Here is a 72,089-nt window from a genome sequence, read left to right as displayed (position 1 = left end):
GTAAATTAATGAGAACAACCAATATCCAGTTAACCGGTAAAACTCGCTTCATAGCAGAAGGCAAAGAGTTTGCCCAACTTCTCATATTCAGTGGTCAGCTGCTATGATGGTAGAGGCTTCTTCCTCTTCTCAGAATCCTCTCTCTGGGGCTACTTCCATATACTGTATAATGCTCCTCCTAAAGTCCAGAAAAAAAACCCCTGCTTTATGGCAGAGATATCAACATATAGACTGAGCTTTGCTGGCCATAGTACACGAACTCATCTCACAAAATTCATCTCATGAAGACTGACAACTTTCAAAACACACAGAAAATACCTCCTGACCATTTTTCAGTTATTGCCTCTTTGACAAAGTCTCATGGTTACTCAGTGACAACCCAGTGCATAATTCTGATCTTACTATTTTTTCTGTCTTACAGATGGGTTTTGACAGCAATTTTTTTTTCGTGTTTTAGGAGAGCTGTTCTCTATTATTTTTTTCCATATATGAAAAGGGAGAAATATTCCCTTTGCCTTCCAGCTGAACTTATTGCCCTCCTTATTGCTTTTTCTAAAATGTGTTGACATTTATGCTCATACTTACTGTACATTTGCTATGGTTCATGGATAAAGAAAACTGGAAGCAATGAATTTCTTATCTAAAGAGGTGTATGCTCTCAAATGGCCCTTATGTTCAAGTTCTTTAGGATGTCTTGTAACTACTTTCTACTACAAAAGATGCTATGGTGTTGCTACACATAGAAATGATCTGGTTGATCTAAGCAGAGGTTATATTTCATTCACAGCAACATTGATGGACTTTATTGGTACCATTTTTCCCTTGAAGAAGTTTTTATTCTTTTAACATTTATTTTGCTTTATAAACTCAAATTTAGCAAACTTTTGCTTTATGCTTAGCAAGACAACAAACTCCTCCAACTGCAGTTTGGACTGCCTAAGATTTGTTTATTTTGTGTGTGTGTTTGTTTTTCAGTAATTTTATGAATTACTTTTCATTTTAGATCCATCTGGATTTAATTTTCATATAAGATGTGAGATTGAAATTAGCTTCTATTTTTCCAGATTGCTAAAGACAATTTATCGAATAATTTGTATTGAATAACTGAATTTCCTCCTTTTCTTCAATGTTTAAAATACCTAATTTATCATGTTTTAAATTCACATAGATATTTGGGTCTACTTCTGCACTCTTTGTTCTGTTTATTATATCTTTTCTTCATTTTATTAATCAATACCAAATGTTTTAATTAATGGATTTTCCTAACCATATTCATATGTGGAAGGCTAGAATTTTAAATTCCTTTATGGTAAACCAGTTTTTCCTTCTATTTTCCCATGCCTAATTCTCCAGAAACTTTACAATCACACTGTTAAGTGAAAAAACTAAAGCTCTGGACATTTGGGGGAGATAAATTCCATTCTGTTTATGCATCAATTTAGAAATTATTGATATTTTAAAATATATTCTCCTCACCCAGAACAGGCTCTACACTAAAGACATCTTCTTTATATGCCTAAGAAAAATTGTACCACCTTCTTCCTAAATTTCCAACCCATTTCATATAAAGTTTACATTTAGGTATATTTATCATATTTATTTGTATTTTAAATGCAATTTATTTCTCTAATGTATTTTCTAACTTGAAACTATTTCTACATAGAGCAGCTCTTGATTAAATAGATTATTTTTTTGAAAAAGCATATTTTTTTTCCAATCATTATTCAGCTGATTTTGATGGCTTCTTAACTGTAAAAATCGTACTATATGGAGATAATGAAGATTTAGATTCTTTCTAATTTTTAAATTGAATACTTTTTCCTATTCTAATTGTATTGCCAATAGTTTCATATCAATAATAAGTAATACAATATTTTTCACTCATCTCTTGTTTCTAACCTTAAGGAAAAGTTATGTAGTATATATCACCGTTTGCAACATGAAAGCTTGTAGTTAAGCATTTACATTTATTTTGGAATTTTTTTGTCTTTCCAAGAGAGTTTCACATTATTCACATTTAAAAACTTTTTTCTTCCTTTTAAGAAAATGTTAAACTTTTTGAAAACTAACTTTGCAGCTTAAGTTGCATATTTTTTTCTTCTATATTTTATTAATGTGGCCAATATTCTATTTTTGCTCTTTTTTTGCTAATTTTTAAGTGTGGGTATCACTAGTTGAAATAAATTTTAAGCTTTTTCTTTTCTATGATCTGGAATGGTTTAAATAATATCTAATTTATTTCATCCTTGAAGTAAAGTATTATAAAGTATTCATGGCTGAAGCCTCTGAGCCTGGTGTTTTGTGTGTGGGTATAGGGCAGGGGACAGATTATAGAAGCACTTTAATAATTTCACAAATTTTCCATGAATATATGTTTATTTTAATTTTTGCCTATATGATAACCCTATTAAAATTTACACCTAGAAAATAATAAATTATTGATCAATTTTCAAATATATTTTCATAAAGTTTGGAAAGTAACAATTCTATGGACTTCCTCAGTGTTCATGTTAACATTTTATTTAACAGAGAATTTACCATATTTTCATTCTCACTGTGATTTGTGTTTATTTTTCCTTTTTCTCTTGTCTTCATTACCTTGACTCTGAATTTATCCTATATTGTGTACTAGAGTCCTATTGTGGCCTAACAAATTGCCACAAACTCAGTGACCTTGAACAACAAAAGTGTATTATCTTCAAATTTTGTAGGTCAAAATTCTGACAGAAGTCTACTGGGCTAAAAAAAACTGTACTCCTTTGAGGAGCCCCAAGAGGAGAGTCTATTTGCTGCTTTTCCAATTTCTAGAGACTTTACACATTCATTTCATTGCTCCATCCTCAAAGCCACAAACTCTCTGATGCTTCATTCATTGGCACATCTCTTTCTGACCTCAGTTAGGAAAGGTTTTCAATTTTAAGAAATCATGTAATGATGTTTGAGAAGTCTCTTTAGCCATATAATGTAATATTTTCAGATTTCAGGGATTAGGAGAGATATCTTTGGGGGCCATTATTCTGCCTACCACAATTATCTTAGAGCTTTCCTTCTCCTCTTTTAATTTATAAAATTTACTTTTTTATTTCTATGCTCTTTTAGTATCAATAAGATTCCATTTCTTTATGAATTAATCTTAGTCTAATTTATTGAATTTAAGATATGAAAGATAAAAATATCATTTATTTAGTAATTCTACCAACATTTTTTGAGCACCTATCTGTACTGTATTCTAGATATTAGAATTATACTGTTGAACAAAATGGGAAGAAAATTCTGCTATCTTGAAGCTTACTTTTCAGTGTGTGTTTAGAAAATAAGCAAGAAATGCATAGTATGTCAGATGATAAATGCTATCAGTAACAATAAAAAGGGGAGGGAATACAGGGTAAAGGGTAAAGTCTGCTATTTTATGGAGACGTTCTAATTAGGTGACATTTGGTCAAAATGTAAAGAATTGAAGCAGTGAGACAAGAAGATATTGAGAAGAGTATGCCAAGCAGTGGAAACTTCAAATGCCAAGACCCAACAGCTGAAACATGCTTGACGAGTTAAAAATATATAAAGAAGACAATTGTACTGGGAAAGGTGGACCAAGAGACAAAGGAGTGGGAGCTAGCTGCAGAGATATAGCTGGGAGCTAGATCACAGGCCACTGTTGGATTACTCTAGGTTTTTGTAAGGAGTTTGCTTTTACTGAGTAAAATTTTAATCCATAGGAGGGTTTTGAACAGAACGATACCATGACTTATTCTATGTTTTAAAAGAATTTCTGCTGACTGCTGTATTGAGAATAGTCTTTAGGTGAGCACTGAGGGGAAGCAAAGTTACGAGTAAGGAGGCTACTACAATAAACCACAGGATAGATATTAGTAATGTTGATGACAATGTTAGCTACAGAAGTGGGATAAAGTAGTCGGATTCAGAATATATTTTGAATTCAAGCCTATAGGATTCGGTAATGGAACCAATGTAAGGTATGAGAGAAAGAGAATTCAGTGAGAGCTTTAAGAAGACTGTGGCAAGATCAGCTTTCAGAGATGAAATGGGAGGGAGAGACATGAGTTGCGTTTTCAAAATATGAGACACCTATTAAATATCAAAGAAGATTATAAGAAAGGCAGCTGAATAGATGAGTCTGGAAATAAAAAATATTAAGTGCTGTAGATATTATGAAAACTAGAAGGATGCATAATATAGATATAAAAGAGGCTTAAGGAGTAAATTCTTGTAACTCCCATATTTAGAAGTTACACATTTGAGAAAGAATCACCTAAAAAGAAAAAAGAATAGGTCAGATTAGAGGACAATCAAGAAAATGAAGTGATAAATTGCACACCAAGAGAAAAATTTCACATAAACACACACACACAAGCACACACACAAAGAATGGCTCTTGGGAAAAGATCTTTGAAAAAAGCTGTTTTTGGTAAAATAGTAATAGCAAAGGCCAGACGGAAATGCATTCAAGAAATAAAAGAATGGGAGGAATTGAAAACTTGAATATTGAATATGGAACTTAAATGAATTTCTGACAAACCAAACATGGTGTGTGGGAGAAAGAAGATTCAAAGATGACTGCAAGAATTTTCTTCTTTACAGTTGGAAGGATGAGAATGGTATTTAATAAGATAGGAGGGTCCCATTAGTGGACTATTTTGAAGAGTTTCATTTTTTTCTATAAAGAGAAGCAGAAAAAAAAGGGAAAGTTCCATTCTTCAGGATTTGACACATTTAATTACTGTTCGAAGTCTTGTTGTGAGACCAATAGGATGCTCTTCAACCCAGTGTATGGCCTCTATATTCCTCTTATTGAAAATTGGAACTGTATTTGACTATCAGAAAAACTTCTAATAGTTCCCCTTTTTTGTGTGTGTTTTTATTCAAGGACTACTGGCATTGATGAAAGTAACACATTTTCTTCTTTTTTAGATATGGTTAAAGGTGTTTGATTTATATTTCTGAGAATACAGTAGACATACCATGAAATCATCTCCTACTTCTAAATTTTTAGAAGTTCTGGAGAAAATAAATTATTTTTTAAAATGCATTGCTCAAATTTCAAAATTAAGAGAAATTCCCTGAGGCTACTAATATATACAGAAGTAAAATATATGAGAGCCATGGCCAAAGGTCAAGAGGGAAAAATGGAACTATGCTATTGTAAGATTATTATGTAATGCATTAAGTATTATCAAGTTGAAGGTGGAACGTGACCTAATTGTCACTTGTACAATACTCCATCTAACAACAACTGTAGAATACACATCTCTTTCAAGCGTACATGGAATATTCTTCCAGATAGACCATATTTTGGAGGGCCATATAAAAAGTCTTAATAATTTTAATTTCTGTCACCAAAACAAGGAGGAGAGGGGGAGATAATATTGCCTTAGTTCCTCTCAGTATGGAAGTGATAATTACAGAAATGCAGATTCAGTTATTTGAATCCTAGTTTCTCCTCTTAGCACATGTACGCCATCAAGAAAAATTTTTAATATACACAACCATGGCTTCTGGATCTATACAGCAGTAGTACTAATGTGATAATACTTGTCTTTCATCAGGTTGAAAGAAAAGGTAAATGAACTTGTTTTATTGAAGTTCCTATTAGGTAAATATTATTTACCTAATTTACCTCCTACCAAAACACAGCTATTTCAGGACACCAAAAATCTAAATCTTTCCCAGTGAGTCCATTTTCATTAACTTTCTACCACTGCTATTTCCAATCATGCACTATTAACTATAATTTTCACAAGAGTGCTAAACTCTCTTTCATGGGAAAAATTAAGAGCATAAGATGCTTTGGTTTCAAAATTGAAACCTCTCAACCAATATCCTTTTAATATAAAGTTATTTATTCAAGTTTTGCTATTAAAAGATTCCTACTAAAATCAATAGAGTTCAATGTCATCATCTATTCCTTTCTTCCTTTAGACAACACACTGAACTTTTACTGTTGGAAGAATTATACATATCACACACTTTAAAAAATGTAGATAGTTTTTATCTCAAAAGAAATTACTTACATATATACATAGAGGTGGGAGATTAAATCATTTTTTCATTCATAAATGACATAAAGACATCTTTCATAAAGACACCAAATTTGTTTTTAGAAAATTATTGACAGAAAGATAATTTAGATTACAGTAAAATTTTTAGATTATTTAAACAGTATGTAGAGTAACTCATGTATGTGTGAGAAGAAAGCTTGGAAGCATATAATTTAAAATGTTAACAGTGAGTATAAAATCACAGATGATTTTTATTTTCATGATTTTTTTGCATATTTTGAAATAAATGTACATTACTTTTGAAATAAGAAAAATGCAACAAAAATGTATTTTAAATTGTTGATTGAATAATGGAATGGTTGCATTTACAACTATCAAGTTAGACAAAACATGCGATTAGTTCAGTCAGATGCCTTATTTTCCCCAGAATTGACTAATGTTTGGTTCACCTAAATTGATCAGCAATTTGTTCTGGTACATGTAGGCACTCTCTAAGAAGTACTTTGGAAGAAACTCTGTGTCTTGAATATAGTTTGCTTTATTTTTAACAGTAATTTTTCAGAATTCATGTATTGCTACAGGTGCTGCCTTATGAATATATAATTTGTCCATTGGGCATTCAAGTGGTTAATAGACTAAACCTCTCTAATTATAGAGGAAACCAAGATATGTTGACAGATCTGCTATTTTGGGGGAGTGACAACCCTGGATGCCTGCCACATTCTGACACTCAAGCTACACTTGTTAGTATCAAAAAATTCTCTGTAAAAATAATTATTCTGGAAGCGGCTCACCGAAGAAAAAAATTGCATATATTTTATTATATTTGTCTAGTCAGCTGTGACATCAGTCTCCCCACATCCTTACAGATTTAAAATCCCAAGAGTAAGCAACAGAATATAGTGCATTAATTACCTCTAGGATCCTCTCCACTCAAGGTTGGTGTGGAGCTGCAGAAAGGGCATAAAGCTGAGAAATAAGAGACTGGGTTCCGGCCTTGGTGCTGATTTGTGACCCTATCGATGAAACTTGAATGTAATTCACTTTTTAGTTAGAGAACTAGACTAAATTTTCTTCAAGTTCCATTTTGGATTTAAATTTCTGTGACTTTATTTTTAATTTATTTCTGGATTTAGAAGGGAATTAGTTTGGTAAGCCTTTAGGACATTTCCATTTCTCTTAAACAGTAACTTTGATCCTTTTGCAAGGCTAGTTTTCATGGCACATTTTCTCTCTTAATTCCCAAGTTTCATTTTAGCCATCATCAGAAGAAATAGTTTCTCACACAAAAGAGTTTGGACACTTTTATAAATATTTGTTTATAAACAATTTCCCATCATTTAATAGTTGTGGCTACATTATTATATATTTATAATATCTACCTATCAACACACATATATATTTGTGAAAAAGCTGCATGAACTTTAATTTATGAAGCTTTCTTGACTCCTATATTTCACAACCCCTATCTGATGAATTAAAAACTGCATTTTCTTAATAGTGATTAATTTTCTTGCTTCATTAATCAAACAGGAAAATTTAGGAAATATATTCTTTTATACTTCTCAGATTCCTAATTTGTTTAATGGAGTTTTGAATAATTAAGAACAGTGCAGCTAATTTAGCTAAAATAAAGTGAGCTGAAAGATTTATGTGGAGCTTTTTCTTATGGCATACACATGGTCCACTTATTAGGGATAAAAATTTTTGGAAATTTGTGAAAATTTTGGAATACAATTTGTATTTAAAGTTACATTTCAGGATTTTTTAAAAAGATCAACAATGTTTGTTTAAGCCTAAAATAAGTGTATTGGTTTATTTCCATAAAAATTTCAAAATTGGTGAAAAGAATATTTACTCTGTTATTTTCTAGGAGATCTTGAATGATTGACAACATATTTTAACTCAAATCAATAATCAAAAAAATATTAGAGGGCTTCCCTGGTGGCGCAGTGGTTGAGAGTCCGCCTGCCGATGCAGGGGACGCGGGTTCGTGCCCCGGTCCGGGAGGATCCCGCATGCCACGGAGCGGCTGGGTCCGTGAGCCGTGGCCGCTGAGCCTGCGCGTCCGGAGCCTGTGCTCCGCAACGGGAGAGGCCATAGCAGTGAGAGGCCCGCGTACCGCAAAAAAAAAAAAAAAAGAAAAAATATTAGAAACTATTCAGTACATTTAAAAGCATCCAAGTAGAACTCACTTAATGACTTCAATTAAATGGTGACTAAAGTTATTTCTTAAAAGTCTTTTCCTGGTAATCACTGTTTATCATGTCTAAAATATGAAAATTTGGGAAGTATGTTTCAGTCAGATGTTTTCGTATAAAGCTAACCAATTCAGGTCACTTTTATCTCAACTATAATTGATTTGCATTGTCCTGAATAGATATTATAGCTTGCAATTCATGTATTTTTCAAATAAGAAAATAATCTCACTTATTTCCCTCTATAGCATAAATATATTTTTACTAATCAGTTTTTTTTTTCTTTTCTTGTCATACTTCAGCTTCTGTTACTTGAGCTATTTTACTCATTTCTTTTATTTCTACCTTTTGTGCATCACCATACTTCCTTTACTCACCATAAGAAAGAGGCACTTCCATTACTAATTGTCAGAATTATGGCCATCATGACAGTAAATACCACCAGCTATCATAACTTTAGAGAATTTTGTACTTTTTCATGAACACAATACGTTTGTGTTTATGAATCTCTTTGTCACACGTTGATATTTTTTTTCAAGATGGAAACCTCCCCTTAGATATGTGGTAGATTTCAGCATTGGACTCAAATCTCCTCTAACTTCTCTATCCTTGACCTTTGCCTTTTAAATTTGTCTTGCTCTTCTTTTGTGGGTGTACATAATTCCCTGTCCCTCGGCTCATTATGTTTGGCCAATGGGATGTTAGCAGATCTGGTGCAAGGAGTGTTGAAAAGTGTTTGTGTGATTGGATTTTGTCTCATGCTCTTGTACCATCACAGTGAGAAGAACATGCTAAACTTGCCTGCTGGTCACACAAGAAGGATGAGAGACACATAGAGACGTCCTAGACTAGAGTGAATCAGCTGACCCACTGACACAAGACCAAGCCTGGCAGAGATCAGCCAAAACTGCCAGCTGATACCCAGACTGGTGAGAAATAAACACATATTGTAGGGCTTCCCTGGTGGCGCAGTGGTTGAGAGTCCACCTGCCAATGCAGGGGACACGGGTTCGTGCCCCGGCCTGGGAGGATCCCACATGCCGCGGAGTGGCTGGGCCTGTGAGCCATGGCCTCTGAGCCTGCACGTCCGGAGCCTGTGCTCCGCAACGGGAGAGGCCACAACAGTGAGAGGCCCGTGTACCACAAAAAAAAAAAACAAAAAAAACACATATTGTAGTATGCCACTGAAGTATCACGGTTGTTTGTTATGCATTAGTTTTGTGGTGATAGCAAACTGATAGATCTTTCCAAAATCATCAGCCATATAAGTATAGAAAGACCAGCTATCTCAAAGATAGCTTTCACAATTGATATTGATTTATCTGATGAAAAATAAGTGCCTGGAGTGGCGATGGAGAAAAGAGAAGGATGAGACTGCTTTACATACAGACTGAATTGTTTCTTTTCTTTAGCCACACTTCTGACACTTACCTTTTTTGGGGGTTCTTGCCCTCTCCAGGGTTCAGCAGGTCAGAATTATTTCCTAATTGTTGATTTCATTTTATTACTTTTTTTCCCCTCTGGTTCATTAGGCACTACTCCCCTACCTGATTTATATCATCTAGAAAATTTCCTATTTATTGCAGCCAGTTGGGTTTTTTTGTTTGTTGGTTTTGTTTTGTTTTGCTTCTATAATTGTATTATGACATCATAGGAGAGATAAATAAATGTGTTCAGCCTACAACCCTGAAGCACATTATCATTAGGTACCTACTATATTGTCATCACTTAAAAAATTGATTTTCTCTTAGTGTGCTTTAGTGAAGAAGAATAAACCAGGTATAAAATTCAGTTGTTTTAGTCCTTATGGCCAGGAAAATAATGTTGAAATTTAATAATTCATTCCCTATTACATTTGAGTTATTGTCCCCTTGTTCATGGTACATTTTTTCCAAAGTAATACTGCTTTTTAATCATATACTTAAAATAATAGCTAAGGTTACCAACTTGAAGACATCTTCCAATAAAGAATATGCTTTCCATTCTATCAAGAAATAGTGTAGGGGCTTCCCTGGTGGCGCAGTGGTTGAGAGTCCGCCTGCCGATGCAGGGGACATGGGTTCGTGCCCCGGTCTGGGAAGATCCCACATGCCGCGGAGCGGCTGGGCCTATGAGCCATGGCCGCTGAGCCTGCGCGTCCGGAGCCTGTGCTCTGCAAAGGAAGAGGCCACAACAGTGAGAGGCCGGCGTACCACAAAAAAAAAAAAAAAAAAAAAAAATAGTGTAATACAACACCATGCATGGCACAATACTGTAAAACACTTCAATATATTCCTTTTGAGTATAATAATTATTCTTTTATTTGTTAAGTTAGTATTTTATAAAATTATTTATTAACTGTGTCTCTGAAAAATTAGATTCAAATTAAAGGACTTTAATAATCAAAGGATTAGTTACAAGGAATAACAAAATTCCCATCCTTTGCAACTTAGTGGATCAATTTAATGAAATCTGAAATCTGTTCAAATTTAACTCTTCTAAAATATCAAACAGTTTGTGCACAGAAAATTCAATCATATTATATAGAGAATTTGGGATTATGAAAAGTAAAGAATTCATTATTTATGGAGTATAGCAGTAGTTATAAAAGTTGGCTTTTCTATCATATTAAAATTCCACCAAAGGAAATAAAAACTAATAAACTTCCAAAGAGTGAAAATTTTTTTCTGTTAGATATACAGCAAAGTTAAATTAAATTTAAATGCATGTTATCATTGTTTGCTAAAACAATAAATTTACCTGATCATGCAGTTATTAGCAGCTTTGAGTAGTTTGCTCTGAATTAATTCCACTCTGTTAGGAGATAATTACAAAACTTTCTAATTTCTAAGTTATGCTGAGACAGGAAATTATGTTTTGTAAGGCATACTACTCTAAACTGGATTATGGTCAGCATAAACTAATGGAACACAGAAGCTATACTTTCTTTCAAGTATCAGGCCACTATTGTCTTGAGTTATAAACAGTTAGTTTAAACTTGTATACCAAATACCTGTCCCATACATTGGGAATCAGTTTTGTTTCGCTTCCAAAATTCATGCTGGTATTACTAGTGAGTCTATTAATGAAATGATTTGAGGCTAAAGACACTGTGGTTCCAACTTCAGGTCCTTTGGTTCTTTCAATAACAGTAATTTTTGTAATTGTCTTCTATTAAAATATTGTTCTTAGCTATTTGTTTACATTGTCAAATATGTAGACATTTTCACTGTCATGAAAAATGAAGAAGTTTTTATAAATTTTATACATTTTTATTTATGACATGGGTTATCTTTCTTATAGATACTTATGATATTTTTTTTGATGAATAGGTATATAATTTTATATTTCTTCTTTTATTACTTCATTTGTTGCTTTATATTTTAAGTATAACTTCAGAATAGTAGAGTGATAGACCTCATAGAACATCACTACAGGAGTAACAAAGACTGCTATCTGATAACCTATCACCTTAACAGACCTAAATTTTGTTGAAGGTGTCATTGTACCTGCTGAAATAATGTATTCTATAGCACCACCTAAAGGAATAGTGGCCAATAATACATAAATGAAAGTTGATATCTGACTCTTCCAGAAAGTTTCAGAAAACAGATTAATTTGGCTGTACTTTTTGTCTTTGACATTTCTTTTTTCTTCCTGGCTAAAATGTGGACATCATTAACTGAAACTGTAGCTGCCATCTTAAAACTGACCATGAACGAAAAAACACAGATTCACAGTGGCCTCAGCCCAGAGATCTTTAAGCTGCTACTTTAGACTGGGACTGCCTACTTCCATTCTTCTAGTTACTTGGGGAAAAATAAACCTCATTCTTGTTTAAGTCACTATCACTTGGAATTTCTGTTTCATACAGCTGGACTTAATCCTTAATTGCAATACCTGATGTTAGCAAGATTCTGAACCCTTGAGGGAATATTTAAATATACCATTACCCAGACTCCATCCACTCAGGTAACTTAACCAATAAACTCTGGGTGAGATAAATGGGCATTGATATTTTTAAAAATCTCTGCAGGAAGACTAATGTAATTCTCAGGTTGAGAAACCATCCTTCCAAGTGTTCCACTTGGTCTATCCACTATATAGATGGTATCTTGCATGAAGTCATCAGTTCTGATTCAGAAATTAACTTTGAAAATATTTAATTTTTTTCTGTGACTTAAATTTTGAAAAGTCCACTACCATTGTGGACTTTTTAATAAGATATTTTTCAATAGTTAATTAAACAAGATTATAAGATCAAAAGTCAAAATAATAAGTAGTTTTATGAAATTATCTTTTAATACCTCCCCTCTAACTAAGATATGGTGAATCAAAATATTTCCATTCTAGCTGAAAGTGATATGTGTACATGTGAGCATTCATAAATAAAAAAAATTAAAAAGACAAATGTCATGTAATATGAGAATAAATTAATTCAAGGGTATAAAATATCCCCTGAATCTTGAGTTATGTTTACTAATTTCAGATGAATCAAAGCATTGGCCTCATTCAGTTCCTCCTATATTAGAAATTATATGATAAATTCTCCTTAAAAATTAGCATGAAGTTAGTATACTTTAAAACACTAATAAATTTTTATATTGAAAATTATATAGTTTTATTTTCCTTGTCTATTCTTCTGATGGAAGAATTTTGATTTTTAGGTCTTCAATGTTATTAATTTTCATGATATGGTGTTGTAGAGAATGTATTTTTATGTTTCTCCATAGTTCATGCTTTCTGAGAAAAATCTTAGTGAAGCTTGGGACCTAGTCTAAAAGAGCAAGTCTTAGAAGTTAATGTACAGCCATGAGAACCCAAGAGGAATTTATCTAACTCTGGAAGTGTGAATTTACTTTTCAAAGAGCGCTGAGACCTGGGACAGGGAGATATCTCTGGGTTGCAAACTTGAAGACAATATTCTTATCTTTCCCTTGGAGAGATTTATTTACATTCCAAAAAGTATAATATGAAATCAGAATCTTCCTAGGAATAAAAAGTTTTCTCCCTCCTTCAAGGAGGGGAGGACAGTGTGTACATAAGTACATAGATTCGTTTTCATGGTTTTTCTCACCTACAGCACAGACCCCATTACATATAGATGACATCTGGTTCTCATCACATTGCTTTAGGGGATAGAATTAAGCCAAAGGGGAATCAGTGCAACTATTATTATGTAAATATAATAATTAATCTGTCTCTGCTCCAGAAATCTTCTGTATGAATCAGATTATTATTAATAAATAAATATGATAATTGCAGACATGCCTTTTGCACATGGCTTTTGATTTAAAAATGTTTTTTCTATTCCAAAGTTATAAGATTTTGCCCTTGGTTTCATAAGTTTTTAAATTTATGATTAATTTATAGTTTTTCTTGATATACATTGTGAGGTAAATAAGTAGCTAACATTTTTACACGTCTGCCAGGTTGGCCAAACACAATTTGTTAAAGTATCTATACCCCTCTGTTTTGTTTTGGTTTTAAATGTTTTACAAGAATGGGGTGGTATCTGGCACCGAGTTACCTGAAGCACATCCTGTGACTATCTAGAGCTTGCACAGAATGGAATGGTATAGCTGTAGAGCTATAGTCCCCAAACCAAAAGCTCAGTCTCTTTGTTTTGACATCTATTTTAATTGGTGCTAAACTAGCTCTCTCAGCTTTCTCTTATAAATAAATCTTATTCTTTTATTGGGCCTGTGTTTCTGGTCTGTAACTTTTACAAGTATTTCTCCAATGACATAGTATTTTATCCCATTAGATTGAAAGAGAGAAACAGTAAGACTACCAGTTATTTGAATGTGAGGAATGCCCTTCCTCCAGGTGGAGTTAGGCTCTAATGAAGTCCTTCTCCTCCAGAGTAGGCCTTTGTTATAGAAAATGCTCCATTCCTGTTCTACAATGACTACTCTTCTCCTGCTTCTGCCAATCATTAGGGATCTTTCTTGGATCCTGACCTTGAGAACCTGGTGTTTCCTTGAGGTAAAACCCATTGAAGTGTCAGTGTCCCCTAAGACTGCAGCCCCAGGAATTTCTCATTCTCAAGCTAATCCATACTCAGCTTTCAGCAATTAGTCCAATTTACCATGTAATAACCATATAGGTATCCATCAATGTTTATAGCTCCAGTGGCTACTGCTCCAGGTAAGCAGATCTAAGCTGTGACTTCTCAGGTTTGAGGACAGCAGTTTGCCCTGCAATCTCAGTTCTCTAATAGGTCAAAGAAAATTATCACTTTTCAGTTTAAGCTTTGCTTGGTGTAAATGTTAGAGTAATGACTTCTAAGCTGTTTTTATTTTGGAGTTGACGCTAGCATTCCTCAATTTCTTTTAGTAGAAACAGAACGTTGACTTGGGGGTCTTTTTACGTTGTTTTGTTGATTTTGGTTTGGTTTGGTTTGGTTTGGCTCCTTTAGGGTCTCCTCTTTTGGAATGCCTGTGATCTCTTTTTGAATGCCAGAAACTTTTTAATGAAAATTGACAAGGCTTTACCTTATGTTATCTTCCTCTCAAAAGGATTTAATTTTTTTCTGGAAAGCAGGTAGAGAACCTTTAGGTCACCTTGATCTAGGTAACAGTGTTCTTTAAACTGTGTTAGTGCTGGTTATTTTCAATTGCCCTTCCTCCTGAAGAATAATTCTTCTTGTTTTTAACTATTCTGTGATTTCCACTTAATTACTCTGACCCCCTGACCCCCCGCCCCTTTCTCGCTTGCTTCTTTTCCTTTTCCTCTTAACAAAAAAAAACCTTCATCTTGGTGGGACCTAAATTCCAACCTCTGTCTCCTCAGTATTGTAAGACTGCTGAAATGTTTGTAGAGTGCTTCAGTCACATAGCTACTGCTTTCTGCTTTGTGTGTGTCATTCTTTGCATATGCAACTTAAGAATCAGCAAATACCTTATTACGGGCTTGACTGTGTCTTCCAAATTCATATATCCAAGTCCCAGTGCCCAATATCTCAGAATGTAACCTTATTTGGAGATAAGGTCTTTAAAGAGGTGATTAATTAAAGTGAGGCCCTTGGGGTGGGCCCCTAATCCAGTATGACTGCCATACGGTCATGGAGAGAGAGAGAGGGACCAGGGATGTGCGTTCCCAGAGGGGATGACCATATGAAGTGACAGCAAAAAGGCAGCCCTCTGAAAGCAAAAGAGAGGCCTCAGAAGAATCTCACCTTGCTGGCACCTTGATCTTGGACTTCCACCTTCCAGAGCTGTGAGAAAATAAATTTCTGTTGTTCAAGCTACCCAGTGTGGTATTTTATTAGAGCAGCTTTAGCAAACTGATATGAGCAAATCTGAAACAGAACTTTAGTCTCTTATCTATATAGTTCTCACTTTCCTCTTGTGTCTCAGTCTATTTGGCTGTATCATAGTATAACTTCACTATTGTTAACTCAGTAAGACCTGGGATGTCACTTTCCCTAAGCCTCTACTTTTCCTGTTATAGTTTGGAAAAGCATTCAAGGGATAAAGCCAAAGTGACTATAAGGGCTCAGCTCAGTATGACTTTCTTCTCTCAAGACTTTTCACTCCATGAATATTGTCTTCCTTGTGCGTTTTTCTAGGTTTTATAATTGATCCTTGTTGGGAGTGTTAGCCTTGTACAAGCTTCCCTAACATAAAGTCGAAATCTCTTTTCAGTTGTTTTAGGACTGAATTTTCTATTGACGGTTTAAAAAATGAAGGCATAATAGACTATTATGGTATAGTGTACTTTGCACAGTGTGTAAAGTGAGACTTGGGTGCTCAAATTTTTTCTGCAAATTACCCATTTTCCCCTTTCTCATTGAACGAGTATATAGCTGCTTCTAAGTTGCCACTGAATTTCCTAAGTGAATACTTTTTTAAAAATTCCATCTGCCTTCAGCATTTTTCTTCCATATATAAGTTAAGCTCACACTTATCACAAAAGTGCTAAAGATTTGTCTCTATCTCTATAACAAGATATAAATAGATATATAGAGAGATAAATCCAAATTGGTTTATATATCTTTAATGAGAGTACACTAGTATCTGGTTTAGTGATTTAAATATTTAATAAAAAGTTAAGCAAGATAACCTTTTGTGGTATCTTTAAAAGTCCACTACTTCATTATAAGTACTAAAACCATTGCTAGCCTTTATTCTCTTAGTTGATTTAGGTTGTACCCTTACCTGAAAATTATAAACTGCAGTTATACATGATATAATTATATATGTTTGTACCATATCCTTCGTATCATCAGCTTTAATTGTGACAAATATTATTTCAAACCACAGCATTTATTGATATTTCGTTGAAATTACTATTTATTTTTTGCTACCCAAAGATAATTTAAAACTAAGAGAAGAAGCAATGAAGTATATTATTGAGAATTTCAAATTTAAGATCTCACCTATCTTTAAAGCACAGGCAATCTAGGTGGTTTCTATATTTGAAGTCACACTCTGACCAATGTGAATTTCAGATTTGTACACAGCTGTCGCAAAATAATGATATTGGTAACAGCAACTTCATGCTTTATGAGGCTTATGGGAAAAAGAGAAAAGCACAATCAATTCTCTTTCATGAGATGTTGAGATCTGTAGGCTTTCTTCAGAGGAGCTCATTGTCCGCACATGGAAAAGGTTTAGGGAAAAGAAGGGAATAAAGCCTCACTCCCTTTTAACACAGAGTCTGTGAAAGTGGTTCAGTGAGGCAGAAAACTTCATTGCAGGTCTATGATACAGGTCCTGTAAGAGACAACAAAGATAGAGTCAATTTCAAAGGTCTTTACAAAAAAGTAGATTAAAAAAAAAAAAGAAACAAAAAAACACTGAAGGGCCAGTTCAAATCAAGTGTTGTACAATAGAAAATAACAAATATAGAGAAGTGCTAAATAATAATTGTATTAAATAGAATACCTTCTCATGTTGACTTCCTTTTGTAGTAACATATTCAAAAAACATTTTTTCCAAATATGTATATTTCCAAATATTTATATTCCAAAGTATGAAAGCCTAATGTTCAACTTAGACAAAAGCAATTTTTGTTTAGAAAACCCCCCTCAAAACTAGAGAAAATAACACATATGTTTGGCCTATGGTATTTTGACCCATAGCATATTAATTTTAACATTAATTATCAACCTGTAATATTCATGGTAATTCACATAAAAATATTCGTAGTTTCAGCTTCTCTTGGAAGAAAAAATAATATGTGAAAATGCCAGGCCAGCAGTCTGATTTAAAAACAATTTTCTGAAACTTACCTTTCTTTAGACTGAGTGTGCGTTCCCCTCTGCCATGGTTTTTGCTTCTGTTATTGTCTCCCAAATGTAAGATGTCAGCTGCCATTTGTGACAGTTTGGATTACTTAATTGTAAATTTTAGAGAAAGTTTTAAAATTCATATCTCTATTAAAAGTGGAAAAATTAAAAGACCAGTGGGCCATGTGTTTCAGACAATGGTAGTAATCATTGTTGTAAGTAAAGGTGAGGAATATTTATACATTTTAATATTCAAGGTATGTTATTATGAAAAAAGTAAAGACACTGATAAAAACTAAGCAACACTAAGATAAAGGCCAGAATTCAGAAATATCAAATGACTAAAAGAAAAAGAAAAAAAGGAACTACAAATATACAAATGACACTGCCATTTGGTTTATTTCTTTCGTGTGTGTGTGTGTGTGTGTGTGTGTGTGTGTGTGTATACATTTTTAAACAATTGAAGTATAGTTGATTTACAATGTTGTATTAGTTTCAGGTGTAGAACAAAGTGATTCAGTTATACATATATATATATATATATATATATATATATGTATACATAGAATGTCTTTTTTCAGATACTTTTCCATTATAGGTTCAAGATATTGAATATAGTTCCCTATGCTATACAGTAGGTCCTTTTTGTTTATCTATTTTATATCTAGTAGTATGCCTCTATTAATCCTAAACTCCTAATTCATCCCTCCCCTCACCTTTCCCCTTTGGTAACCATAGGTTTGTTTTCTATGTCTCTGAGTCTATTTCTGTTTTGTAAATAAGTTCATTTGTGTCATTTTTTTAGATATCACATATAAGCGATATCATATGTATTTGTCTTTCTCTGACTAACACAGTATAATAATCTCTAGGTCCATCCATGTTGCTGCAAAAGGCATTATTTCATTCTTTTTTATGGCTGAGTAATATTCCCCATGTGTGTGTGTGTGTGCGCGCGCACACGTGTGCGCGTGTACCATATCTTCTTTATCCATTCATCTGTTGATGGGCATTTAGGTTGCATCCATGCCTTGGCTATTGTAAATAGTGCTGTTATGAACATTGGGCTGCATGTACCTTTTCAAATTAGAGTTTTTTTCTTTTCCAGATATATGCCCAGGAGTGGGATTGCTGGATCACATGGTAACTCTATTTTTAGTTTTTTTTTAAGAACACATGGTTTATTTCTGATGCTGTGGTATACAGTAGCCTTCTCCTTGGGCACTAATTTCTGAACACCTTTTTCAAGTTTGGGGAACTTGAAATATTATAATTATATAGAATTGATACATGATAAATATTATCATATCAGTTGGTTTGAATCCATTGGAATGAGTGTTTTAGAAGTTACTGGTTAAAAACAAAAGAAGATTTTATTAGAATGGAATATTTTAATTTGAGATAATAATATGTTTCAAATTCTCCCCTTCTGACCTTTGTTCTATTGATGTCATACATTTTACCTGTACATATGTTATAAATCCCATATTATTATTATTTTTGTTTAAGTAGTCAATTATGTTTTAAAGAGATTTAAATAATAAGAAAAGCAGTCATATATTTACTCATGCATTTACCATTTCTGCTACTCATCATTCCTTTGTGGGGATCCAATTGTCCATCTGGTATAAATATTTTTCTTCCTGAAGGACTTAAACAGTTTTTGTACTGTGGATCTGCTGTATTGCTTCAGCTTTTCTATATCTGAATTTATATTCATTGTTTCATCTTTTGCATATCTAAAAAATCTTAATTTTGCCTTTGTATTTGAAAGATTTTTTTTTCTTTCAGTATTTGAAAGAATTTGCTTAACTATCTTCTCACTTGAATTGTTTCTGATGAACATTCTGCTGTCATCTTTATCTATAGATAATGTATTATTTTTCTCTGGCTACATTTAAGACTTTTCTTTATTGGTTTTAAGCAATTTGACTGTAATTCTTTTTCATGTTGCTGTGTTTGACCTTAATTATCTTATATCTGTAAGTCCACTATTTTCAATTATTTTCTCTTAAAATTTTAAAGATATTGCTTTCATGAGTTATGAACATAAGCAAGTAATTTTAAAGTGTTCTTCAATTACTGTTTTTAAAACTTATTTTAAGATGGGGCTTTCTTCTGCTTTTCAAAAGCAATAGTTTCCTTAACTTATGCTTTTGAATTTTTCACATTTCCATGTTTGTTGGTTTGTTTAATTTAAAACTTCATTTAATTTTTAAATTAAAAAAAAATTTTTTAGCATGTTATGCAGTCTTGCATGCTCGAATCATAGTTGCACCTCTCACTATCCACAAAGTAAATGTTAGATTTTTGTTTCTTACTTCAGTATCATTCACAGTCTGTAGCTAAGTTCTCTTGTTTGGCAGTTGTATATTTAAACAGGCTCTATTGTACTGAAGAGTTCTTTCATTGCATGCTTAGCTCAGCCTATCTGGAAGATTATTTTTGGAGAATTAGAAGTTCCCCACAGTCAGCATGAATGTATAAAACAATACTGAATCCATAGTTTATTGTTCCCCTGGCTCTTCCTATTTTTCTCTCTTTGTACTATCTCAGAATGTGGTAACAGCAATCATGTTGTATAATACTATTTGTATAGCATTATTGGAAAATGTAATCTTAAAATGGATAAGGAAAGAGAAGTCCTAATGGGAATGCTGGTCATAGGAATATGATTCAGAAAGTAATGTTCCTTTAGCAAGAAATTTTCTTTTCTCTTTAGTCAGTTAAGAACCTATGCCCCCCTTGGGCTTCCCTGGTGGCGCAGTGGTTGAGAGTCCGCCTGCAGATGCAGGGGACACAGGTTCGTGCCCTGGTCCGGGAAGATCCCACATGCCGCGGAGCGGCTGGGCCCGTGAGCCATGGACGCTGAGCCTGCGCGTCAGGAGCCTGTTGCTCCGCAACGGGAGAGGCCACAACAGTGAGAGGCCCGCGTACCGCAAAAAAAAAAAAAAAAAAAAAAAAAAAGAACCTATGCCCCTAAAATAAATCTGTAGATACAGTAACAAAGGGTTATAATAACCCCTGTATAGTTGCCAGCCTCCACTAATAGTCCTCAAGGTCTCTTCCCTGCTTTAATTAATAAACATTTCTTCTGTAACCTATATCTTTGATCAACACACCTAGTTTTCAGTGTTATTGAAAATTTACATCTCTTTGTTTGTATATTGTTTTGGTGTGAAATCAGGCACTATCTTAACCCAAAATCTCATAGAATAAAACTTTTGTTCTTCAGCAGCTTTGCATATCTCACCTGACTCTGCTGAATTGTGAGATTCCTAAATTCTCTTGAAGAACTGGCAGCAAAAAGTATTAATGTTGCCTTAAAAAAATGTTGGCAATAAAAAAAAGGCAATATTAATGTTACCTTAAAATATTCTAGCAATGACAATTCATTCCTAGCAATAAAAAGTCCGTAACTTGAAAGCCAGAAATACATTTGAGTTCAGTCCTTGAAAATTTAAATATTATTTCTTAAGATCATGTAAAACAGTAATGTAAAATATGATTTTTTAATTCTTTATAGTAATATCAGCAGCTTTGATAAAATATAAAATGACTAGGGAACTTAGTTCCACTGCAAAAGACAGGCAAGGGAAATATCTGCTGTTTCTCTTGACACAGTTAATAGCAAAGAGCCTACCAATAAAAGCTTGGCAGAATCTTTAAACAGCAGAATTCTACTGAAATTCATTTTCATATACTTTTTGTTTTGTTTTTGTTTAAACAAATTGATAGGAAATATCATTGTTTTATGAAGATAAAAGGTAATCAAGTAACTATTTTTTTTCTTTTTCTGGGGAAACAGTTTTAGTATAAGCAAAGAGTTGTCTAATGTGTCTTAGTATTCCCAGTGTGGCTGATAAAAATTTGATCTGCATGCACAGTTTGGAGCAAACACAAATATGTGCTACTCCCTTCTTTCCCAGAACAGGACGGCTCTCCTATTCTGATGCTCACACCTACCCCCAAACCAACACATATTCAGTTCATTATAAAGATATGGTTATGTTCCAATGGCAATCACATTTCGGTACGCGGGCCTCTCACTGTTGTGGCTTCTCCCGTTGCGGAGCACAGGCTCCGGACGCACAGGCTCAGCAGCCATAGCTCACGGGCCTAGCCGCTCCGCGGCATGTGGGATCTTCCCGGACGGTGGCATGAACCCGTGTCTCCTGCATCGGCAGGCGGACTCTCAACCACTGCGCCACCAGGGAAGCCCCCGGCAATCACATTTTTTAAACTATGCATTGTATCTTCAGTTCATCTCGTTAGTTATGGACACTGGTGTCCATGTGTGGGTTGTTACTAAGGATTTTGATGGTTTTATTCTACTTATATGGTTCCTGCACTACTGACCAATTTATATTAAGTCATTTGGTCTATCCCGTATTCTCTTTTGAGAGAAAAATAATGCATTAATATACACAAAGGAAAACAAAATGGTCCAGGTATCTACCTTTCTAAAATATTTGTGAAAGGTACCAAAAAGCTTAGTACTCATTTATTAAATCACAGTAGAGATATTGTCTATGAAGAACTTATCCTCAGTCTCTTGTTGAAATAGAAAAAGATTCTCTTATGTCTTTTCATATATATTTTCCCTCTGATTACCTGGAATGCTTTCTCTGCCTCTCAACTCTCATTGGGAACAGCACACGTGTGTCCTATTTTCTTTTTCTTTAATTCTAGGTAAAATTCCTCTATTTTTGGTGAAGACTTCTCAAGTGATAGTAACAATAGCTCTTACTTCTTGAGGACCTATTAATAGAATGCAAACAGCACTGTGATATATTGTCTGTAATTTTGTAAACAATTCTTCCATTTTGGCATTATTATTTCCAAGTTTTAAAAAGAGAAATTGAGGCTTAAAACAATTAAATATCTTACCAAACTTTATATAACATAATTTATATTAATTTCTATTTTTGCATTAACCTCTTCTTGCTTCTAAAACACTATTGATTACATGTTCTAATTTATTTAATAAGTTCTGAGCTCCCTTGAATATATAAAGTATATATTATTCATATTTCTATCATTATCATGCCACGTTTAGAACCTAAAATTCAATAAATGTTTAACACATATGATGAATGTAAATAAAAGAACATAAAATATTTTTATAATTCTGAGCTTTTTAAAAGTCTGAGTGACTTTGTCACTGCAAAGACATGCTAAAATATTTCATGCACATCATGTTAATATAAATTATTAATTATAAACATTTTTCTCACTTAGCAATGTATGAATTTTAGTTTTCTGAATTTTAGAGTCAGCTAGAAAAAAAAAAAACAAACACTCATTATTGTATCAGACTGAATAAAAACCTCAAAGCATCAAGTGTGCATGAATCCAGCTGGAAAGTCAGTTAAAACTGGGCTCTTTGAAGAAACTTGAGAAAAATTTACAGCACAACCCTGCGATTATGATATTACAGTTGCCATAAAAACTGTTTGAAGAATTAAAACTTTAAGGGTTTCTTGAAAAACAAATTACTGTGTTGGGTAATACATATTTCTTGTATCCTATTGAAAAATAAAACTACACCTTAGGGAAAAATTCCAATTAACACTCTCTCACTCTTTCAGATAGCTAGGGACCATCTTTCCTATAAACCTAGAGTTCATGTTCAGTTCTGTTTAAAATAACTACAACATCCTCAAGCCACTGCAAATGTACTTTTCCAATTTCTGAACAATGGTGTAAGAAAATATAAGAATATAGAAACCATGTCACATATAAAATTGGTTTATTTCTAAACACACTATTCTAAGCTAATTAAATGAACAAATCCTAACTGGACACTTCATCATCTGTATATTATAATTTGCTATTTAATAGTAGAAATAACTTTACCCTTGAATTACTTTGGTACTGGCTGTGATGTTCTCTGATTCATTCATTTGCTATGGGCAATGGAAATTGCAAAAGATATTTAATCCTTGATTTCAAGGAATGGCCAATCATGAGAAGAAAAGGCACATGTATTATATGCAAAATAATTAAAAGCAATGTAAGTTTGTATATATTGTAATATTATAATGACTGACACTGTCAATAAATATAAAACAAATAAAGAAAAAACTTCAAGTGACCTTCTTATTTTGTAATAGTCAGGGTTTACCAAGTACTGAGAAATATGTTTAATTTTGAACACTTGTGATGCTTGCAGGAAAATATGTGTATATGTGTGTGTGTGCGTGCCTTGTGTTTCATTTTATAGCACAGATTACTTTTACTGTGACTGATGGAATTGCTGAAATGATAAGTCATATCTGTTATGACCTAGTTGCTCTGATACTGTGAAATTTAACCTAAAGTTTGTTTCCAGCTCACTGAAGTATATTTGGAATCTAATCTCTAGTAAATCAGAGATTCTCAAACTTCTTGTCTGTATAATAATCAGTCTCGGAAATTCTTAGAAAAGTACAGATTCTTAGGATCTATCCTCAGAGATTCTAATTTTTTGGCCTTGGGTTGCCCTAGAAGTCTTCATTTAAATTAGTTTCCCGCCCACCCAAAGGATCCTGACATAGATGGCTGGTAGAGAACTTCCTGAGAAACATTACACTATGCCTTCATGTGAAAACAAGGTTCTAGCTATCTTATTTGCTGGTGCATGGCCGGTATCTTGCCGGATTTTTTTTTTTTCCCACGAAAAAATTGTGATAGTTTTAGAGCGCAGGTTTGTTTTTGTTTTTTTTTATTAAGCATGTGTTTATTTAGTAACTTAGAACTTCCAATTGTTTATTTATGAAATTGAAGTGTTCATTGTGACAATATGGATTAGCTCTTAGGAATGCAGCAATACCAAGACGAGAAACCACATCATGAGAAAATGTTAGTAGAGTGTGGTAACTATTAATATCAATAAAGATAGGCATGGAGTGGCGTGAGCCTGGGAAATGTCATCATTTCTTATATTGGGGTCAGATAGAAGAATTTCTGAAGTAGGTGATGCCTGTGTTGAATCTTCACAGAAAAATTGGAATCAGTGGGTCAGAGAAAACTGATTGAAGGTGTTCCTGTCAGAGACATGTAACTTGGTTGCTGAGGAGGAACTGCAAGGGGCAGAGGCAAGGTCATTTGGTATGGAGGTTGTAGAATGAGGAGGAACGTGGCAGGAAACACACCCAGAGAGAGAGAGACAGAGGCGAGATCACTGCGAGCTGGGAAAAATGACAGACCTGAGCTGGATGTTTTCTTTATATATCATAGGGTCACACAAATTTGTTCTGGCAAATCTATGGTATTCAAATCAAAATTATAGTTCTAGCAAAAGAGCTGTAGACAGCAGCTGGCCTGATGTGCATTCACTGGGGGGCCTTGGGAAGGAAGAAAAAAGATACATAGCTAGATCTAATCACTGTCACCTGATGTCTAGGTTAAAAGACAAGTGGTATTTGCTAGGAGGAAGAGACGTTATCTGAAATGCCATTAGCAGAATGTCTCCGGTTGAGGATTGCCTATAGTAAAGAGAACCCAGTATCTGTGGATTCATGGGCCAAGGCTCCCTGGAGAAGCTAATAGAAACTGTGTAACTCTCTGGGGTACAAACTAGAGGTGTTTGAAAACTCATACACTCCTCCTGCTATAACCTCAGCTGGAGACCTCATCTATTATCCTGGTATATAGAGTACATTTCTGTATGACCTGGGGAGCTGCTCTTGATGTCCTAGATTTCTGTCTACATCATTTGAGCCTATTGATTGCCTCTATACCACAAGTTATTAATAAAGCTTGACACAAAACAAGATGTTTGGTTTGTATTAGTCTGATTTGACAATTCAATTATTTGTGTTGTCTCCAGTGATAGGTAGCAAATATAGAATAATACCATAATTGTTTCTGGAGAGAAAACTAGGGACGTATACTTAGAAAAAAAATACTTCTATGTGCCATGCTAAAATTACTCTGGTCATCAAGAAAGGGAGGAAGGCTGGGTAATATTTACTGTTTTGTCCTCATAAAACCAGGATAAACTAGAAACACGTTGGGGGTTAGAACAAAGAAGTAAAGGCAAAACCACTTATCTTCTATTCCTGATTACTAATTACAAATTTCATGCCATAATTAAATAATAACTAGAAAACCTCATAAAAAGGAAGTAAATATTAAATAGGATTCATAGCTACCTTCATCTCCAAAGAGGTCCTGGGAAAGAACTTGAAGGTGGTTGAAATGAAGGGTGGAATAACAGGGAATGAAATTGCTTTTGTAGTGGTAAGTGGTTTTCTTGGAATTAAAAATAAAACTTAAAATGCTGAGTTTTAATTCCTGCACGCTTGTGGCATCTCCTACAAAACTAGTCTACTATTGCAAATAAACTACATGGTTTATCAATCCATGTCACCTCACCTGTTCTGTTCTTCATAAGAAGAATCACAGACCTGGGATAAAATTGAGCCTATTTTGCTGATGACCTATAGTGACCCCTGCAAACTAGCTTGTATAGGCGCCTGGCAATAATGGCATGCTGCTTCACTGATTGTTTTTCTTGACCCTTATTGCTTCCAAAGGGGATAGGATATGTCTAAAGGGGGTAAAGAGAATATAGATTGTTTGGTATTATTTTAAATATACGATTAATGAAGAAGAACTAATACTACAAATGATTGTGGTCAAAGGTCTTATAATGCTACAGGAAATATAGTATAATGTAGACAAAAGATTTTCTGGGGGTAGGTCATGTAATTTTGGCAAAGGAGAAAAAATGGAAAAAATAAAGTAAAAAATAACTGATGAATTGACGTTGCGTGAACCCAGAGAGTTAATATCAAGATCTTAAAAATCAATTCTCTGCTTTTTTGGGACCTAGTAGAATTCTCTAAATACAGAGGTAATGTGATGGAAAATCCCTGTTCCTAGCAATATGAGAGACATTCAGTTCCATTTTGAATACAAATAGATCACAGGAAAAGGAAAGCTATGAATCAGTAAATAAAATATAAGAAAAAAAAGGGCCAAAGAGGAAACGTGATTTTTCGATCATTTAAGACTTTTCCTACAGACACAGGATAGCAAAAGTAAAACATAAAGGCTAAAGATATGGTGCAATTAAATAAAATAAAAAGGCAAGGTGTTTTAAAGTTAACTACTGATACTTTGTGTTAGAAGAGGCAGGTAATAGAACTCCATTTATACAAAATATATCAAGGTCTACACTGACATTTTCTGTTACACTTATTTCTACACTGAGACATCTATTTATGAAAAAATTGAATCAAGTAGAGAGCTTTCAGATATTAAATGAAGCCTGGAAAGCAATTTGTTTTAAAAATTCTTCTCATTTTATCTATTTGCCAGAAGAATTTATTGCTCTAAGGAGATAAGGATTTTTTTAATATCAACTAAACCTAGATTTTAAACAAATTGAAATTTTTAATCTGGTTTAATATATATATATGTGTGTGTGTGTGTGTGTGTGTGTGTGTGTGTGTGTGTGTGTGGACAAACACTGTAAAATTGCATTTTAGAATTAACTGAATGTTCTGGTAGTATTTTAAGAAGTTAATTACTAAAAATATGTTTATTTCTGGGTATTCATTTTTTGCACCTTAAGGTAAAGTGACCCTTCCTTTTTTCCTTCCTCCCTTTCTTCCTTCCTTCCTCTCCCTCCCTTCCTCTCTTTCTTAAAACAACATTACTATCCATTATTATTATTATGAAACTCTAATATTTAGTCCAATAATATTTACTTTACAGGCAAGAAAATAGGATTCCAGCATATAAAATAATGTTTTTTATGTTAACACAATAAAGAAATGACAGAGTAAATTGAAACTTATTATTTTATAGTAACTGGAAGGGTTATTCATTTATTTTGAAGGCAGGGGATTCCCTTTCCATAATAGTTTTCAAAACCAGGTAATGATCTACAGGGGAAAAAATGAACCTCTTGCTTCAGAGCCACATCTCATTCTAGCTCGAATATAGTATCACTCATGGTTTTACCTTGTTGGTTACTGCTCTTCACCCCTTTTCTTATGTGTTTCAATTGGAGAGAATTAATATAATATTGATTACTCAAGGCATTTATTTGGGAGACATTTATATAATGCTCTTACTAAGAAAGGAATTAAATCTTGAAATATATTGAAGATATATATATATATATATATATATATATATATATATATATATATATAATGTTATTACTGTTACCAAACAAAAATTGTGTCCACTTGCCTGTGTGCAGTAAAGCCAATCTACTGACACTGGATCGTGATGAAGGAAAGTACAACATTTATTGCAGGGCACCAAGCATGGAGAATGGGCAGCTCATGCTCAAAAGACCCAAACTCCCCAATGGCTTTCAGGGAAGGGGTGTGAGAGAGGGTGGCTGCAAGGTGCATGATCAGCTTGTGCACAATTCTCAGATTGGTTGGCATCAAGGTGAAGTTTCAAGCATCATTAACCTCTGGTTTCAGCCATTCTAAACTCTGTGTTCTTGCCATCAGCAGTTTTCATCTGGTGGGAGTCTGCTTCCTGTAAAAACAACTGAGGAACGTGTGTCAGGCCTTTATATGTATCTTTCAAGGAACTATGAGTTTGGTGATTCTACTATATGGTGAATTTATAGTCTAAATTGTTACCAGTTTCCCAGTCCAACAGCTATTTTTTGTTTCTATATCTTCACATTTCCTAATCACTAACTCTTGAGTCAGCCTTCAGAGACCTAAGGGAGGCCTGGGAGACTAAAGCAAAAGTCTTTACTTCAAAGGACAGGGACACAGGGGCTTGTATATGGTTTCATTACCAAATGTGTAGTCAATTCCAAAATTAAAGTTTCCATAAAATCCTACCACTGGCATATGGGTTCTTTAGTTGATCAAATGAAAATCGTTTTTAGAGAATATTTGTTGTAATATGTTTCTCTAACAAATAGTTTAAGATATAGTTTTCTGCAGCTGATCAACAGCCTTTCCTGGACCATACAAACTAAATTTTAATTTTTAATATATCAATATCCTATGCCTTTTAACACCATTTCCTTCATAAAATTAAATAATTTCATCATTTTGATTTTATTTGGATGAATGCAAGATTTAATTCTTCAACTCCATTTCAATCTTCTAAAAATTCTCACTGAAAGCTCAAAATCCAATCCTCTATATCTCAATTCAATAATACAATCAATATTCTTGCTCTCATATAATAGAGTCTTTGAAATATGAGAAACCAAGAAAACAAGCTGCTCTATGAAATTGAGATTCTAGAAATGAATGCATAACATAAATGGGCATGTTTTTAATGGTTTCAGCTATAACAATTTCCTATAAACAGTTTAAAAGAAGTCAGAAGTGAATCACATGATTTTATGTACCCTCACTATAAAATCATTTGATTCACTTTGTCTTTTTTTAATATATATATTATATATGCATATGTATGTGTGTATACATATATTTCATTGGTTTGAGATTTAGATATTAGCATTTTTCAACCCGAGAGACCGGTCTTGCAGTTGTGGACTTAGACAAAACCCTCCCCCATTTCTGATTTATCTTCCATGATTGGAAGTGCTACATAAAGTATGTATCTGAAAAATAAGGAGATTAGGGTTTGTAGAGAAAGATGAGTCCAAGCTTTTAAGACGACTTTGGTGTTAATATCTGATGTTAAAGGAATTAATACTATTACATTACACAAAAATTATGTAAATATAGATGTTTAATATTTTATAGTTCCAGCATGCTTAAATGTTAATTTATTTTGCCAAAAATATTTGGTGACATCCCTGTTATTATAATTTGTATTATATAATAAATTACTCAGAATAAGTTCCTCTTTTAAAACTACCTAGACCATGTAATTTAATGGACACAGAACATTCAAAATATTTCCTATTAATGTTCAAGAGTTTATGGCTTGAAATTTGATATTGTGACTATTTTATCTGAATATTTGTACTCACAAAAGAAATCACTTAAGCAGTTCTACGGTGAAGTCTAAGTTAAAATAAATCTTTAGAAAAACTCAAATGTGACCTTGAAGTGAGGACAAATGCAATGACTGGGACATTCTATTTAAATTGTGCACTTGATTGATGGTCCAAAGCTGAAGGAGTAGTAACAAATTTTATTGGAATAATAAAACAAAAATACAGAATTCAACTAAATTCTTCCTTCTACATTTTGTCCCCATAGTGCTTCAATTCCTTCTCTGTTATTTGTAGCTGGTTTGTTTTGGACTCTAATGACCATTATGAATGTTGAAGTGTTTTCAGTGAAAAATGAATTTTTATTGATTCGTTTAAGTATGACCTATTATCTTTCTGACCAAAGTGAGAAAATAATCCTTATGTCTCCTCCATTTGAGGTAGTCCAAAGCAGAATTCAAGAACAAATATCCTGCTAACCCAGTTTATCTGAAATCTACTTACAAAAATGGAGAGATTTTTAATTCCTTAAAATGATTGTTTCATCCTAGAAAGTAGTTTGCATAGTGAACCCTTGGTATTCTCAAAGAGCCATGGAATGTAAAGACCCTATAGCCTGAAGGTATCTTTTTCTGTGTGCTGCAGAGAACAGAGTGAGGCATCAATTAAAATAATATTACAGAACCATTTAAAATAGAAATATGGAAATTCTAAGAATTATAAGAAAATCATGCACTTCCATGTGACCTATGGATGAGACTAGCTTCTTCATGGCAATAATTTCGACTATCTCAAAAGTTTATTGGTGGGAAAAGCATGGTGAATTTGAGAAGAAAATGCAGGTGTCTTGGCCATCCCATTGTAGAAGTATCAGTATATGAAGAGAAGCCCAATTTTTAATTACTAAGATTTATTTTCCTAGCCTGAACCTACTTATACTTAATATTACCTGTTATACTGTGCAATCATTTGTCTATAATTAGCACTCAGACAAATACACTGATACATGTATAGGGTTTTGAATAATATACAATGATCTATGATAATTTTAAATAATCTATCATAATCTGTGATTTTTAAATGAGTTTACAAATAGGTTGAGGGATTCCCTGGTGGCACAGTAGTTAAGAATCTGCCTGCCAATACAGGTGACACGGGTTCGAGCCCTGGTCTGGGAAGATCCCACATGCCACAAAGCAACTAAGCCCATGTGCCACAACTACTGAGACCCGTGCACCTGCAGCCTGTGCTCCACAACAAGTGAAGCCACCAAAATGAGAAGCCCGTGCCCTGCAATAAAGAGTAGAGCCTGCTCACCACAACTAGAGAAAGCCCGTGCACAGCAATAAAGACCCAATGCAATCAAAAATAAATGTAAAAATTTATTTTAAAAATAAATAAAAATAGGATGAAACCTTATTTTATCTTATAAATCCTATATTATGCTTATCACATTCTTAATTTGAGATTTATTTTGAAGAGGTGGGAATTGAAATGAATTAGGAGAGGAAAGGAAAATGAAAACAGGAGATTTTTTATTACTTGCAAAATTCTGATATTTTAGTAAATGCCATTATTTTTGTTTGTTTTTAATATCTTTATTGGATTATGATTGCTTTACAATGGTGTGTTAGTTTCTGCTTTATAACAAAGTGACTCACCTATATGTGTACATATATCCCCATATCTCCTCCCTCTTGTGTCTCCTTCCCACCCTCCCAATCCCACCCCTCTATGTGGTCACAAAACACCAAGCTGACCTCCCTATGCTATGGAGTTGCTTCCCACTCGCCATCCATTTTTCATTTGGTAGTATATATAAGTACATGTCACTCTCTCACATCGTCCCAGCTTACCCTTCCCCCTCTCCATGTCCTCAAGTGCATTCACTATGTCTGTGTCTTTATTCCTGTCCTGCCCCGAGGTTCTTGAGAAGCTTTTTTTTTTTTTTTTAGATTCCATATATATGTGTTAGTATACAGTATTTCTTTTTCTCTTTCTGACTTACTTCACTCTGTATGACAAACTCAAGGTCCATCCACCTCACTACAAATAACTCAATTTCATTCGTTTTTATGGCTGAGTAATATTCCATTGTATATATATGCCACATCTTCTTTATCCATTCATCTGTTGATGGACATTTAGGTTGTTTCCATATCCTTGCTATTGTAAATAGAGCTACAATGAATATTATAATACATGGATATTTTTGAATTATGGTTTTATCAGGGAATATGCACAGTACTGGAATTGTTGGGTCATATGCTAGTTCTATTTTTACTTTTTTAAGGAACCTCCGTACTGTTCTCCATAGTGGTGGTATCAATTTACATTCTGAGCAACAGTGCAAGAGGGTTCCCTTTTCTACACACCCTCTCCAGCATTTATTGTTTGTAAATTTTGTGATGATGGCCATTCTGACTGGTGTGAGGTGATACCTCATTGTAGTTTTGATTTGCATTTCTCTAGTAATTAGTGATGTTGAGCATTTTTTCATGTGTTTGTTGGCCCTCTGTGTGTCTTCTTTGGAGAAATGTCTATTTAGGTCTTGTGCCCATTTTTTCATTGGGTTGTTTGTTTTTTTGTTATTGAGCTGCATGAGCTGCTTGTATATTTTGGAGATTAATCCTTTCTCAGTTACTTCACTTGCAAGTATTTTCTCCCATTCTGAATGCTGTCTTTTCATCTTATTTATGGTTTCCTTTGCTGTGCAACAGCTTTTAAGTTTCATTAGGTCCCATTTGTTTATTTTTTTTTAATTTCCATTACTCTAGGAGGTGGGTCAGAAAGGATCTTGCTTTGATTTATGTCATAGAGTGTACTGCCTATGTTTTCCTCTAAGAGTTTTATAGTATCTGGCCTTAAATTTAGGTCCTTAATCCATTTTGAATTTATTTTTGTGTATGGTGTTAGGGAGTGTTCTAATTTCATTCTTTTACATGTAGCAGTCCAGTTTTCCCAGCACCACTTACTGAAGAGGCTGTCTTTTCTCCATTGTATATTCTTGCCTCCTTTATCAAAAATAAGGTGACCATATGTGTGTGAGTTTATCTCTGGGCTTTCTATCCTATTCCATTGATCTATATTTCTGTTTTTGTGACAGTACCATACTGTCTTGATTACTGTAGCTTTGTATTATAGTCTGAAGTCAGGGAGCCTGTTTCCTCCAGCTCCGTTTTCTTTTTCTCAAGATTGCTTTGGCTATTCAGGGTATTTGGTGTTTCTATACAAATTGGGAAATTTTTTGTTCTAGTTCTGTGACAAATGCCATTGGTAGTTTGATAGGGATTGCGTTGAATGTGGAGGTTGCTTTGGGTAGTATAGTCATTTTCATAAGGTTGATTCTTCCAGTCCAAGAACATGGTATATCTCTCCATCTGTTTGTATCATCTTTAATTTCTTTCCTCAGTGTCTTATAGTTTTCTGCATACAGGTCTTTTTTCTCCTTAGGTAGCTTTATTCCTAAGTATTTTATTCTTTTTCTTGCAATGGTAAATGGGACTGTTTCCTTAATTTCTCTTTCAGATTTTTCATCATTAGTGTATACGAAAGCAAGAGATGTCTGGGCATTAATTTTGTATCCCGCAACTTTACCAAATTCATTGATTAGGTCTAGTTCTCTGGTGGCATCCTTAGGATGCTCTATGTATAGTATCATGTCATTTGCAAACAGTGACAATTTTACTTCTTCTATTCTGTTTTGGATTCCTTTTATTTCTTTTTCTTCTCTGATTGCTATGGCTAAAACTTCCAAAACTATGTTGAATAATAGTGGGGATAGTGGGCAACCTTGTCTTGTTCCTGATCTTAGTGAAAATGGTTTCAGTTTTTCACCATTTGGAATGATGTTGGCTGTGGGTTTGTCATATATGGCCTTTATTATGTTGAGGTAAGTTCCTCTATGCCTACTGTCTGTAGGGTTTTTATCATAAATTGGTGTTGAATTTTGTCAAAAGCTTTTTCTGCATCTATTGAGATGATCGTATGGCTTTTATTCTTCAATTTGTTAATACAGTGTATCACAATGATTGATTTGCCTATATTGAAGAATCCTTGCAGCCCTGGGATAAATCTCACTTGATCATGGTGTATGATCCTTTTAATGTGCTGTTGGATTCTGTTTGCGAGTATTTTATTGAGGATTTTTGCGTCTATATTCATCAGTGTTATTGGCCTGTAGCTTTCTTTCTTTGTGACATCTTTGTCTGGTTTTGGTATCAGGGTGATGGTGGCCTTGTAGAATGGGTTTGGGAGTGTTCCTCCCTCTGCTATATTTTGGCAGAGTTTGAGAAAGATAGGTGTTAGGTCTTCTCTAAATGTTTGATAGAATTCTCCTGTAAAGCCATCTGGTCCTAGGCTTTTGTTTGTTGGAAGATTTTAATCACAGTTTCAGTTTCATTACTTGTAATTGGTCTGTTCATATTTTCTATTTCTTCCTGGTTCAGTCTCAGAAGGTTGTGCATTTCTAAGAATGTGTCCATTTCTTCCAGGTTGTCCTTTTTATTGGCATATAATTACTTGTAGTAATTTCTCATGATCTTTTGTATTTCTGCAGTGTCGGTTGTTACTTCTTTTTCTTTTCTAATTCTATTGATTTGAGTCTTCTCCCTTTTTCTTTCTTGATGAGTCTGGCTAATGGTTTATCAATTTTGTTTATCTTCTCCAAGAACCAGCTTTTAGTTTTATTGATCTTTATTACTGTTTCCTTCATTCCTTTTTTATTTATTTCTCATCAGATCTTTATGATTTCTTTCCTTCTGCTAACTTTGGGGTTTTTTTGTTCTTCTTTCTCTAATTGCTTTAGGTATAAGTTTAGGTTGTTTATTTGATGTTTCTTGCTTCTTTTTTTTTTTTTTTTTTTTTTTGGTATGCGGGCCTCTCACTGTTGTGGCCTCTCCTGTTGCAGAGCACAGGCTCTGGATGCGCAGGCCCAGCGGCCATGGCTCACGGGCCCAGCCACTCCATGGCATGTGGGATCTTCCCGGACTGGTGCACGAACCCACATGCCCTGCATCAGCAAGCGGACTCTCAACCACTGCGCCACCAGGGAAGCCCTCAAGGTAGGATTGTATTGCTATAAACGTCCCTCTTAGAACTGCTTTTGCTGTATCCCATAGTGTTGGGTCATCATGTTTTCATTGTCATTTGTTTCTAGTTAATTTTTGATTTCCTCTTTGATATTTTCAAAGATCTCTTGGTTATTAAGTAGTATATTGTTTAGCCTCCAAGTGTTTGTATTTTTTACAGATTTTTTTCCTGTAATTGATATCTAGTCTCATAGCATTGTGGTCGGAAGAGATACTTGATATGATTTCAATTTTCTTAAATTTACCAAGGCTTGATTTGTGACCCAAGATATGATCTATCCCGGAGAATGTCCCATAAGCACTTGAGAAGAAAGCATATTCTGTTGTTTTTGGATAGAATGTTCTATACCTATCAATTCAGTCCATCTTGTTTAATGTATCATTTAAAGCTTTTGTTTCCTTATTTATTTTCATGTTGGATGATCTGTCCATTGGTGAAATTGGGGTGTTAAAGTCCCCTACTATGATTGTGTTACTGTCGATTTCCCTTTTTATGGCTGTTAGCATTTGCCTTATGTATTGAGGTGCTCCTATCTTGGGTGCATAAATATTTACAATTGTTATATCTTCTTCTTGGATTGATCCCTTGATCATTATGTAGTCTCCTTCTTTGTCTTTTGTAATAGTCTTTGTTTTAAAGTCTACTCTCTCTGACATGAGAATTGCTATGCCAGCTTTCTTTTGATTTCCATTTGCATGGAATATCTTTTTCCATCCCCTCACTTTCAATCTTTATGTGTCCGTAGGTCTGAAGTGGATGTCTTCTAGACAGCATATATATGGGTTTTGTTTTTGTATTCATTCAGCCAGTCTATATCTTTCAGTGGGAGCATTTAATCCATTTACATTTAAGGTAATTATCAATATGTATGTTCCTGTTACCATTTTCTTAGTTGTTTTGGCTTTGTTATTGTAGGTCTTTTCCTTCTCTTGTGTTTCCCACCTAGAGAAGTTCCTTTAGCATTTGTTGTAAAGCTGGTTTGGTGGTGCTGAATTCTCTTAGCTTTTTTTGTCTGTAAAGGTTTTAATTTCTCCATCGAATCTGAATGAGATCCTTACTGGGTAGAGTAATCTTGGTTTTAGTTTTTTCCCTTTCATCACTTTAAATATGTCCTGCCATTCCGTTCTGGCTTGCAGAGTTTCTGCTGAAAGTTCAGCTGTTAATCTTATGGGGATTCCCTTGTATGTTATTTGTTGTTTTTCCCTTGCTGCTTTTTATATTTTTTCTTTGTATTTAATTTTTGGTAGTTTGAATAATATGTGTCTTAGCATGTTTCTCCTTGGATTTATCCTATATGGGACTCTCTGTGCTTTCTGGACTTGATTAACTATTTCCTTTCCCATATTAAGGAAGTTTTCAACTATAATCTCTTCAGATATTTTCTCAGTCCCTTTCTTTTTCTCTTCTTCTGGGACCCCTATAATTGGAATGTTGGTGCATCTAATGTTGTCCCAGTGGTCTCTAAGACTGTTTTCAGTTCTTTCCATTCTTTTTTCTGCTCTGCAGTAGTTATTTCCACTATTTTATCTTCCAGGCCACTTATCTGTTCTTCTGCCTCAGTTATTCTGCTATTGATTCCTTTTAGAGGATTTTTAATTTCATTTATTGTGTTGTTCATTATTGTTTCTTTGCTCTTTAGTTCTTCTAGGTCCTTGTTAAATGTTTCTTGTATTTTCTCCATTCTATAGCCAAGATTTTGGATCATCTTTACTATCATTACTCTGAATTCTTTTTCAGGTAGACTGCCTATTTCCTCTTCATTTGTTTGGTCTGGTGGGTTTTTACCTTGCTCCTTCATATGCTGTATGTTTCTTTGTCTTCTCATTTTGCTAAGTTACTGTGTTTGGGGTCTCTTTTACACAGGCTGTACATTCATAGTTCCCATTGTTTTTGGTGTCTGCCACCAGTGGCTAAGGTTGTTTCAGTGGGTTGTGTTGGCTTCCTGGTGGAGGGTACTTGTTCCTGTGTTCTGGTGGATGAGGCTGCATCTTGTCTTTCTGGTGGGCAGGACTACATCCAGTAGAGTGTTTTGGGGTGTGTGTGACCTTATTATGATTTTAGGCAGCCTCTCTGCTAATGGGTGGGGTTGTCTTCCTGTCTTCCTAGTTGTTTGGCATAGGGTGTCCAGCACTGTAGCTTGCTGGTCATTGAGTGGAGCTGGGTCTTAGCATTGAGTTGAACATCTCTGGGAGAATTTTTGCCTTTTGATAATACGTGGAGCCAGGAGGTCTCTGGTGGACCAACGTCCTGAACTTGGCTCTCCCACCTCAGAGGCACAGGCCCAACACCTGGCCGGAGCACCAAAACCCTGTCAGCCACATGGCTCAGAAGAAAATGGAGAAAAAAAGGAAAAGGGAAGAAAAAATTTAAAAGTTATTAAAATAAAAAATAATTATTAAAAATAAAAAGTAATAAGGAAAAAAGAAAGAAGAGAGCAACCAAACCAAAAAACAAATCCACCAATGAATACAAGTCCTAAAAAGTGTATTTAAAAAAAGAAAATGGACAGACAGTACCCTAGGACAAATGGTAAAAGCAAAGATATACAGACAAAATCACAGAAAGAAGCATACACGTACACACTCACAAAAAGAGAAAAAGGAAAAGTATATATATATATATATATATATATATATATATATATATAAAAGAGGAAGAGAGCAACCAAATCAATAAACAAATCTACCAATGATAAAAAACTCTAAATAGTAAACTAAGATAAACATAAAATCAGAAACAAATTAGATGCAGAAAGCAAACCCCAAATCTACCCAAATCTTCCCAAAGTCTACCGCCTCAATTTTGGGATGATTTGTCTATTCAGGTATTCCACAGATGCAGGGTTCATCAAGTTGTTAGCTGTAATCCGCTGCTCTTGAGGGTGCTGGGAGAAATTTCCCTTTCTTTGTTAGCACAGCTCCTGGGGTTCAGCTTTGGATTTGGCCCCGCCTCTGCTTGTAGGTTGCCTGAGGGCATCTATTCCCTGCCCAGACAGGACGGGGTTAAAGTAGCTGCTGCTTAGGGGACTCTGGCTCACTCAGGCCGTGGGTAGGGAGGGGTACAGAATGTGGGGCAAGCCTGCAGCAGCAGAAGCTGGCATGACATTGAAACAGCCTGAGGCACACCGTGTGTTCTCTTGGGGAAGTTGTCCCTGGATCATGGGACCCTGGCAGTGGCGGGCTGCGCAGGCTCCTGGGAGGGGAGGTGTGGCTAGTGACCTGTGCTTGCACACAGGCTTCTTGGTGGCTGCAGCAGCAGCCTTAGTGTTTCATGCCCCTTTCTGGTGTCCATGCAAATAGCCGCGGCTCGTGCCCATCTCTGGAGCTCATTTAGGCGGTGTTCTGAATCCCCTCTCCTCGCACACCCCAAAACAATGGTCTCTTGCCTCTTAGGCAGGTCCAGACTTTTTTTCCCGGAATCCCTCCCGGCTAGCTATGGCGCACTAGCCCCCTTCAGGCTGTGTTCATGCAGCCAACCGCACTCCTCTCCCTGGGATCTGACCTCCGAAGCTGGAGCCTCAGCTCCCAACCTCCACCCCTCCCGGTGGGTGAGCAGACAAGCCTCTTGGGATGGTGAGTGCTCGTCGGCACTGATCCTCTTTGCGGGAATCTCTCTGCTTTGCCCTCTGCAGCCCTGTTGCTACGCTCTCCTCCATGGCTCCCCAGCTTCCTCCACCCTGCCACCCCCCTCCTCCCCCCACCGTCTCCGCCATTGAAGGGGATTCCTAGTGTTTGGAAACCTTTCCTCCTTCCCAGCTCCCTCCCAGAGGTGCAGGTCCTGTCCCTATTGTTTTGTCTCTGTTTTTTCTTTTTTCTTTTGCCCTACCCAGGTACATCGTGATTTTCTTGCCTTTTGGGAAGTCTGAGGTCTTCTGCCATCATTCAATAGGTTGTATTTTTGATGTATTTGTGGGGAGGAAGGTGATCTCCACGTCTTACTCCTCCGCCATCTTGAAGGTCGTAAATACCATTGTTAAATGCACTTTTTGCAGAGTTTTCCTCCCACAAATATGACTATGTATAATTAAAACATAATACTGTAACTATGTTGAACATAAAATGTTTTAGCATATGTATTATAATTCAAATTTTTTCCAAAGTTTTCCGTGTGTTAGGCATCTCTGGTTTAATTTTTCTGGTGTCTCCTCTACAGAGAATTTCCCTCCGAAGTATCCCAAACATAGTTTCTACGAGGCTTTCATTTTTCACCTCTCCATATACCCCTCTCCCATGCTTCACCTCCTTTCTCACCTCCAGTCATCAAGCAGTCTGCAGGGTTGCTGAAGAACTGAACTTTGTGTTAGATAGTACTGTAGAATTACAATTAAAGACAAAATTTTATCTCCCACTCCAGAAAGCCTTTCCACAGTGGTAGTAGAGAAAGAGAACACCTTTATTGTTGAAGAAGCATTAAGCCAGAGTATGATGCCCATAACAGGCAATTAGCTTAGAGGTTGCTAAGACAGAAAGGAAGTTCATGCCCTTATGTATCCAAGCAGATACAACCCATTACATGTATGTTTTCAAGGTAAACAGTAACTAGTCCTCAAGTAAGAAGACTTGACAGAACCATTTTTTTACACAATATTCACCTAATTTTACCTGATAATTGGGGTGACCATCTGTGGGGTGAATATGTGTGTTAATTAATTGGTTTTCTCTCTTCTCCTGTCTTTGTGACAGGAGGAAGTTTTGCAATTTAGGGCAAGGCTCCCACTGAAGTTAGGCTCCTACCCTCCCAAAGAAACTGGGAGAAATTCTCTTGAAGTTTGCATTTCAAAGAGATGTTCCCAGGTTCTTGAGGAAGACATTCCTGGGTCATAAAGCTGACAAAAGGTCAATCTAGTCTTCAAAGGGGAGAAGTCTAATCTCCTTTCAAAAGGAGAAAGCACTTACAAGTTTTCTCGAGTAAGTGCTCAAAGAAAAATTCGGGGAGGGAAATGTATTCCCTTATTTTCAACAGGGAGAATTAAGTCTCTTATTTTTAATTTATATTTTTGCTTACAGTAGAAACACAGGAGTATCATGTGTTTAAGTTTTCCTAAGAACATTTTTATATGATGATTTGCCATCATTTCCTTTAAAAAGTTTCTAGTGAATTGTCATGCTGTGCTTTTTTTTCTTTCTTCTTACTAGCCTTTTTGCAAGGCAAAGGTGAAAAAAATATATTTAATAAGTTAAAAGTAAATTGATAAAAAATATAATTTCTGATTGAAAATTTACTCTTTCCCTTACATTTTATTTCAATTTTAATGCTTAAAGTTGATGTTTGATTTTAGGCATGGTAAGAAAATAAGCTAATTTAAAAATTCAAATTGAAATCTCTGTATTACACAGTGTTTAATCAGAGTCACATTAATCATAGTTCATATTAAACCCCTAGATGCTGTAGAGTACCTTTCTGAATAATGACTGCCCTCCAGGGTTATCAGTTATTAAAACAGAAGTTTTTTAGAGGAATGGCCTATAGCATTTCTAGGTTCATTGATTTCATAGCATTCATTTAGTAAGCAAGAAAGAGGATTAACATTTTTGGATACTTTTTCAAAATATTCTTACTGAATACACATGTATCTTGAAATTATCTTTGACCCAAGAGTTGTGTGACTTGGGAACTATCTTCTATTTAGAGTTTGTTTTCTTCTTCTTAGAGTTACTGATGCTTGCAATATTCATATACAGAAGAGAGATCTGAACCAAGACCTGTAGAAAACTTATAATACACTATCCTTACATAGAGATTAAGAGAAATATACATAAAATATATCATATACATTAATATAAACTCATGTCACAAGACTGAAATAGATAATCCAGATATGAAGCTCATTAGCAAAAGCATTTGATGAAATATTCTTCTCAGTTAAACATAAATACTCAAAATGAAATAGCAACATATTTTTTAGAATTAGACACAATGCCATATTTTAAACAGTCTATCTTTTGCTTTACTTTAGATTATTTGGAAAATAAAATAGTTTAACAATAGAAATATGTTTTTGTTAATTTAGTCCAATTTTTTTTCAATTTGTGCGTTTTTTTCCTCTGTGTCACTTGACTCATCTACTTTCTCATTGGCAGTCACTAATGAACACATAATTCTATTAATAATTATATTCAAAACACACTGGCATCCACTTTTTCAAAATAATGAATTGATGACTATTGAGCCTCTCTTTTTAATTGCATTTTTTTCCTGTTTCACCAGAGGACCTTTCCTCTTAATCTTTCATTTCATGTAATTTTGCTCAGAAAGATTTTAATTACTAAGGATTTATTTATTATTTAGTTAGTTAGTTATATTCTCAAGTCCATAGTTTAAACTTGTTTCTCAATAGTAATTTTCTGTGATCACAGAAAAGTCTACATTCCAGAAAATTTTCTCTCTTGTTTCTCACCTTGAACCCTGTTTACTAATTTCAAGCCAGCCTTGTTGGAAGTATATGCACGTGGCAAGAACCAGATAGGGCATTCCTGTACTCTTCACAAAAGCATTCAAGTAATTTTTTGTATTTCTATAGTGACATCACTTGTCTCCAAGATACGTGATGTGGATCCCTTGTTATGAAACAAAGAAAAAGTGCTCAGATTGAAAAAATAAGTGAATGGGTTGAACTTCATACATTTCCCCCATACTCATTTTAGTTTTCACTAACCTGAGACAACCATGTGAAACTAGATGAGCTTCTGCAGAAAACACAGAAAAACCAATCGAGATAAAAAAAGATGTTAATACTAGGATTCCCACTGAGTGTGACGGCAACCAGTAATTCGAAGGTAGTGGTATTAGGAAAAAGCAGGACTTCTGTAGTATGTTAATCTGACTTTAATATATAGTATTATTGAGTTAAAGAGAGTGTGTGTAGAGCATATTTTTTTATTAACTCTGAAGAACACATTTGACAGTTTGAAAATCAACTTTGAAGAGAATAAACTCTATGTTAAAGGAAGATATCCAAATTTTTACTTAATTTTCATATGATCCAAAACCAAACCAAAATAATGATAAAAATAAGACTATATGTACCCCTTTTCAGGATGAGCTCCTTTTCTAGCACATCAAGTTTATTTTTTATTTATCTTAAGTTTATCTTTAACTCCTTCAAACTACCTACAGTGCTCTTGGATGCAGTATTCTATGATTTGCTCAACATATATATTACCATTTTGTCCATATCTCTTGGACAATAATAGAATTATCATGTATCCTTCAGTTTCACAATTAAGGTACCAAAATTTGGGAGGCTCCCAAATAAATGAAAGATTTTAGATTTCTCAAATCAGTTTATGTATGCTTTCTCAGCACTATAATAATTTCATCACATAGTAGAATTCACAGGGGCCTATTTTGTTTAGACTGCAGAAGTACCAAGAAAAATATTTCATGGGTTTCATGTAGGGCTGTATCAGTCTTCTTTTGCTGCATAGCAAAGCACCCCACAATTTAATGCTTTTAAACAGCAACACCCTATTATTGCTCACAAGTCTATCAGTCAGTTAGGCAGTTCCTTGGATCTGAACCAGCCTCCACTAATTTCCACTGCCCTCATTCATGATATTTATAGCCGGTTGGCGGAATGTAGTATAATATTGTCTCCCTCAGATGTTAGGGATTAGCTGGCAATCAGCAGGGGTGATAGGGATGACTGAGCCATTTGTCTTCATCCAGTAGGTTCTCTAGAGTTCACTCACATGGTGGCAACAGGACTCTGAGAGAGAGTATAGAACGATGCCTAAACTCAGAATGGGTACATCATCAGTTCTGTTACATTCCATTGTCCACAGCGGTCGCAAGCCTAGTCCTCATGCAAGGTATGGAATATTATAAACTCCCACTTAATGAGAAGACCTACAAAGTCCAATTGCAGAGGGTAATTAAAAGAGGAAGTGATTGAAGCCATTTTTGAAATAATCTATGACAAAAACTGAGACATGTTTCAATAATTCTTGTCATTTTACAAATCAGTAGACAGCAATAGAAAATTCAACTTTAACAGAAAAATTTTAAGCATAGCATTAAATTTGAATCAATGACAAATTATAATACTAAACCAAAATTAGATTGAGTTTTGCAGCCTTAGAGGTTTTAAAACAGATAAATTCCAATTTTGTTTCCTTTTATAAATAGAAATTCAGAATAATGTTGATAAATATTTTTTTCATATATGCATTAAAATGTAGTCTTTATTACTTGACCACAGTTCACTTATGATCTTCAGATATTGTATAAGTGCTTTCTGAAAAAGGAACTTAAGTGTTATGTGGTCATGTGGAGAACAAAGTGTTTTTATTGTAAAAGGAAGCCATAACAATGAATTTCCTGATTACTATGCAATCAAATAATATTAGAAAAATATACTTAGTTTAATGTGCCATTTATGTTGATACTGCTCTGATAGTGTACTAAGTAATGATAAATATAATAAATCACAAATAGTCAGCTTTTAAAAAATTTATATAATGTTAGGCTGATTTAATATCTATTTTTACAGTGTGGAGTTTTCCTAAGGTTTTGCCCCTGAACAAGAAACTTTCAAGATATTTTTTAATCATTATTCCTAACTCTCTGCAGTATTAACAATTTTTATAAGTATATTGGTTCATTAGAACCATGAATCATAATGCAACTAATTATTGCACAACTATTTTGAATTTCATGGCTGAAAAAATATGCAGGACTTGCTTATAGAGTTATTTAGATATCTAAGCAAATAAGTGGTTTGAAAATTTTATTCACATTTTGAATAACAACTTGGACAATGGAAAATAAGTAAAAAGGGACCTAATTTTTTAAAAATTATATCCTACATATAGGTGGTTCATGCATAGAATAGAAACATAATATTTTCTGCATTGATCATATACCCTCCTTACCTCCTGCAATCTCTTGCCATAGTTAATAAACTATGATACAGATCCGTAGAGAAAGAGGAAAGCTTGAATTAGGACAGAGGTAACAATTTCATGCTACAGTCCTGCTTTTTCTATGTATGAGTCTTTTTAAGGGTCATCAGGCTTATCACTAAATGATAATAATAAGGCATATTATTATTAATATGACTGCTGCATTTTACTTTACAGATCCCTGGAAAATAATATGCCTGGGCAGACTGAGGTGAGGTTAAAGAACATGGGGTATGGCAAAGGGAAAGCTAATATGTAGTAGAAAATAATGGCAATAACTTGCAAGATACAATATTTAAACATTGGACTCTTATCTATTAGTTATCTTAGTAAAGGAAATAAAATATTAGCAGGTGCTAGCACTTATGAAATTCCCTTGTATAAAAGATATTTCCAAATTTTATTCTGAAAGCATCTTCTAATTAAAACTAACAAATGAACAAACAGAAATCAACTCTCTCCACATTTTAAAATAGTTTTATTGGTGTAAACCATTGCAGTTGCTTTTAGCTGCTGAGCTCCATTCTCATATGCAGGACAACATGTTACCCTTAGTTTTTATATGTATGGAATGACTCATGGACGATTCTTATTTATACTAACCTTTAATAGCTGTTCCTGATTGTCATGCAGTAATGTAATGAGGATATATTGTAGAATTGAATGAGGATCTGTTGTACATAGTGTCAGATTTAGTTTTCATAGATTAATCTAGGACTAAATATTCTATACATGGGTATTTAGGGTTCATAATTATTTGTTGCTAAAGCATATTTACTGCTCACTCCTCAATTTACTTGAAAATGGAAGACTATTTCACAAAATTCCAGGTAACAATTAATATAATACAAATTAGTAGTATTCCAATTTGAAAAGATGTTTGAAAATAGAGACATACATTATCTATAAATAGCATTAATTAGACATTAGAACTTTAAGTTGACATTAAAGTGAAGTAGGTTTATCTCTGTGTGTTTTGATTTAAAAAGTTCTCTAAGATGCATTATTGTGCACAGAAAAGTTAGTATAATCATCATCTCTTCAAACAAATATTTGTAAAACAGATACAGTGTGCCAAGTTACTATTCTAGGCACTGTGAATATAATGAATAAAATAGAAAAAATATCTTGCTCTCATGGAGTCTATAGTTTAGTTCATTTGGGAAAAGTAAGATTATTAGCAAATACTATCTGATACATATATGGGTATATTTTAAAAATTAATTTATTATCTGCAGTGCATGAGCATTTAAAAATTTGAATGTTACCTAGAGGCTACCTATAAAACTTGTATTTTGCCCTGATTTGTAAACACTTTCAACTGAAAATACTTTAAAATTCATGAGCTGTCTCTTATAGTTTTTCTGTCAATATATCTAAATAATATATTTATACATTTCTTTGATTCTTTATGGAAAAATTTGTTACAGTAGCTGGCTATATTTTTAATTTTCACCTTGACCTCCCATTCATTCTTTAATCCACTCCAGTCAGGTTTTCACATCTACCAGTATACCAAAAGGGCATTTGCCCACTCAGCAATGATCTTCATTTCGCTACACCAAATGTGTAATTCTCAGTCTTTTATTACTTCATTTATCAGCAGAATTTGGCATAGTTAGTTGCTCAGTTCCTCCTCCTTCAAATACTTTAGCATTTCTTTCTTGGTTCGCCTCCTACATCATTGGCTTTTGTTTTTCCATCTTCTTTATTGGTCCTTTCTAATCCCCCTAACTACTTTGTGGTACTCCAGGGTTTAACCCTCGAACCACTTTTCTATTTATACACACTCTTATTTACTTACATGGCTTTAGATATTATCTATATTTTTATGATTTTTAAATTTATATATCTAGCCCTGATATCCCCTTGATGTACAGACTTGTATATAAAACTGTCTAGTCGACTTTTCAGTTGGATGTCCAAAAGCGTCTAAGAATTAGCATGTCCAAAAGTGAAATTCTAATATTTATGTCTAATTTGCTCTTCTAGTCACCATCTCCATCTCAGTAAATGTAACTCCAATACTCTAATAGCCTGACTCCCCAAAATGTGGAATTATACTTTAATGATCTCTTTCTCTCACATTATCTCTTAGATAATTAGCTCTATATTCAAAATGTATTCCAAATCAGACCTAGTTTTACCACCACTTCAACCCTGGCCTAAGGTACCATCATCTTATACCTGGATTTTTGTAATAGTTTCCTAACCTACTTCACTCCTTCTGCTCTTGCCCTCCTATAGTATATTCTTCATATATCAGTCAATCAATCTGACTTAAATCTCATATTATCACCCCTCTGTCCAAAAACTCTTTAGTAGCTCTCCATCTCATTCAGAGAGAGTAAAATGTCTTACAAGGCTGTATCAGCCAATTCCCTGGTAGCAAAAGATGGCTCATTCCATCTGGTTAATTCACTATTTCCAGAGGTGTGGTTAGAGTTTATGGAACTAACAATAGATTAGTGCATTATTCTAGGTATTCTAGGTGTGATTTTCTAGGAAGCAGATTCTGAGGCTGAGTTTCACATGCATGATGTTTATTAAGAAATGTCCTCAGGACCAGGATGAACACCTGTGAAAATAAAAAGAAAGAAACCAGTACTGAGTAGAAGTAAAAGTCTAGCTGTAAAGCAGGCTCAGGGACAACCCCAACTGATGCCATAAGCAGCTCAGGAACCATGATGGCCCTTCAGAGTAGTCCTGAGTTATAGTGCACTAGCACTGGGGCGACGTGTTCTTTGTTGAAGGGGGATCTGGGTAAAGTATTGCAGTGTCCACAAAAATGTAGTTACTTTACCAACACTAGGCCTGCCAGAGCAAACTGAAAGAGTTACTGGTGCCCAGAATGGGTCGCTGCTTAGAAAGGTCTGCTTTATAGGAGCTGAGTCTTTGGTAAAGAGATGCAGTCATCCTAAATGAAACTGTTGAGATTGAGCCAGGAAAAGAAATATACTTGCCTCCCTTTCCTTCCATCCTCTGACCTCCAAAAGGTTCCCCATCCCCCATTTGTCAAACCAGATACCAAGGAATATAGTGTATATTGGTTTGACTCCTAGGTTTTAAGGCAGGGTAGACAAGGGTTGTGAGTGAATTTGGAGGGTCAGTATGCAACAAAATAATCTTACTTAGTCTTACTCTAGTATGCACTCTGATCTTATCTCCTACTATTTTTGTAAGCCTTAATGAAAGTTAATAAGCCAGCTTTTCATAAGAGGATTCTGCCCCAATTATCAGTGGCGGAAACCCCTCCAGTCTCCTATCTAGGGCATACGATTCTTGCTGCTGGTTTTCTGGGAGCAGGGAGAGAATATGGCTGGTAATTTTACAATTCAGTTTCCAGATTTCTACTTACACCCTTGTTTTCAGCACCAGCCTCACACTCTCTCTAGTTTCCTCTTTTCTTATATCATTCCAGTACAATTACCCATGCACTACAACTCTGGTTTCCTGCCTGAATTAGGGTGAGTAGAGTTCGTTGTCTCCATAAGATGGTAAATTAGGGTTCTAGATGGTCAAAATAGAGTCCCCATCGATCTATCAGATTTTAACCCCTTATCTCCTTGTGCCACCAGGCTCAGAACCTCTCAGGCATAGCTTCTACTTGGACTCCCTCTCTGTTGCCACAGTAGCTTTTTTTTTTTTCTTTCTTTCTTTCTTTCTTTCTTATTTTGCTTGTTTTAATAAAATAACTCTCCGACAATCACTTTTCATCCTCCAAAATTATTGAAATTTGTTTTGCTTTTTCAAAGTTATTGAAATAGTTTTTTTTACTATTGCTTCTTAACTCTCATCTGGTATCACAACAGAATCAACTAGGGAGCTTGTTAAAATGCATATCTTGGACAACATCAGTGACAAGTATACCACAGTGGACAGAGGATGGGAACACAAAGTTACATTTAAAAAGCTTTTCTGGTAATTTTTGTGCACAAAAATAGTTGAAAAACATTGTCAAGGGTGTCATGAGTAAACAACTCCCCCTGCCTTATCTCCCATTTACTGTAGGTGCAGGAATTCAGATTTGCACATGATAACATGGGCATTTCTACTGCGATCCAGGTAGGATTTCACTATCAGGTTGTCATGAATTTGGAACTGTTTTATGTTTTAACTTTGGTGCCTCTTGTAAATTTTTTCTCCCTTTTGACTACTTCCACCCTTACTGGAGACAACAAAAACAGTAATACTGTATTTGTGTTTTTATTAATATCCAAGGGAGGGATAAAGTTGGCTATGCTAACCTCACAATATCTTGATAGTTTTTGTTGCTGCTGTTTTCAGTAGAACACTCTTTTTAAAAGAGAAAGCATACAATAGATTTTACATTGTCTCAAATATTATGGATTCAGCAAAATCTTTTAAAACAATACTCATATCGAACATATATGTCTGCTGAATTGGTGCTATGTTTTCTTTGTAGGTATACAGCTTTTTCTTTTGTTGTTATTTTTTAAATTTATATTTCAAGTTTTTCTTACATATCATAGAATTTCCCATAATTAAGCCTCACATTTTAAAATCATATTGTTAAAAATCAGTTTTGTAGTATATTAAAAACTAGAAAAATTATACCAAAGAATGGGATATTTTTAACATGTAAAATTGTATCTGTAAGCTAAAGATGTAAATGTTTTCTAAGTCATATGCAGTGTGTTTTGTGCTAGTCTCAACCTATCAATAACCAATGTTGTTGGACCGGCACTTGTGGTTCATATTATGACTGAAGACATCCTTCAGCAATAACCATCAGAAACTTTGAAAAAATAAAGATTTATTACTTACAGGACCTGGAAATTACACAGTACACCTGGGGCCACACAGCAAGATAGCAGGTAGAGAGCTTGAGTGCTCAAGCCTGGGGTTCTGCTTTTATTGGTGTTGAGGATGGGAGCCTAGGATTTCCTGGGCTCACTCTTTATTGGTGAATTTAAAACATAAGAGAGAGAATTTAAACCTCAGGAAGAGAAAAAGCAAATGGCACAACCGGTCAATTATCAAAATCAACCCAGATCTCTAAAACAAAGGAGCCTCAGTTGGGGGAGGCAACTGAGCTCTTTATCTAGTTATGTGGCTGGCCAGGTGTTTATTCACAATAGCTGGCTTTGAAGTGGATGCCATGGCAATGAAAGCTTAAGTCAGGCACTTGCATTACAATAAAGAAAAAAAACCAACCTGTCAGGCTTTACATTGTGCAGTGTTATCTATATTACTGCTACATTAGAGGGGCATGGATAGAGATCATTTCATTATGGGAAAAACAGAACAGTTTAGTGGGATGATTTACTCATAAAGTATCAGACGTATCAATTAAGCTAAAAGCAAAAGATTAATAAACAGTGGTTGCATTTCATGTTTTATTCAAGTTAAATGAAATTTTTCATAATTAAATTAGTTTGCCGAATTCAGTCATTAAATGACCCCAAATCACAATCAAATTTAAAATATTCTATACAGTGTGCACATTATGAGAGACTGAAAAAAGAATCAAGTTGAACTCAGTTACAGATTATACAGATTATAACTTTGTTCTACATATTATAAGTTGAATTATTTCCTTTCTCTTCATTTGAAATAAATTGGAAGTGATGGAGTTGTTTGGAGTTTATTCCCATTTTCAGGCGTTCCTAGAACCTGGGTTAACCACTTGCATTTTTTTAATCTGACTTTCCCCATAACATTGACAGTTCTCAGAATAGGTTTTCTTCAAGCATTTTTCATCTGAAGTACTGAGTCTTTGACACAGACCCAAAGAAATTTCCTGATGAATAATAAGATTCTTGTTGCCCCAAAGATCATGATTGTTATCCCACCTTCTCTTTCTCATGGAAGATTCAGCAAAATCCTTGCTTCCTAAGGGTTTCACAAACTGCTGTTAAATCACCATGTCTCAAAACGCTGTCCTCTTTCAGTGTTCACACACCCTTTACTTAACCCATACCCTCAACACTCATCTATCACTATTCAGGACAGCAGCCCAAATTTCTAGAAAAACTTTAGCACAAGATTCAAATCTTTTCCCTTGTCTCTGCCTTCCCTTTATTTACATTTGCAAAAGCATTTGTGCCTCCTCAAATACTTCTGACACACGTTCACAGCCCTCACCACTTATGAATATTTTTTTCTATTTCATTTCATAAATCTTCAGAGTGAGGGAAAATGAAATATTTTCAGTTAGAAGTATTCTAGTTCATCTTTCTCTATGTAAAACTGAAATGCCATTTCTTCTGCAGTAAGCACACTATATGCTTTTCTCACGAAATCCACTGATTACTATTTGTCTATAAGATTAAGTGAAAAATTTCTGAGTGATATCAAGATTATCTACAAACTGGCCTCATTTACTTTTCTAATCTGTGTCACAGTAATTTCACTGATAGTCCCTAGATTGTAGTATCCCTTTCATATTCAATGTTTGCATATTATTTGTGCTGAAACTTCTCTTTTACCAGGAAAATTCAGGCCATACGCTTATTCTGGGTATGTCCATGTCTTAACTATACTTCGAGAAAGTGTTTAAATATGAGCTCCTCTATGATATCCTAAGAGCAAATCAAGTACTATTTACATTAATATTAGTAGTAGAATCCCAATTTACAGTTGAGAAAAGGAGCCTGAAATAGTTTGCTGTTATAAGGCTATCAAGAATTTTTACAATTTCTGAAACATAATAAGTATTCTCCTCAAATATGTAAATTCATGTAAGGATAAGTTAAACCTAAAGCTTATGAGGACTATAAATCATTTTTTTTTTCTCCATCACAACACCTTTCCCACAGTTCGAGCCATTCAGCAATGTCGTTTGGACTCCTGGCCAAATTGATCTTCCCACCAAACAGTGCTCCACTCTGCAGCCAGAGTTATGGTTGTAAGATTTAAATATGATTGAAGCATTCCATGACCTTAGTAATCACTTGAGTGATTCCACATTACTGCGGTATGGATTCCAATTTGTTAATGTGGTTTACAAGGCTTTGAAGCTGTTTTATCCTATTTAACGCTCTTTCACTCCTCTCCTTCATACCCACCTGTTGACTTCTACAACTCCACATTCACCAGACTTTTGTAGTTATCCTAACATCTTATGCTCTTGCACAGCTGGCCTTGGCACATCCTATTCTCTTCATTTACAGCATCGTTTTCCCTGACTCTCACAACAATCTTTGTCTGCCTACCTCAAGGTTTTTAACTTTGTTTCAAATCCTAGGCTAGCTATCACTTCATTTAGGAATCCATTTCTGATGCTGTAAGCCTTTCTAACACTACAGTAACACCGTACTTCCACTGTCATAATTATCTCACTCTCTGTTGTAGTTAATAGTTGCTCATCTGTATCCCCAAGTGTAGTATTTTTTCACTACCTCCAAGTAGCATATTGATTGGGCTTTATTGTTTCTTCACCACTTTCAGTGTGGGGAGGGGGCCCTCACACAATCAAGCGATGCTCTGACACCAGCTGTGTGTCCTATGATTCAACTCAATTTTGACACTCTCTACCTGGAAATACCACCAGATTCCACAGGTTAAGGGCTCAGTTTTTATAAGACAGCTTCCACTTCTGATGCCAATCACAAACCCACCTTGTTAACCTGTGCTTCTGAGCCACTGGCTATAGATTGGAGGATGCCACAACACCCTCCTTGGGTTTGGTTAATTTGCTAGAACTGCTCACAGAACTAAGGAAAACTGTTTATTCACTAGATTATTTGTTCACTACAAAGGATATTAAAGGATGTGAATCAATAGCCAGATGAAGAAATAAAGAAGGTGAACAAACAACGGGGCTTCTATCCTCATGGAGTTTGGGGCCTGGCACGGTGGCATGTAGAAGTGTTCTGAACTCCTTTTGACTTTTTAATGGAGACTTCATTACATAGGCATGACTGATTAAATCATCACTCTAAGTAGCCGTGTTCCCACAGAACCTGCTAGAGAAGTAGGTTAAAAAAAAAAAGAGAGAGAGAGGGAACTTTGGATCAATACTAGGAAAACTCAGAGTAGGCAAATTTCACCATAAACATCCTCAGCATTTATGTCAAAGCCCAGCTGAGAGCATTTCTGTTCTAGGAATCTTCTTTTTCTCCTGGGCGGAGTTGTGAGTTTCTCCTTTTTGGTTCTTTTGTCATCCTGCTCAATCCTCTTTGTTTGCACTTACCATATTATCAACCTCCCAGTAGATTCTAAGACACCTGAGAGCTATAAACTTCTCTATGGTGAGTAAATGAAACTAAGTTCCCCTAAAACAGAGTTTCCCTACCAAGTTTATCATTAACCTCTATACCCAAAACTTTAGTTCTTTTCTTTTTTTTTTTTAAGCTTCTCTTTTTTAAAATTTTATTTATTTGTTTATTTATTGGTTGTGTTGGGTCTTAGTTGTGGCACAGGAGATCTCTTTGTTGAGGTACACAGGATCTTTTGCTGCGGCACGCAGGCTTCTGTCTAGTTGTGGTGCATGGGCTTCTCTCTCTAGTTGTGGCCTGCAGGTTTTTCTCTCTCTAGTTGTGGCGCACAGGCTCCAGGGTGTGTGGGCTCTGTAGTTGTGTCGAGTGGGATTAGATGCCGAACGCGCATCCCCTGCATTGGAAGGTGGATTCTTTACCACTGGACCACTAAGGAAGTCCCTTATTTCTTTTCTTGAACTGCCCCTGTTCCCCTCAGGATTGATGGGCATCAAAGAAAAGGGGTTATTGAAACCAAGCAGGACCCTGCAGGGCTTTCCTGGGTACAAAAGCCCCTCTGTGTCCCCTGTTTCTTGTTTGTAGAAAAAAAAGCTTTAGTCTCCTAGGCCTTCCTGGAGTTACAAAGAGCAGGCACAGGCAGTTAATGATTAGGACAACAGAGTCACAGGACTCCTAGTTTCTCCAGAAAAGATATAGATAACAATATGATGCATATCTCTGAGTTGTTTTAGAGAAACTAAGACACTACCTCCCAGCTCCAGGTGGAGGATGGTGATTATATGCTGACTCCAAACACAAAGACCCCAGACTGGTTGGAAACAGAAAGTTGAGATTCCTGAAACAGTACCCTGTTACCTCACCACCAACCAGTCAGAAGAAAGTCACACATCCTATGACCCTCTCTCCTGATACTGTCTTTAAAAATTCTGCCTGAAAGCCACCAGAGTGTTTGGGTCTTTTGAGCATGAGGTGCCCATTCTCCTTGCTTGGTGCCCTGCAAGTAAACCCTTCATTTGCTACAAAAACCCACTGTCAGAGTGTTACTAAACTCAGGTTCGGCTGCTCACCACTCAAAAGATGAGAGATGAGTGTTGGTTGGAATGGAAAAGTTGCTTCATTTAGGAGGTGGGCAACCTGGGAAGAAGGTGGACTAGTGTCCAAAAACCAACTCTGAAAATTCTGCTCAACCATGAAAGGTTTTAAAAGGGGAATTATTTGGGGGGAGGGGGTCAAAGTCTTTGTTATCTTCTATTGTGTGCAGACTTTCTTCTGATTGGTTGGTAGTGAAGTAATAGAGTGATGTCCTAGGAATCTTATGTTCAATCTGAAATTACCATCCTCCACCTGGGTGGGGACTTTAGTTCCTACAGAAGAACTGAAAAATATTGTTATATATATTCCTTGAGGAGGAACCAGGACCCTGCCCCATTGCTGCATTATTATTGTTTCTTGACTGCTCTTCCTTTGTTTCTGCATTCCTTCCCTTCCCTGATAAGCAAGTGTTTGAATCTGCCCTTTGGAACTCAGGGAAGGTCAAGGGGGCTGAATGAAACCTATTTCCTACAAACAAGAAATGGCGGACAGGGAAAGGATTTGTACCCAGGAGGGCCCCACAGCGTCCTGCTCAGTTTCAAGAGTTTGGCTTTTTCTGCTGTGGGCACGTGAGCCCTTGCTTGGTAACATGAGTATCCTCAATGCAATACCTGGCTTACTGTTTACTGAAGTAAACACAGTTGAATGTCTGCATCTTTCTCTCTTTCTTTGTTCCTTCTTTTTTTTTTCAACTGGTATACCAAGGTTCTGTCTTTCACTCCAAACTCCACCATCAAAATCTATTTGTTTTCCCTCTAAAAGATCAAAAATCAATTATGTATTTATTCCTCAATTGCATTTAAAGTCACTTTTGTTATCTCTCAAGAATATTTGAAGTGAATACCTTACCTTCAATTCAGAGTAGGTTTAGTCTCCATTAAAAGAATGCCATGCTTCCCAAAGCATGAAGGCAAAAAAAATTCCCTCCCCCCAGATCCTAGCTAACTCCCTTCTATCTTCAGAAGAGAGATCAAATATCACTTCTTCAAGTAAGTCTTCCTTGCCCTTCAGAGTAAGTTAAATTGCCTGATAAAGGCTTTTGTCATAACTCAAACTTTTCTTTCATATCTCTTACTAATTAAATATTTGTGGAATTACTTTTTGTTCAATGCTCATCTCCCTCAATATGCTTTAAGTTCCTGTGAGAGTTGGAAGGCATACTCATTTCTTACAACACAATCTTCAGTAAATAATACAGTGCTTATCATATGGTTGACATGGTACAAACATATTTTTCTGAATACCCTAAAAATTAATATAACATAGAATCTCTAAGTCAAAAGTAAATTTAAGGGGTTTTATGGTCAAGAGAGCTGCCATTCCCCTCTCACATTACGGTATTTAGACAATCATGTTCTCCGCTCAGCATAAGGCTTATGGTCTTTCTGAGGACAAGGCTTGGGTGGAGATAAATGGTTACAGACAGGAAGTGATGCTGTTCCACTTTGGCACAGATGAAACTGGAACTTGAAGGTAATAAGTGATAAGGTTTAAGAGTTAGATAATAAGTCTAATTAGGATAAAGCGGTTTTGAAATTTTTCATAAACCTTTGGTATGATATTTATTTTACTTCTTTTCTAATTATCTATAATATATTGGGTTAGCCAAAAAGTTCATTTGGGTTTTTGGTAAGCTATGAAAAAACCAAACGAACCTTTTGGCCAAACCAATAGTATGGCCCAAATCTGAAAGATACAAATAAACAATTCTCTGTTATTAACAAGTTTAAATTATTTCATCTACATTTAAACAAATATTGTTACACATTGGAAAATGTATAGTTTTCAGTGACAGGAAACTCTACTGTTCCGTTTTTATTTAACCACCTGTCTTGTTTTACCTTTTTCAAATTATTCAGACTAGAAAACAAGGTGTTATGTGTTAAATAGCATCCACCTGGTGGTTCTGGTTTTCTTCAGTCTTAAAGTGTCACCCAAAATGGTGTCACCATAGCATCTTTAGATGCTGTCACCACATCCTTCTAAAGCATATATCATATACGATAAATGTTCTTTTTCTATTCTTACTGTTTATCTTGTTCCTTTTTATCATCGTCTCTTCAAGTTTCCATGGGAACGGTAATGGAAAATAAAAGTAATGATAAATTTTCTAGGTGTACCAGTTTAAAAATATTTTCACTGTGGGGTTTAATGCTGGGAGAGTTCTTACCTCATCACAGATATGGATGTATCCTCTTTAACAGGAATAAGTAACATTTTTCATATGAGACTTTTAAATTGCTTTTTTCTTTTTTATGCAACTGAATTATTTGATCTAGCTTTTATGTGAAACTTTTAAACTGTAACCATTTATATTTTTATGAAATGTGATATATATATCTTCAGTAATCCCAGTGGTTTTGATGGTTTGCTCCCTTTCATTCCTCTAATATTAGGAAATTGGAAGATTTTGACTAAATGCAAAAGAAATTATTGAGGAAAATCTTGGGAATTTTCTTGTGGCAAAATAGTGGTGATGTGACAGTAATAAGCACAAGTAATTAGTTTTAGAAAAAAACTTAATCTCTTCTAACACTGCTATTCTAATATGCAAATATCCATATCTACAAAGTGAAACTACGTTAGAAATCAAAACAAAAAATAAGTTTACACTATGAGTCCAGGAAATGATGCTTTTTTTGTGTGTGTGGCACGCGGGCCTCTCACTGTTGTGGCCTCTCCCTTTGCGGAGCACAGGCTCCGGACGTGCAGGCTCAGCGGCCATGGCTCACGGGCCCAGCCGCTCCGCGGCATGTGGGATCCTCCCGGACCAGGGCACGAACCCGTGTCCCCTGCATCGGCAGGCGGACTGTCAACCACTGCGCCACTAGGGAAGCCCGATGCTTCTTTTTAAACAATTTTCTTGCTTCAGTTTTTCTCTCTACTTACCTTCCAAAGGGAAAAAATTGGCTGTTATCCTTAAAATGAAAGGCATGTAAAATTATATTTCATAAGTCTAACTTCCCATGAAAAAGCAAAAAATAAAGTAATAAGACAAAAGCAGATAAAAAATATCCTCATTTAATGGAGTATCTAAGAGAAATTTTAAAATATTTATTTTAGGTTAATAAAGGCAGATCACCTATTTTTCTACATTTTTACTTGTATGAAGATTCTTTTTCATTTTTTGACATTTAAAAATAAATTTAAATGTTTGTTATGTTTTATTTTGTTTCATAAAACAAATGTCTTATAAAAATTTGCAGAGGCAGAAGTCATTTGAACTTTCCAGTTAAATAACAGCAGAACCCAATTGCTTTCCAATCAAGCCCCAGCCATTTTCCACTTGAAATATCGAAGATTTTACCTGTGTCTGCCACCACCAACGGAAGCACAACAGAGACAGTAGAGGTTGATCAGCTTCTCTGTGGAGGTCCTTTCAAATGAAGGTTTAAGTACAGGCAAGGGTTTCCTAGTGGGTGGTCCACAAAATCCCAATTTCTTAGACTTTAAAATGTGTTATATTACTGGAAAATAGTATGTGGTTAAGACTGGAAAACAATGAGTTAAACAACTAAACTACTTTTTTACTACAAGATTTTTCTGAGATTTTACTATGTTGATGGTCATTATAAAGTACAAATAGAGAATTTATTATGTACAATAATATTTACTGAAATAATTTGAACACAGTGTGCTTTTTAATGAGTGTTGCTAATTGGTTCCTCCTTGCCGCCAGTACATTTAAGAAAATAATTGTTTTAGATAATAGGTTTTATTTCAGGGCTAGTAAAGACACTGTTTTTTTTGATAGAGAAGAACTTATTTACCTTGGATTTCTCCATCAATAAGGTGATAAGATATGGAACAAATGTTAGTAGTTTCCAAGGACAACTGAAGTAGAGATGCTGTCTAGGTAAGTTTAAAAATCAGGAACAACATTTGTGCTTGTGATATGGATTTGAGATCCATTAGCTTATTGGTAGTTATTAACTGTGCAGGAAATTACTAAATATTAGGCCTGGGGGACCAGACCATAAAAAGGGAAGGATCTTAGACTACAATGCTGGAGAGCACCAATGTTTAAGAAACATATAAAAAAAAGATGTCAAAGGGAACGTGAAAAGGCATGAGTCAGATAGGGGAGAAGAATAAATATTAGGAAAAGATAATTTCTAATAATAAATAATAAGATTGTATTCCTGATATATGTTGACACAGAGGAAGTCAAATGACAAAAAGAATACAAGCAGATATTTAAAGAAGAATCACTGAATTATAAGAATTTTTGCACACTTACATTTATGATTTTTCTAGAATCTTTCCTACTTTGTTAGAGCAAATCAAAGGTAAATAGCATATGCCTTCTTGTCTACACCACTTTTGTGTCTATGTGTGTGTCTGTGTGTATAAAATATGCTTGTGAATTCATTAAATTATTTTTAATAATCAATTTATACAGAAGTCAGATTCTATTATAATCAGAGTCAATTATTATGCTATGGTAGTTAGCAGTAGCAAAGTGTGTTTATAAAATATTAAAAGGGCTCCCAGGGACTTATACTATATTCATTAATTTTTAAACTTATAATTTTGAGAAAGTTTATACATTTGTAAAATACACAGAATAATATAACAAATGTACATGAACTCATCATAAAATGTCAATAATTATTGTCATATCATTTTATCTGCAATATTTTATAATATATATTTATACTAAGAATTCTATTTTTAAAAAATGAGCCACCATATTATTATGGCTCCTAAGAAGCTGAGGTTTTTAAAACAATTCAACAGTAATTGGATATTTGGCATGAAATCTCAGATATTTCAACATTTTTGACCTATAGTTCAACTTAATATCATCAAATATCTAGTTAATGCTAAAACTTAATTGTTTCATAAATGTGTGCATGTGTGGTTTTTTCGCTATGTATGTCTATTTATGGTTTAGAATTGTTTGTTTGAATCATGATTCCATAAATTGTAAACATTGCAGTTGGTTAATGTATCTCCAAAATTATTTTATTCTATAGATTTCTCCTTGATAACTTTATTCCCCTTGAACATTTTGTTGAAGAAGTTAGGTAATGTTTTTCGTAGAGTCCTCACAACCTGAAAAATTTTAACTGCATCCTCATGCTTTAATTTAACTCAGTCTTACATCTCCATATTTCATTAATATATTGTACGTTTTCAGAAATATTTTATATGAGAATGTATTTATTATTTTTTCTTTGTAAATTTGTATTTAGATCTACTATATTGTCCATAAATTATTTCTTCAACATTGGGTTGTGTTTTTTTTTTTCAATTTTTGGTTAAGAATAACTCTAGGTGGTGATAATTCTATTAGGAGCTACATAGTAATTGACTGAGTCTCTTTTTGAGATAGTCAGCACTCTATATTCTCAGGTTCCACATCTGTGGACTCAACCAAATATGCATGGAAAATATTTGAAAAAAAATTCTGGAAAGTTCCAGAAAGCAAAACTTGAATTTGCTGTGCACAAGAACAATTTACATAGCATTTGCACTATATTTACAACTATTTACATAACATTTGCATTGTACTTGGTATTATTTGTAATCTAGAAATGATTTAAAGTGTATGGAATGTGTGTAGGTTATATGCAAATACTACACCATTTTATATAGGGGACCTGAACATCCATGGATTTTGGTATCTACGGGGGTCCTGGAACCAATCCCCCTGGATACCAAAGGACAACTCTATTAACAGACACTGGTTATCATTACATCTGTTGTTTCATTAAGTATTACAAAATGGTGATATTTTCATTTTATATTTCCTACTTTATTGAAAATCTGGGGTCATTCTATAAAAAGAAACTTTTCCTTATCAACAATTTGGCTACTCTAAAGCACAGGTTATAGAGGGAGAACAGGATAAATAATGGATTTTTCATGTACTTATTAGGTTTTTAAAATAACTTTTTACTTTAAACAATTTTAGATATAAAGAAAATTTGTTAAGATAATACAGAGATTTATCTTAATTAAACCCAAACCCAGTTTTACCTTTTATTAATATCTAACATTAGTCTAGTGTATTAGTTACAATTGATAAACCAATATTGATACATTCTTATTAGCTAAATTATATATGTTATTACTCAGATTTCCTTAGTTTGTACTCAGTATCCTTTTGGTTTCAGGATCCCATCCAGGATACCACATCTTATTTAATCACCATGTCTTTAGGTTAGACTTGATTGTGACAATTTCTCAGAATGTGCTTATGTTATTGATGACCTTGACAGCTTTGAAGAGTACTGATTAGATGCTGTGTAGAATGCTTGTCATGGTTAGACTGTGTTTATGGGTTTTTGAAAGATAGACCACAGAGGTAAAATACCTTTTTATCACATCATATAAATGGCACATACTTTCAACACGACTTATCACTGTTGATGTTGAAATCAGTCACCTTGCCGTGGCAGTATTTGTCAGGTCCTTTACTGTAAAGATATTTTTTTTTATTCCCACTTTACAGTACTCTTAGAAAGAAATCACTCTATTCACCTCAGACTTACAGTGTGGAGTCATACTCTACATCCGAGAGGGTGGAATATTTACATAAGTTATTTGAAATTCTTTGGCAAGGGATTTTTCTCTTCTACCATATTATTTACTTATTTATTTATTCAGTCATTTCTTTAAATCATTGCGGACTCATGGATATTTATTATTTGGATTATAATTCAATGCTTATTTATTTATTTATTTATGCAGATTATGTCAGCTTTGACCTTCGAGAGCTCTTTCATTTGGCTCCTGTGTCCCTTTAATACAGCTCCATCAAAATGTGTGTGTGGAACGAAGTGTTTTTGCACTTCTTTCTTTTCTGGCATTATAAGATGTTGAGGTTCACCTTATATTTTTCCTGCCCCAGTTTTAAAATTAGTCATTTCTCCAAGGAGCCTATGTTTCTTTTATTTGAAAATGGTAATAGAAACAGAGTTCTGGGTACTAGGTATGTTCATTGTTATGGATGTCACTGTTTCTAAGCCCTCTCCAATGACATAGTTAAGGAATACCTGTGCATATACCAAACTAGTTATATACAAATATATATAAATATTTCTCTATATAACTCTCTGTATTTGTGTAAGCTGACCAAGAGTTCATATGGCTGTCTCTCACTCTGATCCATTTCCACATAGTTCATTTCTACCTCCTCCCCTTAGTCTTTGTAAACTTCCAGTCCACTAGGGAGAACTTGGTTCTCAACTTCTGCCACACGTTTACTTAATTATCTGATTCTAATATTTCTGTAGAGTAGTATCAGAATTGTTAGCCTGAACTCACTTTAACTCTGCTTATATAACTCTGCTTATATACAGACTCTTTTACTTTTATTTTTTCAGACCCTGTTGGTTTCTAAAATCACTTAGGTCAGCGCCTTTCTCCCCACCTGTCACTTCTAGTGAGGTTGTGTCATTTGTTTATAATAAAATTAGATTGCATCGTCACATTCTGCATTCCATATGGGTATTCCCCTAACTCTTAAATTACTTCTATTGACACTGTTTGCAGATGACATATTATACATATTTTAGAAAATCCTAAAGATGCTACCAGAAAACTACTAGACCTCATCAATGAATTCAGTAAAGTTGTAGGGTACAAAATTAATACACAGAAATCTCTTGCATTCCTATATACTAATAATTGAAAGATCAGAAAGAGAAATTAATGAAACAATCCCATTTACCATTGGGTCAAAAAGAATAAAATAACTAGAAATAAACCTATCTAAGGAGACAAAAAAACCTGTACTCTGAAAACCATATGACACTGATGAAAGAAATTGAAGATATCTTAAACAGATGGAAAGATATACCATGTTCTTGGATTGGAAGGATCAGTATTGTCAAAATGACTATATTACCCAAAGTAATCTACAGATTCAATGCAATCCTTGTCAAATTTCACAGAACTAGAACAAAAAATTTTAAAATTTATATGGAGACACAAAAAACCTGAATAGTCAAAACAATCTTGAAAAAGAAGAACAGAACTGGAGGAATCAGTCTCCCTGACTTCAGACTATACTACACAGCTACAAAACGGTATGATACTGGCACAAAAACAGAAATATAAATCAATGGAACAGGATAGAAAACCCAGAAATAAACCCATGAACCTATGGTCGATTAATCTCTGACAAAGGAGGCAAGAATATACAATGGGGAAAAGACAATCTCTTCAGCAACTGGTGTTGGGAAAGCTGGACAGCTACACGTATATCAATGAAACTAGGACAATTCCTCATACCATACACAAAAATAAACAAAATGGATTAAAGTCCTAAATGTAAGGCTGGACACTATAAAACAGAGGAAAACATAGGCAGAAAACTCTTTGACATAAATCGCAGCAAGATCTTTTTTGATCCACATACTAGAGTAAGGAAAATAAAAACAAAAACAAACAAATGGGGTCTAATTAAACTTAAAAGCTTTTGCACAGCAAAGGAAACCATAAACAAAACAAAAATACAACCCACAGAATGGAGAAAATATTTGCAAATGAAGTGACTGACAAGGGATTAATCTCCAGAATTTACAAGCAGCCCATGCAGCTCTATGTCAAAGACCAAACAACCCCATCCAAAAATGGGCAGAAGACCTAAATGGACATTTCACCGAAGAAGACATACAGATGGCCAAAAACACATGAAAAGATGCTCAACATCACTAATTATCAGAGAAATGCAAATAAAAACTACAATGAGTTATCACCTCACACCAGTCAGAATGGCCATTACGAAAAATCTACAAACAATAAATGCTGGAGAGGGTGTGGAGAAAAGGGAACCCTCCTACAGTGTTGGTGGGAATGTAAATTGGTACATTTGGTACAACCACTATGTACCAACCACTGGTACAACCACTATGGAGAAAAGTATGGAGATTCCTTATAAAACTAAAAATAGAGCTACCATGTGATCCAACAATCCCATTCCTGGGCATATATCCTGAGAAAACCATAATCCCAAAAGATACATGCACCCCAATGTTCATTGCAGCACTATGTACAATAACCAAGACATGGAAGGAACCTAAATGTCCATGGACAGAGGAATGGATAAAGAAGATGTGGTACATATATACAATGAAATATTTCTCAGCCCTAAAAATATAATGAAATAATGCCATTTGCAGGAACATGGATAGACCTAGAGATTATCATAATAAGTGAAGTAAGTCAGAAAGAGGAAGACAAATATCATATGATATAACTCATGTGGAATCTAATTTCTAGAAAAATGATACAAATGAACTTATTTACAAAACAGGAACAGACTTACAGATGTCAAAAACAAACTTATGGTTACCAAAGTGGAAATGTGGGAGTGGGGGAGGGATAAATCAGGAGCCTGAAATGAACATAAACAAACTACTATATATAAGACAGATAACAAACAAGGACCTACTGTATAGCACAGGGAACACTACTCAATATTCTGTGATAGCTTATAAGAGAAAAGAATCTAAAAATGAATGAATATATGTGTGTGTGTATATACACACACATATATATATATATATATAATTGAACCACTTAGCTGTACACCTAAAACTAACACAACATTGTAAATCAACTATACTGCAATAAAATTTAAAAACTACTTCTACTGAAATTTTCATACAATACAATCTACTCTTTGTGCTATAATGTTAATGGCTTTTAATAAACCATAGTAGTTCAATGTAATAGAATTACATTGTCATGGAGGATAATTTCATTGTCATGGAGGATAATTTCAGCACCCTAAAAATTGTCATGGAGGATAATTTCAGCACCCTAAAAATTCTCCTGTGCTTCATCTATTCAACCTTCACTCTCCTGTCTCTAAACCTCGGGGAACCACTATCTTTTTATGCTCAATACAGATTTGCCTTTTCCAGAATATCATATAATTGGGATCATACAGTGTGTAACTTTTTCAGATTGGTTTCTTTCACTTAATAGTCATTAAATATTCATCCGTTTATTTTCACAGCTTGATGGTTCATTTTTGTTTTTCATTAAATAATATTCTTTCTATTCAGATATACCTCAGTTTGTTTATCCACTCGCCTATTGAAGGGCATCTTGGTTGCTTGCAGTTTATGGGGATTAAAGATGCTATTAACATTTGTGTGCAGATGTTTGTGTGGATACAAGTTTTCAAATTGGTTGGATAAATACTTAGGAGGATTGCATGTTAAGACTCTGCTTAGCTTTGGGAATTCCCTTTGGTTAGGACCCCACACTCTCACTGCCAAGGGCCTGGGTTCAATCCGTGGTTGGGGAACTAAGATCTCGCATGCTGCATGGCTTGGTCGAAAGAAAAAAAAAAGAAAGAGACTATGCTTAGCTTTGTAATAAACTGTCCACCTATCATCAACAGTGGCTTACCACTTTGCATTTCTATCAGCAATGAACGAGATTTCTTGTACTTCATCCTTCCCAGCTATTGCTATCTTCATGTTTTATTTTTATTTTTGTACTTTAATGATTCTAATCAGCATGTAGTGACATCCCATTCTTTTATTTGCAATTCCCTGATGATAAATGCTGTTAAGCATTTCTTCTTATGTTTATTTGCCATTTATATATCTTATTTGGTGAAGTACCTGTTTAGGTCTTTTGTCCATATTTTAATTGAGTTGTTTTTTATTGCAGAGCTTCTTTTTTTTTTTTTTTTTTTTCGTTACGCGGGCCTCTCACTGCTGCGGCCTCTCCCATTGCGGAGAACAGGCTCCGGACGCGCAGGCTCAGTGGCCATGGCTCACGAGACCAGCTGCTCCACAGTATGTGGGACCTTCCCGGACCAGGGCACGAACCCGTGTCCCCCGCATCGGCAGGCGGACCCTCAACCACTGTGCCACCAGGGAAGCCCTGAGCTTCTTTTTTATTAAATTAATTTTTATTGGAGTATAGTTGCATTACAAAGTTGTATTAGTTTCTATTGTGCAGCAAAATAAATCAGTTATACATATACATACATCCCCTCTTTTTTGAATTTCCTTCCCATTTAGGTCACTACAGTGTGTTAAGTAGAGTTCCCTGTGCTATACAGTATATTCTCATTAGTTAACTATTTTATACATAGTATCAGTAGTATATATATGTCAATTCCAATCTCCAAATTCCTCCTCCCCTTTCTCCCTTGGAATCCATACATTTGTTTTCTACGTCTGTGTCTCTATTTCTGCTTTGCAAATAAGATCATCTATACCATTTTTCTAGATTCCACTTAAAAGTTCTTTTTATATTTTGGATACAATTACTTTATCAAAAATGTGTTTTGTTGCAAATACTTTCTTACAGACTGTGACTTGTTATTATATTTTTAAGTGTATTTCTCACATCAGAAGTCTTTAATTTTAATAATGTCTAACTCATTTAAGATTGTTTGTATTTAAAAACTCACTTCTAAACCTATGGCCACCTAGATATTTCCTATGTTTCCTTCTAGTAATTTTTTTTTTTTTGTGGTATGTGGGCCTCTCGCTGTGTGGCCTCTCCCGTTGTGGAGCACAGGCTCCGGATGCACAGGCTCAACGGCCATGGCTCATGGGCCCAGCCACTCCGCGGCATGTGGGATCTTCCTGGACCAGGGCACGACCCCGTGTCCCCTGCATCGGCAGGCGGACTCTCAACCACTGCGCCACCAGGGAAGCCCCCTTCTAGTAATTTTTAATTTTGTGTTTTACATTTGGGTTTATAATCCATTTTGAGTTCAACTTTATGAAAAGTCTATGCTATGGGTCTAGGTTCATTTTTTTTAACATATGAATGTCCAATTGTTCTAGCTTCATTTGTTGAAAAGATCATCCTTTCTACCTTGAATTGCTTTTGAGTCTCTACCGAGGACCAGTTGATTGTATTCTTGTGGGTCTATTTCTGGGCTCTCTATTCTGTTCCTCTGATATATGTGTTGATTCTTTTGCAAACAGTATGCTGTCTTGATTTTTGAAGCTTTCTAGTAAATCTTGAAATGTAGTAGTGAGTCCTCCAACTCTTCTTATTCAGAATTGTGTTGGCTATTCTAGTTCGTTTGAGGAAAAGCTTGAGTGATGGGCTGAGAGTGACAGTGGGATACTATATAAATTAACAAAGGATGCAAAGTGACCTAAGGAATAATCCACACATGCTCTACACTTCCAAACAAGATTCTGAGAGTACTTAGAATTATTCACACCGTTACTTACATCATGGTAATTGGGTAGGTAAAGAAGGTATACCTATAACTTAAGTAATTTGAACATAACTTTACCCTCATGATCCCATTACAATTATGAGAAGAATGTCCTTGTACTTCTGATGTCTACCTGTAATTTTGGAAAATTGATTTGAACACTGTGTCAGAAGAGATGAGTAAAGAAAAGTTAGAACTCATGAAACCAGAAACTTAAACTTTAAAGGGAAGGAAATCCTATATTTTTAATATAACAGATTATTCCTCACACAAGTATAAAAAAAAAATCTAGCAAATGCACTTTATTTTCCCTGGAGAGGGTTTATATCAAAAGTGTTTTTAGAAACCAGTTCAGCATAGACACTGACCAAACCAAAACACATACCTAAACTGCCCCAATTGATTCATACTCGCTGTACATCAGGCCTAGCTCTCTTTTTTGTCACAAATCATGGGAGTGGGAAATTCTAATTCCCTTCCAACTAACCAGAGTGATGTTACTAAGTAACTCAATTGCCTTTCAGTGCCAAACCAAATACTCTCTTGAAATCTGATCTTACATATCCCTGATCTTTAAAATGATTTTTCTAAATATCTTAGGTTTAGTGTTTCAGAAAGTAGAACTGATGGATATATTTTATGTTCACTGAGTTTCTTTTCACTAGATAAGAACTTAAAAGGAATTTCTGTCAAAGGGAAAAAAATGATTTACTTTATTTGATGTGATGGTTTCATCCATCATAAAATTAGTTTGCAGTAATTCAGCTCTTAAAAAGGTCTTTAAAAGAATCTTGTTAAGTTGACAAGACAATTTTTACAGTTTTGTTTCTTTAAGAATTACACTGATATGTCAGTTTTTCTCTAAAACACTTGGGCAGTTTGAAAAGAGCAAAATACATGATGATAAATTCAGCTTGTATGAGATGAATCATACACTAATCCCCAGTAGATAAAATGAGGCTTTGAGTTGTAAAAATTTTAGCTGATACCCAATATAAATCTAAACTTCTGATAGTGTTATTTCAGGGACAGTATGGCATCATTAAGGAAACATTTTTAGTCAGATCAGGAATACAACCTTACTTATAAACAAATCAGAGTTTATTAAGCATTTACAACATGCAAATTATTGCCATAGATATGATAGATGTTGTGGAGATTATAACAAAAGAAAGAATGCCCATAGAAATCTCACAATCACAGTCAAATCTATATAGATGTAAAAACTTTGCTTGAAATAAATGTTGTATAACATTTAATGTGGAAAAATAATTTCTGAAGTTTTGATACCATTTAATGGTATAAAACAAAACTGAATTAAGAACGACCAAATCAATAAAAGCAGGTCTATAAGTCTGCGAAGTTTTGCCATTTTCTTTAGATATTTTGAGATGCTGCATAATATATTTCGGGATGAGGGTGTAATAGAAAGGGAGCCAACATGAAATTCCATATTTAATTATTTTAGACACTTGGAACAACAACTTTGTGGGGGGAAAAAAGCCTTTTTCTTGAGGCACAAAGTTTAACGGAAGATAGCTAGAGGATTCCTTCTTATAATGGAGTTCTTTAGTTTACTTACGCAAGCTTTCTATTTACCTATCAAGACCTCAAAATAAAGCTGACTAACATTATACATGACACTGAATTAAGAATAAAACCGAACCAAAAGTCTTCTATATTAAAAGTCTACATATCCAACAAAAATATCCATAAAGGAATTAAATACATAATATCGATTGTGTAATTAATCCCCCAAATATGTCTACTCTGTCATTTTAGTGTAATAATGTTACAGTTCAATGCATTGAGGAATCTATTCAATATCTGGCTATTTGTTGTCATGTGAACTCTCCCTGGTAGTCCCCACTTCAAAAACAATCGATTTCGTCTGTTTTTCCTTTTATCTGAAGAATATCTCATAAATGCAAATAAAATACATTTTCTTTCCCTGGATGCCTCTTTGTGGGAGTTCTGATAGGAGAAAAGCAGACACTAGACATATGGGCTTATTAATTCTTTATGGAATTAAAGTAAAATAATATACAGGCTGCATATAAGGAAGGCACCATTATTTTTACTGATTACAGCAAAAGACCTTCTTTTCTCTTGAATAGCACTTTGGGAATTCACAACTGGAAATTATAAACCAGCATAGATTGCATTATGGTAACTGTCCTTGTTTAGGCATTTCATCAATGACAGGTGACTTGAGAGCATTAAGCATACTTCAATTTGCCAGAATAAGACACTTTTCTTTTTGCACTGTCTTCTTTATGTGCATGAAGAAATATTACCTTTTCCCCAAATTTTGATCTAATGATGTTTGATGTTAAGCATTTTCTCAGACTTGATGGTCATGCAGTGAAAAAGAAACAATTTCTAATCATTCCTAGACTCAAGATATTGAGCATGGAAAATTCAACAGGCACTAAGAATTCTGATTACTTAGGTGAAATATCTTTCTGTAATTTTTAGTTCATTTCCTATTATCTTTCTAAATTCACTGAATTATATTATCCTCTAATATTTTAACATTGGTATTTCATAGGTAATCATTATGGCTAGTAACACTTATTAGGTACTTATTCTATTCAAAATGTAGAGTTTTTGTTAATGTAACACTCACCACCATCCTGTGTGTGTGAGTGTGTGTGTGTGTGTGTGAATGTGTGTGTGTGTGTGTGTGTGTATTCCAGAGAAGGAGTTTCTAGTCTCTCTGACTCCATAATTTACTGATAGAAAATAGGAAGTATGAGCTCCGTAAAGTCAATCAAGAAATCTTACTTGGATTAGTACAATGGGAAACAGAATAGATGCTCCTGCCTTCTCAGAGCTTAAGAGGTAAATGCAAGGTTAGGCAATGTTGGATTACATACTACATTACAGGGTGATAAGTCAAGCACGAAATACACACAGCATGTGATGTGTGATATGTGCCTGGATATAGGCAATTACAAAGCCTTTATGAATTGGGCCTCTGGGAGAAAGCTGCCCCCCACACCAGAACTGATGCATAGCCAGTGCATTGCAGTCTCTGAAGGGAGTACAGTCTAGGACTCAGTCCCCTGGTTAGTCATGCTCTTATGCATAGCTGCCTTTCCAGCCCAAGTGCCTTCATTTGGAGGGGGCTTTGTGGCGACCTTCCTAAGGCAACTATGCCCAAACCTCCTTATGGCTGGGGTAAAGGGAGGGAAACTTGAGGACACTCTTCCTCTCTTCTAACTCAGTACTCAGTACTTTTCCACCCATAGCCCTTTCCTCTCTTCCACCCCTAACCGCCCCTCCCCCTCCATAAAACTGCAGGATCCTTTTGTTTTGGGCTCCCTCTGCTGTGAGGTCATCTCCACCTCCTGGGGGAAAGTGGGTGGGAGCAGGGGCCAGCACTTCCTCTGTTTTAGCTTCTTAGTGTGTGTTCAAAGCTTGACTGTTACTTTCATCAACGCTTGACTGTTACTTTCATTTTGACTTGTCTTAATCAGCTACTCTGACACCTGGCAGCTCAGCTCTGTTGAGTTCAGCTAAACTCCGGTAGACTAGAAGCTTAAGGGAAAGCACAGGAAGTGGTAAGGACAGTGGCTTATTAAGGATACTGACATGTAGGTCATGAGTAAAAGCTGCGAACTAAAATCTCAGAGATCCCAAGAGACATTAGGAAAGCAGCAAGGATATGAACCTGTTTCAAATGAGGGCTTTCACTTGGGGTTACAACCAGAAATTTGGCCTGATAATCCTAGAGGGGCATTTTATATTTAGACTAGAATTTGAGAAAATGTAATTGGTTTTTATCCTGTACAGACAACGAGGAAGTCATGATGTGTTTGAGCAGAGGACTAATGTTATACAACATGTAATTTAGAAGTGTTTAATCTATTTCTTTTGCCAGCTTTGCCAAACATTTATTGTCTGTTTTTGGAACATATTGTGCAAGATATTGGAGTGCCTTTGAATAGCTCATGATCTAAGGGGGAGATACGTGTTTCAAAAAAGGCTAAGAAGTTATCTTACAGTATGACTTAATAGAGACGCTTTAACAATACTGCAGGGAAATAGAGGTATAATTGACTAGCTCAGGCACAATGGGGAAGAGCTCACACAGTGGGTGATTCATAAGCTGAATTTTAAAAATGTGTAGGATCACAGGAACAGAGCAAGTACTTATGAAAAGACCACATGAACCAAAGACTTGTGTTTTACTTCAGACATTCTCTAAAATTTGTTTCATCCTTCAGAAAATGAGAATGATTCCATTTGTCCTCCAAAACCACATAACTTGAAGGGCTAATTTGACAACTGATGAAAGTATTTGTAAATCCACAAAACTGGCTTAATATTAACAATAAATCTGTATTTATAAAGTTCTGATAATTTTCAGAAAAGCATAGATGATACTTCATAATTTAACCTAGCTTACATCTCCAGCTTAATTTTCCACCAATTTTTAATAAGTACATATCATTTTGACCGAACCAGGTTACAACTAAAACTATGCCATCATAAATGAAATGGGATCGTAGTGTTTAATTTAAAATATCTAATAATAAGAAGTAATTTAAAAATTTTACATAGGGTTTGTAAACATTGCACTTTAACATAGAAACATTTACATAAATATTCATTTGCCAAACATCTGCTATAGGGCCATTGTCTTTCCTTTGTGTATGGAATTGCTGATTGCAGTTTGATATTGCCTTACTTCTAAATTTTCATCATAATCTAGATTTTCCAGTTTTAGTTTCTCTAAAGAAGGGTAAAAATGTTGAAAACAGTTTTCCAGATTTATTCTAGATGTTTATGATTAACTTTCCAACATGTATTATCTTTCACACCCAATTTAACAATAATTTTAAAAATTACACACCTTTGTCAACTATTTGCAAATCATTTAACTTGTTTATCATAGCAACTATTTATTTTGAACTCAGTTGATTTAAGTATTATTTAAATTAATTACATAATTAAAATAATAATTGCAAGTGACAAAAACAGAAAACCAACTGCTTTTCATGACACAACTTAAAATGCAGGAAAAAGTATGTGTATATACTAGAGAGTGATTTACCTATTCATGAACCTTTAACATCTGTTAGTACTACTCAGTACTTTTTCATAGAGAGAAGGTTATCAGTTAATTAGGGTAAATGGATTAAATGGATATCCTTATAAGAGTTTCTACTATAATTATTATTATTTTTCAAATTCTCATTTATTTACCTTTGTACATATTGTCCCCTCTGCTGAAATGCCTGCTCCCCTATTATCCTGTGAAATTACTGCTCATTTTTCAAGATTCCAGGAGAAGCAGTGATTTCCCTGGAATTATTTTCAAATTATTTCTCACTAACGAGAGTCAGGCCGCCCTACACCTGTACTCAAAAATCTCCCCTTCTAAACCACTATTGTTAAACTTTTTAAGCAAACATCAATCATAGCTAACAATTATTGATCACCTTGTTATTACATGCTAGGCCTTGTTTACATCAGGTTGCAAGTACTAATTTATTTAATCCTCAACACCCTATGAGGTGGCTACTAATATTTTCTTCCATTTTATAAATGTGAAAGAAGCATGTAGAGTTTGAGTAATTTATACAAAGCAACATAGTTAGCAGGTAAAAATGTCAGAATACAAACTTCAGCATTTTGGCTTCAGAGGTCATGCTTTTTGGGTCTGCACTTACTACCTCTCAATCACAGGACATTGTATTTTAGTTGTTGGTACTCACAATAAGTGATTAGTTCTTGCTATCAGGATTATGTCTTTTTCACTTTTCCATCCTTAATATAGAGCACCAATGCTTGGAACATAATATTACTTATCACATTGTTTTTGAATCAATGAATGAGATTTCAAATGGAAATACTTTTTAGCCATTTGAAATTTAGAGGACTAACTGCATCAGAAATCTTTTTAAAGCAGGACATTTAGTGAAAAGTAGAAGGAATGCTGCATGTTTCTAATATTTTAGGTCCTCTGTTGCTTTGAAGATCCACAGAAGCTTATTTTTCACCTCAGAATAGTATCAACATTATTTGGTATTTGATTGTGTGTTCTTGTTATATTAATAAATCATGGAAGCTGAAAATTGATATATCATTGAATGAATCCAAATAATTTAGTTTTTTCATTTCTGCTATTCCATCCATAAAGCTCAAAGCGTTGGTTGTCTGAGTTCATAAAATTTCCACTGGATAGATAGGTTAGAGCCACTCCACAGAATCAATGTCACACAAACCATGTGGGCTGATGGATTTTTTCACATCAAACTGTCATCTTGTCTCTGCTATTACATTATATTTGCTACCTCAACAGTGACTCAAATTGTTATTTTTTACAGCTGGTGTCCCACTACAAAATAACCCAGTATATTTTTCACCACCCATTTAACTGTTTATTGATATCCAAAGGCTTCAGTTTTTCATCCTATGTTTGAGTGTAAAAACTGTCTAGATTTTTTTTTTTAAGGTGGCACACATCTAAAAACAGATCTATACATAGGAATCTCACTGTGATAGGAAATTATTTTAGGAGTCAGGGTTGACTTATTGATGTAACATTTCGCTTTCCTTTTATTTCTTTCTTTATATCAGTTACCACCTCGCTTAACTTGATGACATTTTATGATGACTGCTGGCAGTGGTGCTCTGAGAGTTAACCCTGAGGATTTTGTGTTTGTGTAGGCATTGTTATCCACAGACAAGAAGCCACACACACATTCACAAATATCAGTAAAAAAACACATCAGACTTCCCTGGTGGTCCAGTGGTAAAGAATCCGCCTTCCAATGCAGGGGATGCAGGTTTGATCCCTGGTCGGGGAACTAAGATCCCACATGCCGCGGGGGCAACTAAGCCCGCTCGACACAACTACGAGCCCATGCACTCTGGAGCCAGCGTGCCACAACTAAAGAGAGAAAACCTGCTTGCCACAACTAGAGAGAAGCCTGCAATGAAGGGCCCTCACTGCAACGGAAGGTCCCGCATGCCTCAACGATCCCACGTGCCGCAGCTAAGACCCAATGGCAGCCCAAAAAAACCCCATGAAAACACATATCTTCTGTAGATAATTTCGGAGAGATGTTTTTTGCATTTAGATAAGAAAGACATGCTCTCTCAGAATGATTAAGGCGTTGGCCTGTAAAGAGTGTGTAAAGGACCATCCAGTCAATGGGAATTACAAGTTAAATTACAGAGAGAAAACAAAGAAAAGACAACCTGGGGATTGATAAATAGGATTGGAGTTGTGTGTGTATGTGTGTGTGTGTGTATGTGTGTGTTCACATGTGTATTTTGAAATGAGATTGGGGGAATAAAACTAATAAAGACAAAAATTTTCAAAGATGTAAA

Source organism: Tursiops truncatus, chromosome 4, assembly GCF_011762595.2.
Source record: "Tursiops truncatus isolate mTurTru1 chromosome 4, mTurTru1.mat.Y, whole genome shotgun sequence".
In the NCBI taxonomy this organism is placed as follows: Eukaryota; Metazoa; Chordata; class Mammalia; order Artiodactyla; family Delphinidae; genus Tursiops; species Tursiops truncatus.
The sequence above is the reverse complement of the archived record's forward strand: the minus strand, read 5'-3'. Positions refer to the sequence as shown.